The sequence below is a fragment of the Pagrus major genome, chromosome 10 (genome assembly GCF_040436345.1).
Source record: "Pagrus major chromosome 10, Pma_NU_1.0".
NCBI lineage: Eukaryota > Metazoa > Chordata > Actinopteri > Spariformes > Sparidae > Pagrus > Pagrus major.
In genome coordinates this window covers 2737142-2796478 of record NC_133224.1, presented here as the reverse complement: position 1 = coordinate 2796478, position 59337 = coordinate 2737142, and the positions used below count along the sequence as shown (strand labels likewise).

The 59337-nt window shown below is 41.8% G+C and overlaps 2 protein-coding genes across 6 annotated transcripts; both read left to right on the top strand.

Annotated features, from left to right (window-relative positions):
* The first annotated feature begins 3824 nt into the window (after positions 1 to 3824).
* LOC141003238 (uncharacterized) lies at positions 3825 to 17968 on the top strand. Of its 3 annotated transcripts, none has more exons than XM_073474531.1 (13): positions 3825 to 4348; positions 5601 to 5641; positions 5974 to 6318; positions 6419 to 6526; positions 6725 to 7042; positions 12368 to 12685; positions 13217 to 13552; positions 13656 to 15025; positions 15118 to 15165; positions 15509 to 15707; positions 17031 to 17175; positions 17298 to 17413; positions 17655 to 17968. In XM_073474531.1, exons 1-8 carry the CDS (start codon positions 4140 to 4142, stop codon positions 13745 to 13747), a joined length of 1767 nt encoding a protein of 588 aa, XP_073330632.1. In that variant the 5' UTR covers positions 3825 to 4139; the 3' UTR covers positions 13748 to 15025; positions 15118 to 15165; positions 15509 to 15707; positions 17031 to 17175; positions 17298 to 17413; positions 17655 to 17968. The 3 variants fall into 3 exon arrangements, with proteins under 3 accessions (XP_073330632.1, XP_073330630.1, XP_073330631.1); XM_073474529.1 differs by having other exon boundaries at positions 13653 to 15025; XM_073474530.1 differs by lacking the exon at positions 15509 to 15707 and having other exon boundaries at positions 13653 to 15025.
* Positions 17969 to 20888: 2920 nt separating this feature from the next.
* On the top strand, positions 20889 to 52388 carry LOC141003235 (uncharacterized). 3 transcript variants are annotated; one of them, XM_073474525.1, is made up of 15 exons: positions 20889 to 21396; positions 21729 to 22082; positions 39386 to 39487; positions 39686 to 40003; positions 45343 to 45660; positions 46192 to 46527; positions 47875 to 48027; positions 48118 to 48165; positions 48510 to 48706; positions 48957 to 49104; positions 49185 to 49308; positions 50205 to 50368; positions 51481 to 51625; positions 51752 to 51867; positions 52075 to 52388. In XM_073474525.1, the coding sequence occupies exons 1-15, from the start codon at positions 21360 to 21362 to the stop codon at positions 52119 to 52121; spliced, it is 2607 nt and encodes an 868-aa protein (XP_073330626.1). In that variant the 5' UTR covers positions 20889 to 21359; the 3' UTR covers positions 52122 to 52388. The 3 variants fall into 3 exon arrangements, with proteins under 3 accessions (XP_073330626.1, XP_073330624.1, XP_073330627.1); XM_073474523.1 differs by lacking the exons at positions 20889 to 21396; positions 21729 to 22082 and adding exons at positions 38569 to 38609; positions 38941 to 39285; XM_073474526.1 differs by lacking the exons at positions 20889 to 21396; positions 21729 to 22082; positions 45343 to 45660 and adding exons at positions 38569 to 38609; positions 38941 to 39285.
* The last annotated feature ends 6949 nt before the right edge of the window (positions 52389 to 59337 follow it).

Below are 59337 nucleotides of genomic sequence, written 5' to 3'. Positions count from 1 at the left end.
CTCTTTGAGACTTCTGTCCAGTGAAATCTCGTCCACAGATGGAGGAAGACGTCCTTTAAAATCAAGCCAACATCTGTTTGAACAAACGGTCTCAAACAGATGTTGGCAGGCTTATTTTATACCTGTGTGATGACTGAAGTAAGAGTTACGTTACATATCGCTCAGATTTATGATGTCATGGTAAATGTCAACAATAACTAATAAAACAGAATAACAACAGGAGTTTTGAGTTTTAGTTTGTTTTACCAACATAACATAACTGACATGGACAAAATGAGGTGAAAGAACACACTCAGAAATGCATGTTCTCTTGTTTATTTAAAAAAAGCTTCACCTTTGATCACCAGAACCAAAAATCAATTAACCACTACTTGTCAACCAATCACAGAGCTTGGTTCGAAGCCACATGATCCACTGAGAGCGTTTCAGGGCGATGACCAGAAAACAAACGTTAAAGTTCCAGCAGCGCTCAAATCTTTGATATTCATCAGTGTGACAGAAGAAAGACGAGACTTCAGCAGGACGAGACACGTTTCAGTCTGTAAGTGTGTGACTGCATCATTTATTACATTTTATACTAAAACTCTGTCAACAGCTGCAAACTCATTGTATTCTCTCTCTGTTGTCAGTGCTGTGTGTCTACTGCTACTTTGTGAGCGCAGGATCTTCATCTCATAGTGAGTATTGTTCAACAGTCTGACTGTACAAGTGATTTTCTCAACCGTTATCCAGAATAGTTCAAAATGAGCTCCACCTTCACCAACTGCAGCAGTAAAATCCAGCTTTGCACTTTGTGCCACAGAAAGTTAATAAGCCAAGTTTGGAACAGGTGAGCAGGTAGAAAGAGTGAGTGTTTTGGCAGGTGATGAGTGACTAGGAGTCGGCTGGAGTTGTGACTGTAAAACATAAAAAAATAATATATGAAACATTGAAAAAGGAGGTCATGATGCACAGGACTGATAAGCACAGATAATGTCATCACCTGGTAAAACAGAGGAACTTCTTCTCTTTCTAACATCAGATGTACAGCGACGGGAGACCAAGAAGAACACTGGAGTCCTGCCAACAAGGATGGTCATTTCTCTGATCTGGTACGTCAGTGTGGGCGACACTGTACAGCTCAACTGCACCACACACAATGACAAAGGGAACTACGGCGACACGATGGACATGCAACTGGTCTGGACAAAGATGGGACCTGGAGAGAAGACCAAAAAGGTTTGGGACATTTACATTAAGGCCTAGATTAGGTGTTTGGCTAATGTGACTGTGTGATCGATCTTTTACGCTACAGCAGTCAGTCAGTCAGTCAGTCAGGAGTTCTGAAGTTGAGATGTGAATCTCAGTTTGGTATATTTGTGTGGTGTCTTCTCACAGGTCCTGTTGAGCCAGGGATTAGTCAAAGAGATAAAAGAACGGAGGTGGTGCCCCATTTACGAGTGCTTTATCAATAATCTCAAGTGATTAATAAATTACATTTATTAGTAGTGTATATCCTATATATATATATGGTGCCCCGTGTGAGGCCACTTAAAACCACAGTTCTCTGCATTAAATTAATGTATACAGACAAATATTGGTTGTAATAATCAAAACTTAAGCTGTTTTAATGTTGTTTGGCTGTCCACTGAGTGATCAATGTGATACTTAACTTCATATTCTTGACGGCATATTCCTTGAATTGTGTGTGAGCATAAAACTTTTGCTGAGCCGTGATTGTGCTGCTTAATATGAAATTAATGTGCACAGATGCTGCGTTGTAACCAGATCTGTCAGTTAAAAAGAGCTTTCCAGCATTGCCGCATGTTGGAATTAATGTGTACAGATTCTGTGTTGTAACGCTGTGATTTATTTGCATGCATAAGTGTTGCTGTACACTTATAGCCATGAGACCAGAGGAGACAGTTGACTCACTTTTGTCCAACTACGTTACCTTAAAACAGAAAAATACAACTTCTGCCCTCAGACAAAATTGTGAGAAACAATGGTCTCTGCCCTGGGACCAGATGAGACCAAACAGCCATGAAGAAAAGCCAAATTAATAAATTAGACTACACTGCCCCAAATAGCCATTGTTTTTTGAATACGAGTACAGCAAAGCTTAATGCAATATACATTGACAAGCTTTCTAGCTCACCTGATTAGCTTGACTAGCTAGCTAAAAAAAAAAGTTAGGTGAAAAGGTGATGTTTTTCTGAATTATCTTGTTATTCTACCTTTCTGTGATAAGAACAGCCACTGCAACATTTTAATGCAAGCTACAACACTAGCGGCTAGCAGCTAGCTTGCTAGTAGGCTAGCCTAAGTGAGTCAAAATGTCTGAGTTTGCTGTGTTTTCTCTGAACTGTAGCATTTATTTCTCCGGATTGGGTCAAATGAAAGACTGTCTCTCTCTGTGCAGTTGTGAATAATGTCATGGAGAGTCTGCGGCTTCCTGTGTTGGAGGGGGAGGACATGATGCTGCGCTGTTTACACATCAACAAAACCACCAAGGAAATCACCTCCAACCTCAGAGCCACCTTCTACAAGAACGACCGTGTGCTCAAGTAAAACTTTCCTCAACCCGAGTTTATTATTCACATCAAACTTACCTTCATCAACATATTCCTTGAATCTTATATGAGCATGAAGTGTCAGTTTCTTTTCCTCTGTGTGTTTGTGTCTCAGGTGGGGAACTCAGGGCAACTGGACTCTAACAGCAGAAACCAAAGCTGACGAAGGACTCTACAAGTGTGTCATTCATGGTCACGGAGACACTCATGAGAACTGGATCACTGTTAGAGGTACGAACACGCTCATACTCTGTATACAAACCCTACAGGGCAACGTTTTATAATACGGTCCTTGTAATAAGTGTTAGTTTATAGGTAATGGGGCCCTTTTAACTTCTTACAGATAGAATCTAATAGATGCTTCTTGACATTAATTAGAAGTGTTAATAACAGCATAATTACGGAAGGGTAAAAACATTTTTTGAGTTCTACCTTTTTTGTCAGAATTCTCTCTTAATTATGTCCATGACAGCTCTGAATGAGGACGACCAGAAGAAGAGGGACCTGGAGACGACGTAGATGTTCCCCTGCAATGCTCCACCTCCAGGCTCCAGTCACCTGCTCTCTGATTGGTCAACTCAACCTAACCTGCTCTCACAACATTAGACATGAGAGGCAAACTTTATCAAGTCCTGCACATAATATTCAAGAGTCAAAATTACCAACATTTTAAATAATTTCAAGGGCTGTTCATTAACCAATATGAGCACCACAGTGGAATGTGTGTCTGTGTATCCTTCAGTGTATCTGAGCCTGAATAAAACGGCGGACACTCTGTTGTTAACATGAGCGTGACTTTAATGTTTCTGAATAATTTAGAGAAGCAACCCCCAGCTCCATCAACAACACGAGTTATGAAACAGGGTCGAGATGGAGGAACAGGAAGTGGCAGGAAAGTGAGATGAGGAAGGATGGAGGACGAAACAGATGGAGGGAAGTACTAAAAGTTTATACATTAAAATATGTGTGTAGCAGTAGTCTGCAGCGTGCGGGCCGGCGTGGCCGTTGAATAAGTAAAGCAGGTTGTCATGGATACGAGCGACATGGAGGCGGTCCTCGTTCTGCTTCCTGAGACCCAAAACGGACGCACAGCCGACCCGGGACAGACTGACCTGAGAGAGGGAGGAGGTCAATTCATTATTTCATCCATCCAGACATTTATAGGTCAATTCATCCATCCATCCATCCAGTTACCTGTGGGATGGGTTTCCCATATCTGATACTGGAGGGCAGCAGTATCGGTTCTTCTATCCTGTTGTCCCAGATACCAAATGAGTCCCAGGTGACCAGTACAAGTTCAAAAAATCCTTGATTTCTTTATATAGCTGGATTAGACCTTTCTGAAGACATTTTTATACATGTTTAATCATATTTATTGTAAAAAGTACCATTGAATGGCATTAAACCAAATCTATAAATAAATGTTATTCAGACCCAAAACATCCTGCAGAATATATATAAAGACAAAAGAAACACATGTCAGCTGTTGCTTCAGTGCAAACTAACCTCAACAGATTGACAGAATCTGAACCAGAATGGATTTAACTATGAATCACTGTCATGCTGAACACGGCCAAGAGGGTGTGAATGTTTTTGGCACCAAGCCAGAACCGGAAGAAGGAACTAGAGTCTCTCTCTCTCTCTCTCTCTCTCTCTCTCTCTCTCTCTCTCTCTCTATGCCTCTCTCTCCCTTCTTCTTCTTCTTCTTTCTACATTTGTTTGCGTCTTATTTTTTTAATTAAAACAAACTACAGTAACAGTGATGGCAGTAGCCTATTAGTAGTGACTCTAGTGAGGTAAGTCTCCTGTTTCTTACATTTAAATTGTCACTATAAGTAAGTGAAAGTGGTATGACGTAGCAAAAATGTCACTTATGCTAGCTAACGGGCTACATATTATTTCTATCTTGTGTTTATTCCAAAACATACGTAAGAGGTGTCTGTCATTAAAATGATGATTGAACAGCTATAACTAAATACATTATGTAGCTTACACCTATTCCTAATCCTTACTTCTGTGTCAACAAGAATTACTTAAGTTAAATATTATTTACGTTTCTATGGAAATATTTAAAATAAAAGTAAGCTTTATGATTTATTTGATTCTGAAACCATGGTGCCATTCCACTTGCTGAATGAAGTCATCTTGTAACGTACAAAGCTTATTCATGAGTTGATCCACATTAATGCTTTACTAAATTGGACTTTGCCCGAGGCTAAGAAAGATACGACACTACAACCACTAACAACGAATACAAAACAATCAGCCAGAAACCTGGGTGTTGTTTTCAGTCACCATCTGAACTTAAATCAACACATTAACAGTCCAGTTAGAACTTGTTATTTACAGATCAAAATAATTGCCAAGGTCAAACCAGTGCGACCCAGAAACATAGTTGAACAACTCGTCCACACCCTCATTTTCTCCTGTCTAGATTACCAGAACTCATTATCACCTGTCTGAACAACACAGCAGCTGCCCGACTACAGTTAGTATAAAGTACAGCAGCCAGACTCCTGGTTACCCATCCATTACAAAACTCAATTCAAAATGTTACTGATTACTTTTAAAGCCCTAAATAGTCTCCAATTGCTTAATTTGTCTTTTTTTGTCTCTTATTATTATTATTATTATTATTATTATAATTATTATTATTATTATTATTATCATTATTATAAAGTAATCAGAGTAGTAACACAACTTTCTAGAAAGTGCAGCTTAACCTCAAAGCACTTGTGTGTTCCAACAGTTCACAGTTAACCCAGGATTAGTAGAAATGCAGTGTGGATCATATAGACCTGGGCTGAGGTTAACCTGGGTTAACTATCTGTGTGTGAAAAGGAACTAAATTACAATAATGTGGAGTTTCAGCTGTGTTTGTACCGTCGAAACACTTTGAGTCATATCTAGACGTGCCGTTCATTTTAAACTAAAGTTGTGTTACAGTGGCGCTTGATGCTCAGGAGGAGGAACGTGACAACTGGCTGTAAACTGAGTGTTTGAAAAGAGAAGCAGATTAAATAATATTTTAAATTGTCATTTTTACAGGAAGATGAAGATGTTTGTGGTGTTTGTGGTCCTCGTGCACGGTAAGATAAACAGATGTGTTCTAGTTTGCAACTTGTATAAATGTATATATAATGTAATGTAATGTGTAATGTATAAAGGAATCTGACAAATGGTTATCAGTGAACATGCAGAGGGACATCAGGCCATATTTCAACATAAATGAACATAGTTGATGAGCCTTTAGTTCCCGTTAGACAACAGCTAGCGTTAGCATTCAACCTCTTCCTAGCTAACAAGACTGTTTGATAGTGTGACGTGATATGATAGTAAAAGTGTAAATAAGTTCTCAGATATCAACACACATCTTAGACTGCTGCTGTAATTTAAGCTCTCTACCTGTGTGACCTCACAGTTTCCCAGCATGCCTCAGCTGTGGAGCTGTATGAGGGGGAGGAGTTTGTCCTGCTGCCCTGTGAGTTTCCCACTTTTGACGTGGACGCCCCCTCAGTGGTGTGGAGTCGCTTGGATCTCCATCCTACAACCGTCCACAAGCGTCAGCAGGAAGGTGATGAGCTTGGAGAACAAAACCAGCTTTACAGCGGCCGAACATCCATGATGGCTGATGCTCTTGAGAGTGGAGACCTCAGCCTCAATCTGACAAAACTCCGCCTCTCTGACAGCGGGAACTACACCTGCACCGTCAGACGAGGGTCAGGAGGAGAACGGAGAGTGATGGACGTACAGCTGCAGGTCAAAGGTCAGCCACAATCCCTGAAACCAGCTGTAGATACAGGTCCGAGGTCAGTACTGTAGATAAAGGTCAGAGGTCATGTTCATTATGTTTCTGTTTCCCACAGAACGATTTGTATTTCCATCCTGGGCCACAGCTCTCCTGGTTCTCCTGGCTGTTGGTCTTATTGTTTTGGGGAGTCTTTTAGTGTATTTTCGGCAGTATTTCATGTCAGGTACGTCACTTCTACTACACTACCCAGAATGCCAATGGTTGTCATCTTTAGTCTTGTAAGTCGACCGTGATTGTTGAGGCAGAGTGTCGACAGTTAGTTCTGGGATTATAACAGAAGGATGGGATGGTGAGGTCCTGTTACCATCACAGTTCCTGCTCCTGTCTGTACAGCTGATGTTGTGGTTTGTTGTGCTCTCAGTCTACCAGGTGGAGGTGGATTCAGGGTCGGAGTCTATCCAGCTGCCCAGCAAAACCATAATTCACCTGCCTGATGATGCTAAAGTGGAGTGGACGAACGGTGTCAACATGAAGGTCCACGTGTATCAGAATGGCCTTCTGACTGACGAGCAGAATCAGTGTTACAGAGGCCGAACAGAGATGAAGAGAAAATCACTGAGAGACTTCAGTCTGACCCTGAAATACCCCACAGACTGGGACACAAACCTTTACACCTGCACCGTCTACAGCAGGAAGAGGACCATCCTGATGTGGAAACAAGTGGAGCTCCTGGTCAAAGGTGAGTACTGCAAAACTGTCATCCATAAAGGACTTTTATATTGAACCAAAGCCACCTTTCCTGATCCTGTAAGTGTTTTAGTATCTAAACAAAAAACATTGGGGACTCGACTGTCTTGTCTCTACTTTACTTCTGAATTAAGCAGAGGTTGCAGAATTCAATCTGAATAATATGGACCACACATAGACATGTCTGTCTCTTGCTGAGTGCAAATTTAATGTAAACCAAACTCCTCCACCCTACCCATAATACCTTTCCACATTCTTACAGGGCGTGTTACTCATGGACATGACATCCCCCCTTTTCTTAGAATTAAACTCTTCTTCTTAGTTACAGAAAATATAACTCAGGATAGAAAATATAACTCAGGATTATACTTCACATTATGCTTCACATTTCAGGAATTCTCATTTTAACCTCCTTCTGAGCGGCCAGATCTGTAACATAACTTCACCACACAGGAACATGTACCTCGCTTATCAAAATCACTTTAGTATTTAGTACTAGTCAGAACTCATTACTTAGTATCATAACATATTGCTTGCCTTTAAGCAACCATCAATCACAACAATTCTTCCAAATCATGAACTGTAATAATTTCTTCTATTGCTAGAAATCAAACACATTCTATATACCCACAGGTTTTAACTCATGAACAATATGACAACTCTCTTCTTTTTCTTTAAATCATTTGAGAACATAGTCAGACAGTCTATTGGGTGTTTGCTTGACCCTTTGTGGCCTGGATGGCAGGGTTGCTTCTGTCTGTGTGTCAATGTCATTTCTGGTTTGTGGACTCTGAGTGTCAGTGGTGTGTGTGTGTTCTTCTATCGCCTCGCCGATTCCTGTGTCGTCCTCAGCTTCCTGTGTTTCCCCCTTGTCTGGGAATGTCCCTTGTTTCAGTCTCTTCTCTTCGTATTTCTTGACAAAGGCGGTGTTTCTTGCATATCGAGCTCCTGTTGGCGATTCCACTACGACCTTGCTTCCTGTCCTGCTGATGATCTTGTGTGGTGTTGCATTGCATGGGGTGGAGAATTTGTCAGTTTTGTCTTGTCTCAAGAGCACAGTGTCACCAACACTGACCTCTGATAGCTGTGCTCCTCTGCGGGTGTCTGCATACAGCTTGCTCTTTGCCTTTTGCTCTGTATCACGATCACACACTTCTTGATCAGTGTGCACTTCAATCAGTTCAGGCAGCTTTCCTCTTACCTTCCGATTGAAAAGCAATTCAGCAGGGCTTTTACCTGTTGTTGGATGGATGATGCACCTGTAGACCGTCACATACTTTCTCAGTTCTTTTTTCCAATCAAGTCCATCTGATTGAGCAATTCTGATCCTTTTCATAAGTGATGCATTCTGACGCTCAACCTCTCCGTTGGCCTGAGCGTATTTTGGTGTGGTTTTGATGTGTGTGATGCCATTTTCCTCACAGAACAGTCTGAATTGTTCTGATCTGAACTGAGGACCATTGTCAGACTTGCACGTGACTGGCAATCCATGTCTGCTGAAGATTGACTCCAGACTGTCTCTGAGCTTCTCTGCTGTGGTGGTGGTCATGACATCATATTCATAATATCGGCTGAAATAATCTACTACCACTAGAATGGAGTGATTGGACGGGAGAGGTCCCAGTAGGTCAACTGCAACGTCCCGCCAGGGTCCATCAGGTAGCGGTGTGGGTCTCAGCGGTTCAGGTGGGTCAGGTCTAGCAACTATTTGGCATCCGTGACAGGCTTTGCAATGTCTCTCGGCTGCTCTATCCATTCCAGGCCACCACACTTTAGTCCTGAGATGTTGTTTTGTTCCCACTATACCCAAGTGTCCCTCATGGGCTAGTGCAAGTGCACTATATGTGTGCCTCTTAGAACAAGATATCCTATTGTGCATTGCTCATTTGCAATGACAGCATACTGTTTGCACTTCTCAAAATGTCCAGTTGCTATGGCTTTGCGTACCTCATGGAGCTCTTGGTCAGTGGCAGATGCTTCCTCCACTTCTGAAGTGGTGAGTGCCTTTGGAGTCGCGTTCACTGCCACAAATCTCACATACTCATCAGCTCCGTGCCCATGTTCTGCCTGTTTCACCGTGTATGGCAGGAGTCTTGCTAGTGAGTCAGCAATGTTGTTCTTCCCTGCTATGTGTACTACCTTGAACTGGTACGGTTGCAGGCGAAGAACCCATCGCTCTATCCGTGCACATGGTCTTGAGCGGGGGCCATATATTACTTCCAATGGCTTATGGTCTGTGACTAGGTCAAACTGTCGCCCATACAGGTATGGATGTAGTCTCTCGCAGGCCCACACCAGACCTAGTGCCTCTCTCTCTGTCTGAGAGTATCTCCGTTCACAATCAGTTAGGCTACGGCTCACATAGCACACAGGGACTTAAATTCCTTTCTGGTTTTGCACTAGGACAGTGCCTAACCCCACAGGACTCGCATCCGCTATTACCTGGGTTGGTGCCTCTTTGTCGAAGTAAGCAAGGGTGGTTGCTTTAGCAAGCGCTGTCTTAAGAGCACTGAATGCTTGCTTTTGCTCCGGCCCTAAGTTGAAAAGTGTGTCTTTCCTTGTCAGGCGCCTCAGTGGCTCTGATAGAGTTGCAAACTGCGGGATAAATCTGCTGCTGTATCCCACAAGCCCAAGGAAGCTACGCACCTCTGTGGCGGTCTCCGGCTCCCGTGCTTCTGTCACAGCTTGCACTCTCTCCTCTGTTGGGCCAATGCCCTTCTCCGATAGCAGAATGCCCATGAAAATCAATCTGTCCATGTTGAACTGGCATTTTTGTGGATTCAGTGTTAATCTAGTGTCTCTGAGTCTTTCCATGACTGCATGTAGTCGTCTGTCGTGCGTCTCTTGGTCAGATGCATGTATGATCACATCATCAGATATGTTCTCGACTCCTTCAATACCAGCTAATGCGTTGGCTATCTCATGCTGATATTGTTCACTGGCAGAGGACACACCAAACAAGTCTTTTGTACCTGTACACTCCGTTGTGCACAGCAAATGTGGTGATGTCACGTGATTCAGGAGTCAGTTCAAGTTGGTGGTAGCCCCATTTTAAATCTAACTTGCTGAATATGGTTGAGCCGTTCATGCCTTGGAGTAGCTCATCCACTGTGGGAATCGGAAAGCGTTCCCTCACTATGGCCTCATTGGCCCGTCTCATATCCAGGCAAAGTCGGACATCATTTCCAGGTTTTGGGACAATCACAACCGTCACCCACGGGGTGGGTCCGTTCACCGGCTCAATGATGTTCAAGTCCACCAATTCTTTAATTCTGGACTCTACTGCCCCCAGAAGGTTGAATGGAATGCGCCTGAGTGGCTGGGCTACAGGTTTAACCTCAGGGTTAATGTGTAGACTGACCTGTCTTGTTTCCAGTTTTCCAACTCCACTGAACACTTCAGGATACTGCTGCTTGAGCGTTTGCTTAATGTCTGTGATGACAGCAATGTTGGCACCTATTTTCAGGACCCCCAGTCGCATTGCTGTCTCTTTTCCAAGCAGCGGTTCACCACTTCCTCTGATTACGATGAACTCAGCACGTTCAGTCTTTTTTCCTATAGACACCTCACATGTGAATGCCCCCTTGACTGTTAATGGCTGACTAGAAGAATATGAGTAAAGTTTTCTCTCTGTCTTAGGGACATAGGAGTGGCACTTAATGCTTTCTGCTTTAAATTTTTCCCATGCATTTTCTCCCATTACATTGCTTGTCGCATCAGACTCAATCAGCATTTTTACATTTACTCCCCCAACACAGAAGTTAAGTCTCTCTGGCATGTGGTTATCATCAATAGCAAATGCAAAGTCCCCACTTTCATGTTTATCAACGTTATTTACGTTTTGTTTCGGTTTCCCACCTTTAGTGCGGCATACTTTTGCAAAGTGATCTTTTCCCTGGCACTTGTGGTACATTTATCCTCTTGCGGGGCATTTTGGATCACGTCCAATGTGATCAGTATTCCCACATCTGTAGCACTTTCCATCATTTTTATTGTCTCTGTTTGGTCTACCTTTTGTATTCCCGTTTCCATGGTCTCCCTTTTTTCCTTTCAGTGCAATCCAGTTAACAGTGTCTGTGGAGGGTTTAGCCGACGCGCATGACGTCATGCCCGCCAGTTGCTCATCGATGCTCTCACAACGGGCAGCTATTTCCAGTGTAGACGCTAGGGTCAATCCGTGACCCTCTTCTAACAGTTTTCTTCTGACATATTCCGACGTCCCTTTGCTTAATATTGCGTCCCTTATCTGATTGTCAGAATCTCCCCCGTAACCACAGTCTCTCACAGCTTGTCTCAGGCATGTAGCAAACTGCTGCACCGTCTCCCCCTGCTTCTGGTGCAATTTTTGAAATGCGTGCCTTGCCAGCGTTGTGTTGACCTGGGGTACGAAGTATGCATTCAAAGCCTCTACTGCCTTGTTGTAGTCCGTTGCCTCACCAGTGTCCGGAAGAGTTGAGAAAATGTCCTGTGCGTCTGGTCCAGCAAGATGAAGTAGCAGTGCACGTCTCCTTTGCTTCGTAGCAGCAGGTGAATCATCGGTTATGATGAGCCCTTTACCGTCAGCATACAGCTCGAACGACGTTAGCCATTGCCTCCATCGTGAGCCTAGCGTAGCTGGCTCGGTGTAGCATGCAAAGTTTTGAATTCCGGATTTCTCCATGCTAGCTAACTAAACTTGTTGTTTCTAACTAGCTAATGAGAATTAATCCTCGTCGCCAATGTCTTGTCTCTACGTTACTTCAGAATTAAGCAGAGGTTGCAGAATTCAATCTGAATAGTATGGACCACACGTAGACATGTATGTCTCTTGCTGAGTGCGAATTTAATGTAAACCAAACTCCTCCACCCTACCCATAATACCTTTCCACATTCTTACACTGCGTGTTACTCATGGACATGACATCGACCTCTGACCTACGACCTCTGAGTGAAACACTAGTTTAAAACTTCCTGTCTGATAAAAAATGCTGCCAACAAACAGAATCCAGGCAGTTTCCTTCTAAACATGTTTGTCAGAAACTTTTAATTGTTTATTAAAAACTAATTTGTATGCTACAGGTTTTATGTTAACAAATCAGCATCTGTAAAAAGCAGTCGATGGGGTTCTCTTCCCCCAAAGACAAAATAAAATAAGATTCAAAGTGACCCTGATAGACTTATTACTTAAAAACATCAATACATGTAAATGTCACCAGATGAATCATTACTGTGAAGCACAACATCAGGTTTCTGTACAATGTTGTAATAATTCAATAAAGTTATTAAAACCTGCTTCTGCTGTCTGTACAGCTGATGTTGTGACTTGTTGTCCTCTCAGTCTGTCAGGTGGAGGTGGATGAGGGGGCGGAGTCTGTCCAGCTGCCCTTCAAAACCACAGTTCACCTGCCTGATGATGCTAAAGTTGAGTGGACGAACAGTATCAACATGAAGGTCCACGTGTATCAGAATGGCCTTCTGACTGACGAGCAGCATCAGTGTTACAGAGGCCGAACTGAGATGAAGAGAAACTCGCTGAGTGACTTCAGTCTGACCCTGAAATACCTCACAGACATGGACAGAGGCTTTTACATCTGCACCTTCTACAGCAGGGAGAGGACCATCCTGATGAGGAAACAAGTGAAGCTCCTGGTCAAAGGTGAGTACTGCAAAACTGTCATCCATAAAGTACTTTTATATTGAACCAAGGCCACCTTTCCTGATCCTGTAAGTGTTTTAGTATCTAAACAAAAGACATGGAGGACTCGACCTCTGACCTACGACCTCTGAGTGAAACACCAGTTTAAAACTTCCTGGCTGATAAAAAATGCTGTCAACGAACAGAATCCAGGCAGTTTCCTTCTAAACATGTTTGTCAGAAACTTTTAATTGTTTATTAAAAACTAATTTGTATGCTACAGGTTTTATGTTAACAAATCAGCATCTGTACAAATCAGTCAGAGAACATTTGATGGGTTCTCTTCCCCCAAAGACAAAATAAAATAAGATTCAAAGTGACCCTGATAGACTTATTACTTAAAAATATCAATACATGTAAATGTCACCAGATGAAACATTACTGTGAAGCACAACATCAGGTTTCTGTACAATGTTGTAATAATTCAATAAAGTTGTTAAAACCTGCTTCTGCTGTCTGTACAGCTGATGTTGTGGTTGTTTGTCCTCTCAGTCTGTCAGGTGGAGGTGGATGAGGGGACGGAGTCTGTCCAGCTGCCCTGCAAAACCACAGCTAGTCTGCCACAGGATTTTACAGTGATGTGGAAATGTTATGAACCAAAACTGGTAATGACGGTCCACAATTATCATGAAGGCTCTGACCAGTCTGGAGAACAGGACCAGTTTTACAGAGACCGGACAGAGATGAACAAAGACCTGCTGGAAACTGGAGACTTAAGTCTGACCCTGAAAAACCCCAAACACACAGACACAGGGACATACAGGTGCATCGTCTACAACACAGACGGAGACATCGTGAGATGGAAAACAGTACTGCTTAAAGTCAAAGGTCAGTATGAAGATACAGGTCAGAGGTATTTGTGTTTGTCTCTGGTTGTTTGTCTCTGGATGGTTGTTTGTCTCTGTCCAACTGTCCTCTGTCTCCACTGCAGAGAGAAGTCAGATCAAAGATGAAACAATCAACATCAGGAACAGAAGCAGCTCAACTCAAACTGATCCTCTGATGGCAGATCAATCTGTTTGATTGGTCTGTTTGTCACTCTGAATATTGATCTGATGTGACTTTGGATCAGAGAGACAATGGAGGTGAAGGAGCTGATGGACGGTGGATGACAACATGAAGCTTTATCAGCTTCTTCTTCACTCTGACTCCTTCTATATAATCACTATTGGTCACTATTGATCATCTGTGTGTGATGTCACATGTTGATCAACTCTGTTATTTGGACTGAAACATGTTCTTGTTTCTTTTTAGACTTTCAGTGTCCCTGAAGGCCACTTGTTGTTTAGATCCTTTGAGCTCGGACAGAGGTCTCACTTTGTAGGAGACACCTGACGCTTTCAATCTGTTTGTGTTTTATTGTCACACTCACTATATTACAGTTTTTATCAGTTGCTTCAACATGTTTTCTAAAGCACTCACACAGTTTTCTACCTTAATCGACCCTGTTCAGAACAACAAACCAGAACAACATTGTCTTTATCACTGTCGATGTCTAGAAAATGAACTTGTGTGTTTAGTTTCTCTTTGAGTTTTCTGTCCAGTAAAATCTCGTCCACAGATGGAGGAAGACATCCTTTAAAATGATGCCAACATCTGTTTGAACAAACGGTCTCAAACAGATGTTGGCTTGAGGAACAACACCTGATGCTGTGAGACACGATGTCAGTCATTATCTGGTTATTGATTGGTCTGATGATCTGACAGTAAAAGTGAGAATTCAAATATTTAAAGTGGAAAACTGAGGAGCATCATCACAGAAAATGGATCTAAAGCTGTGAGAATAATAGATTCAAAAGACATAAAACCTTTGATTATCTCGCCCACATGTGGCAGACTGGTACCATATTTCTGAAAGAGGCTTATTTAAACCTGTGTGATGACTGAAGTAAGAGTTACGTTACATATCGCTCAGATTTATGATTTCATGGTAAATAAGAAAATGTCAACAATAACTAATAAAACAGAATAACAACAGGAGTTTTGAGTTTTAGTTTGTTTTACCAACATAACATAACTGACATGGACAAAATGAGGTGAAAGAAAACACACTCAGAAATGCATGTTCTCTTGTTTATTTAAAAAAAGCTTCACCTTTGATCACCAGAACCAAAAATCAATTAACCACTACTAGTCAACCAATCACAGAGCTTGGAGTGAAGCCACATGATCCACTGAGAGCGTTTCAGGGTGATGACCAGAAAACAAACATTAAAGTTCCAGCAGCGCTCAAATCTTTGATATTCATCAGTGTGACAGAAGAAAGACGAGACTTCAGCAGGATGAGACACGTTTCAGTCTGTAAGTGTGTGACTGCATCATTTATTACATTTTATACTAAAACACTGTCAACAGCTGCAAACTCATTGTATTCTCTCTCTCTCTGTTGTCAGTGCTGTGTGTCTACTGCTACTTTGTGAGCGCAGGATCTTCATCTCGTAGTGAGTATTGTTCAACAGTCTGACTGTACAAGGGATTTTCTCAACCGTTATGCAGAATATTTCAAAATGAGCTCCACCTTCACCAACTGCAGCAGTAAAATCCAGCTTTGCACTTTGTGCCACAGGAAGTTAATAAGCCAAGTTTGGAACAGGTGAGCAGGTAGAAAGAGTGAGTGTTTGGCAGGTGATGAGTGACTAGGAGTCGGCTGGAGTTGTGACTGTAAAACATAAAAAAATAATATATGAAACATTGAAAAAGGAGGTCATGATGCACAGGACTGATAAGCACCGATAATGTCATCACCTGGTAAAACAGAGGAACTTATTCTCTTTCTAACATCAGATGTACAGCGACGTGAGACCAAGAAGTACGCTGGAGTCCTGCCAACAAGGATGGTCATTTCTCTGACCTGGTACGTCAGTGTGTGGGCGACACTGTACAGCTCAACTGCACCACACACAATGACAAAGGGAACTACGGCGACACGATGGACATGCAACTGGTCTGGACAAAGATGGGACCTGGAGAGAAGACTAAAAAGGTTTGGGACATTGACATTAACGCCTAGATTAGGTGTTTGGCTAATGTGACTGTGTGATCGATCTTTTACGCTACAGTAAGCAGTCAGTCAGTCAGTCAGGAGTTCTGAAGTTGAGATGTGAATCTCAGTTTGGTATATTTGTGTGGTGTCTTCTCACAGGTCCTGTTGAGCCAGGGATTAGTCAAAGAGATAAAAGAACGGAGGTGGTGCCCCATTTACGAGTGCTTTATCAATAATTGCAAGTGATTAATAAATTACATTTATTAGTAGTGTATATCCTATATATACTATATATGGTGCCCCGTGTGAGGCCACTTAAAACCACAGTTCTCTGCATTAAATTAATGTGTACAGACAAACATCGGTTGTAATAATCAAAACTTAAGCTGTTTTAATGTTGTTTGGCTGTCCACTGAGTGACCAATGTGATGCTTAACTTCATATTCTTGACTGCATATTCCTTGAATTGTGTGTGAGCATAAAACTTTTGCTGAGCCGTGATTGTGCTGCTTAATATGAAATTAATGTGCACAGATGCTGCGTTGTAACCAGATCTGTCAGTTATAAAGAGCTTTCCAGCATTGCCGCATGTTGGAATTAATGTGTACAGATTCTGTGTTGTAACGCTGTGATTTATTTGCATGCATAAGTGTTGCTGTACACTTACAGCCCTGAGACCAGAGGAGACAGCTGACTCCCTTTTGTCCAACTACGTTGCCTTAAAACAGAAAAATACAACTTCTGCCCTGAGATCAGGAGGGATTCACCTGCCCTCAGACAACTTCTGCCCTGAGACCAGGAGGGATTTACCTGCCCTCAGACAAAATTGTGAGAAACAATGGTCTCTGCCCTGGACCAGATGAGACCAAACAGCCATGAAGAAAAGCCAAATTAATAAATTAGACTACACTGCCCCAAATAGCCATTGTTTTTTGAATACGAGTACAGTAAAGCTTAATACAATGTACATTGACAAGCTTTCTAGCTCACCTGATTAGCTTGACTAGCTAGCTAGCTTAGCTAGTGCTTATGGTTAACATGTATGGGCACATATAATGTCGATAGCACTAACTCATTAATACCGAAAATGTGATGTTTTTCTGAATTATCTTGTTAGGGTTAGGGTTACCTATTCTACCTTTCTGTGATAAGAACAGCCACTGCAACATTTTAATGCAAGCTACAACACTAGCTGCTAGCAGATAGCTTGCTAGTAGGCTAGCCTAAGTGAGTCAAAATGTCTGAATTTGCCGTGTTTTCTCTGGACTGTAGCATTTATTTCTCCGGATCAGGTCAAATGAAAGACTGTCTCTCTCTGTGCAGTTGTGAATAATGTCATGGAGAGTCCGCGGCTTCCTGTGTTGGAGGGGGAGGACGTGATGCTGCACTGTTTACACATCAACAAAACCACCAAGGAAATCGCCTCCAACCTCAGAGCCACCTTCTACAAGAACGACCGTGTGCTCAAGTAAAACTTTCCTCAACCCGAGTTTATTATTCACATCAAACTTACCTTCATCAACATATTCCTTGAATCTTAATATGAGCATGAAGTGTCAGTTTCTTTTCCTCTGTGTGTTTGTGTCTCAGGTGGGGAACTCAGGGCAACTGGACTCTAACAGCAGAAACCAAAGCTGACGAAGGACTCTACAAGTGTGTCATTCATGGTCACAGAGACACTCATGAGAGCTGGATCACTGTTAAAGGTACGAACACACTCATACTCTGTATACAAACCCTACAGGGCAACGTTTTATAATACGGTCCTCGTAATAAGTGTTAGTTTAAAGGTTATCGGGCCCTTTTAACTTCTTACAGATATAATCTAATAGATGCTTCTTGACATTAATTAGAAGTGTTAATAACAGCATAATTACGGAGGGGTAAAAACATTTTTTGAGTTCTACCTTTTTTGTCAGAATTCTCTCTTAATTATGTCCATGTCAGCTCTGAATGAGGACGACCAGAAGAAGAGGGACTTGGAGACGACGTAGATGTTCCCCTGCAATGCTCCACCTCCAGGCTCCAGTCACCTGCTCTCTGATTGGTCAACTCAACCTAACCTGCTCTCACAACATTAGACATGAGAGGCAAACTTTATCAAGTCCTGCACATAATATTCAAGAGTCAAAATTACCAACATTTTAAATAATTTCAAGGGCTGTTCATTAACCAATATGAGCACCACACTGGAATGTGTGTCTGTGTATCCTTCAGTGTATCTGAGCCTGAATAAAACATGATGGAGACTCTGTTGTTAACATGAGCGTGACTTTAATGTTTCTGAATAATTTAGAGAAGCAACCCCCAGCTCCATCAACAACACGAGTTATGAAACAGGGTCGAGATGGAGGAACAGGAAGTGGCAGGAAAGTGAGATGAGGAAGGATGGAGGACGAAACAGATGGAGGGAAGTACTAAAAGTTTATACATTAAAATATGTGTGTAGCAGTAGTCTGCAGCGTGCGGGCCGGCGTGGCCGTTGATTAAGTAAAGCAGGTTGTCATGGATACGAGCGACACGGAGGCGGTCCTCGTTCTGCTTCCTGAGACCCAAAACGGACGCACAGCCGACCCGGGACAGACTGACCTGAGAGAGGGAGGAGGTCAATTCATTATTTCATCCATCCAGACATTTATAGATCAGTTCATCCTTACTTCCATCCAGTTACCTGTGGGATGGGTTTCCCATATCTGATACTGGAGGGCAGCAGTGTCGGTTCTTCTATCCTGTTGTCCCAGATACCAAATGAGTCCCAGGTGACCAGTACAAGTTAAAAAAATCCTTGATTTCTTTATATAGCTGGATTAGACCTTTCTGAAGACATTTGTATACATGTTTAATCATATATATTGTAAAAAGTCCCATTGAATGGCATTAAAACAAATCTATAAATAAATGTTATTCAGACCCAAAACATCCTGCAGAATATACAGTATGATAGAGAAGCAGAAGCAGATAGTGGCAGTAAAGTACTACTCAGCTATTTTAATGAGTTGAAAAATGAAGAAACAATATATATATATATATATATATATATATATATATATATATATATATATATATATATATATATATAAATATATATATATATATATATATGAATTACATTGATACTCTATATATGATTTATATATATTAATTTTCTCTGATATATAACTTCTGTCTATTGTGTTATATGTTATATATATAGATATATAATGTATTCATATATTGTTTCTTCATTTTTCAACTTATTAAAATAGCTGAGCAGGACTTTACTTCCACTATCTGCTTCTGCTTCTCTACCATATATTAGTGTTGAACACGTGTAAAATCAGTTTAGTATTCAGTGAGTTATGATTGACACTTCATTGCGCCTGCCAAACAGATTACACTGAGTGGAGCGGGTGACCGGTCCAAGATGGCGGCTGCATTTCTTCCGCCCCAGCAGCCAATGCGGCGTCTAGGCTACTCTTTATTATGTCTATGGCCAAGAGGGTGTGTGTGTTTTTGGCACCAAGCCAGAACCGGAAGAAGGAACATAGAGTCTCTCTCTCTCCCTTTCTTCTTCTTCTTCTTCTACATTTGTTTGCGTCTTATTTTTTGAATTAAAGCAAACTACAGTAACAGTGACGGCAGTAACCTATTAGTAGTGACTCTAGTGAGGTAAGTCTCCTGTTTCTTACATTTAAATTGTCACTATAAGTAAGTGAAAGTGGTATGACGTAGCAAAAATGTCACTTATGCTAGCTAACGGGCTACATATTAATTCTATCTTGCATTTATTCCAAAACATAAGTAAGAAGTGTCTGTCATTAAAATGATGATTGAACAGCTATAACTAAATACATTATGTAGGTTACAGCTATTCCTAATCCTTACTTCTGTGTCAACAAAAATGAGTTTTTATGTAAATATTTAAAATAAAAGTAAGCTTTATGATTCATTTGATTCTGAAACCATGGTGCCGTTCCACTTGCTGAATGAAGTCATCCTATATTTTGATCCACGTACAAAGCTTATTCATGACTTGATCCACATTAATGCTTTACTAAATTGGACTTTGCCCGAGGCTAAGAAAGATACGACACTACAACCACTAACAACGAATACAAAACAATCAGCCAGAAACCTGGGTGTTGTTTTCAGTCACCACCTGAACTTAAATCAACACATTAACAGTCCAGTTAGAAGTTGTTATTTACAGATCAAAATAATTGCCAAGGTCAAACCAGTGCGACCCGGAAACATAGTTGAACAACTCCTCCACACCCTCATTTTCTCCTGTCTAGATTACCAGAACTCATTATCACCTGTCTAAACAACACAGCAGCTGCCCGACTACAGTTAGTATAAAGTACAGCAGCCAGACTCCTGGTTACCCATCCATTACAAAACTCAATTCAAAATGTTACTGATTACTGTTAAAGTCCTAAATAGTCTCCAATTGCTTAATTTGTCTTTCTTGTATTGTATGCTATTATATTCTGTGAAGCACCTTGTAACTTTGGTTTTGAAAGGTGCTATAGAAATAATATTATTATTATTATTATTATAAAGTAATCAGAGTAGTAACACAACTTTCTAGAAAGTGCAGCTTAACCTCAAAGCACTTGTGTGTTCCAACAGTTCACAGTTAACCCAGGATTAGTAGAAATGCAGTGTGGATCATATAGACCTGGGCTGAGGTTAACCTGTGTTAACTATCTGTGTGTGAAAAGGAGCTAAATTACAATAATGTGGAGTTTCAGCTGTGTTTGTACCGTCGAAACACTTTGAGTCATATCTAGATGTGCTGTTCATTTTAAGTTGTACTTGGTTAACATGTTTTAATTTACAGAACCATTATCGCCCTTACCAAACCTGTGACTGCATTTTAAATCATCATTATTTTTGAGAAAATTAAATTCCAGAGTTGTATTAGTGCGAATATTATTTAAGCGTTTTGTTTTTTGTAGCAACATCACATATTTATTTTTTTCGTACATCTTTTCTTTCACAGAGACAAAAGTAAACTTTTGATTAAATTTAATTTTGCATTAAAAAACTGATTATTAGGTGGTGATTTTGACTTAAAGTGGGCATATATTTATCCTATATTTTGACTAAATTAATTAGCTAAAACTAAAAAAACCTTTGCCAGCGACAGTCTTTGTAAATTTGTAACATTTTAACATAAAGTATGTCTCCATCGGCACAAAAACTATGAAAATATGGTTTATTTTTTAACTGTTATTGCTTCATATTATTATTTGTCTGTTGAGGCACCAGTCTGAGCTCCCAGTTAGCAATTTCTTCATTATTCAGATACATTTCTATAACTTCCAGTTGAATGCAGGTGGAATCACTGTACTGTTTAGTGTGACTCTGGAGCTCCCTCTACAGACCATCTGACAACACTGCACCTTGAAAAATAGTAGCCCTTAATACAGCAGATATGTTTTAGTACTAACCATGTGAGCAGTGATTAGCAGCCTTATCTATCTATTGTGTGCTCAGCCTGTTTCTTTACACTCCACAAGCTGCTGTAGTGGAAACATTAAAGTGAAACTAAAGTTGTGTTACAGTGGCACTTGATGCTCAGGAGGAACGTGACAACTGGCTGTAAACTGAGTGTTTGAAAAGAGAAGCAGATTAAATAATATTTTAAATTGTCATTTTTACAGGAAGATGAAGATGTTTGTGGTGTTTGTGATCCTCGTGCACGGTAAGATAAACAGATGTGTTCTAGTTTGCAACTTGTATAAATGTATATATAATGTAATATAATGTGTAATGTATAAAGGAATCTGACAAATGGTTATCAGTGAACATGCAGAGGGACATCAGGCCATATTTCAACATAAATGAACATAGTTGATGAGCCTTTAGTTCCCGTTAGACAACAGCTAGCGTTAGCATTCAGCCTCTTCCTAGCTAACAAGACTGTTTGATAGTGTGATGTGATATGATAGTAAAAGTGTTAATAAGTTGTCAGATATCAACACACATCTTAGACTGCTGCTGTAATTTAACCTCTCTACCTGTGTGACCTCACAGTTTCCCAGCATGCCTCAGCTGTGGAGCTGTATGAGGGGGAGGATTTTTTCCTGCTGCCCTGTGAGTTTCCCACTTTTGACGTGGACGCCCCCTCAGTGGTGTGGAGTCGCTTGGATCTCCATCCTACAACCGTCCACAAGCGTCAGCAGGAAGGTGATGAGCTTGGAGACCAAAACCAGCTTTACAGCGGCCGAACATCCATGATGGCTGATGCTCTGGAAAGTGGAGACCTCAGCCTCAATCTGACAAAACTCCGCCTCTCTGACAGCGGCTCCTACACCTGCACCGTCAGATGGTTCAGACGGGGGATGAAGAGAGAACGGAGAGTGACGGACGTACAGCTGCAGGTCAAAGGTCAGCCACAATCCCTGAAACCAGCTGTAGATACAGGTCCGAGGTCAGTACTGTAGATAAAGGTCAAAGGTCATGTTCATTATGTTTCTGTTTCCCACAGAACGATTTGTATTTCCATCCTGGGCCACAGCTCTCCTGGTTCTCCTGGCTGTTGGTCTTATTGTTTTGGGGAGTCTTTTAGTGCATTTTCGGCAGTATTTCATGTCAGGTATGTCACTTCTACTACACTACCCAGAATGCCAATGGTTGTCATCTTTAGTCTTGTAAGTCGACCGTGATTGTTGAGGCAGAGTGTCGACAGTTAGTTCTGGGATTATAACAGAAGGATGGGACGGTGAGGTCCTGTTACCATGACAGTTCCTGCTCCTGTCTGTACAGCTGATGTTGTAAATGTGGTTTGTTGTCCTCTCAGTCTACCAGGTGGAGGTGGATTCAGGGGCAGAGTCTGTCCAGCTGCCCTGCAAAACCATAATTCACCTGCCTGAGAACGTCACAGCCGAGTGGACGAACAGTTACAACATGAAGGTCCACGTGTATCAGAATGGCCTTCTGACTGACGAGCAGCATCATCGTTACAGAGGCCGAACAGAGATGAAGAGAAACTCGCTGAGAGACTTCAGTCTGACCCTGAAATACCTCACAGACTGGGACAGATGCTTTTACACCTGCACCGTCTACAGCAGGACGAGGACCATCCTGATGAGGAAACAAGTGAAGTTACAGGTCAAAGGTGAGTACTGCAAAACTGTCATCCATAAAGGACTTTTATATTGAACCAAAGCCACCTTTCCTGATCCTGCAAGTGTTTTAGTATCTAAACCAAACACGGAGGACTCGACCTCTGACCTACGACCTCTGAGTGAAACAGCAGTTTAAAACTTCCTGGCTGATTAAAAAATGCTGTCAACGAACAGAATCCAGGCAGTTTCCTTCTAAACATGTTTGTCAGAAACTTTTAATTGTTTATTAAAAACTAATTTGTATGCTACAGGTTTTATGTTAACAAATCAGCATCTGTAAAAATCAGTCAGAGAACATTTGATGGGGTTCTCTTCCCCCAAAGACAAAATAAAATAAGATTCAAAGTGACCCTGATAGACTTATTACTTAAAAACATCAATACATGTAAATGTCACCAGATGAAACATTACTGTGACGCACAACATCAGGTTTCTGTACAATGTTGTAATAATTCAATAAAGTTATTAAAACCTGCTTCTGCTGTCTGTACAGCTGATGTTGTGACTTGTTGTCCTCTCAGTCTGTCAGGTGGAGGTGGATGAGGGGGCGGAGTCTGTCCAGCTGCCCTGCAAAACCACAGTTCACCTGCCTGATGATGCTAAAGTGGAGTGGACGAACAGTAACAACATGAAGGTCCACGTGTATCAGAATGGACGTCTGACTGACGAGCAGCATCAGTGTTACAGAGGCCGAACAGAGATGAAGAGAAACTCGCTGAGTGACTTCAGTCTGACCCTGAAATACCCCACAGACTGGGACAGAGACACCTTCACCTGCACCATCTACAGCAGGGAGAGGACCATCCTGATGAGGAAACGAGTGAAGCTCCTGGTCAGAGGTGAGTACTGCAAAACTGTCATCCATAAAGGACTTTTATATTGAACCAAAGCCACCTTTCCTGATCCTGTAAGTGTTTTAGTATCTAAACAAAAACATGGAGGACTCGACCTCTGACCTACGACTTCTGAGTGAAACACCAGTTTAAAACTTCCTGGCTGATAAAAAAATGCTGTCAACAAACAGAATCCAGGCAGTTTCCTTCTAAACATGTTTGTCAGAAACTTTTAATTGTTTATTAAAAACTAATTTGTGGGACTTCCGGTGGGACTCAGCCCAAGATGGCAGCATAGGTAACTAGCTCCTGATCAGTACTCGATAAAAAAACCCCGAATTCGATTATCTTGATAGAAATAGATGGAAAGGAGAGGAAAACCAAGAAGACAGACAAACCAAAAGAACCCGAAAAAACAACCCAAATTGACCAACGAAGACGGAGGCGATGTAGCAGACAACATCGAGGGTGAGGAAGAACACATGGAGACCGATGCGGCTGCGGTGATTCGTGCGGGACTGAAAGATATCGTTAAAGAAATCACATCACCACATTCAAAGAAGAAATCAAAAAGGAAATGAAAGAAGAACTTGAGGATTATATGAAGGACATTAACCAGCGGCTCACAGAAACAACAACAGAGCTAGCCACACAAACTACGAGAATCACGGAGACCGAACAGAGAATTGAAGAGCTAGAAAACTGGAACATAGAGGCAAAAGAAGCTCTGCTTCAATCTATAAAACAGAGACCACTACGAGATATGCTGACAGACCAAGAGGGAAGAAATCGACAGAATAACATCCACATCTTTGGTCTAAAAGAGGGAGCAGAGGGCAGCTCTGTAACACAATTCATTGAACAACTTCTGAAAAATGAGCTGCCTCTGCCAACAAACATGGATCTACAAATACAGCGGGCACACCGAGCTCTACTGCCGAAACCAGACGCTGATAAACCCCCGAGATCTATCGTGGTGAACTTCCTTCAATACACGGTCAAAGAGACGGTGATGAGGGAAGCCTGGAAGAAAAAAAATCCACTACCAAGTCAGAGCACTCTTTTTTGATCATGACTACGCCACCGAGGTTATCCGGAAAAGAAAAGAATTAAAAAGGTAAACGGTGTTAAAAAAGCCCTGAAGGAGAAAGGAATACACTTCCAGACGCCCCTGACGAAAATCAGGATCCACTGGGAAGCTGGCCCGCGGACATATGAGAGCGCACAGGAGGCTGCCAAAGAGCTGAGCTGGAGGGGAATCCCGGCAGAGGTACCGGGGAGAGGTGCAGCCAGGACCGGGATGGAAGAGCGACTCCAGCGGTCATTACTGTGGCAACGAGTCGGTAACTCAGAAGATACTGCTGAGCGAGGCAAGCAGAGACTTCAGGAATTTCAAAGGAAATAATGGGCAAAGAGGTATGTGAGTGCATTTAAAAGACTAAAGAAGGACACGGACGAACAGATTAATATTGATTGCACTCCTTTAATTGGTCATAATATTGATCGATTGTCTCCCCTTGTTATATCTTATCGGTAGCTAAGAGCATAATTTTTGCTAGGAGGTTAATGCAGAGACATTATTGGACAATCAGACCAAACCTACCTAGAGAGGTGGCCCCATATGCTGCAGGATATTCCCTCACCCCACGAAGGTAACTTGGGAGGCACGCACATGGACACGTGCCTACTTTTGGAAGTTAAATTGTTCCCTGTTCTACATCAAACTGTTCTATGTTCGTACGAAGTTGTTGTTGGCTGTCATGGTTACGATACGAATCCAAGGAAAGTACAAGATTTTACAAAAACAATATGAGTAGTATCTCACTAGTGTCATTAAATGTAAATGGGCTGAACAACCCAATTAAGAGAAGTAAGGTCATTTTGAAAATGAGGAAACTTAAAGCACAAGTCATCTTCATCCAGGAAACACATTTATCTCAGGAAGAGCATGAAAAGCTTAAAAGAAATTAATGATGAAGAGGCACGAATTATTCTTTTTGAAGGAAAATTAGAGAACAAGATAGTCAAATTAATCAATGTGTATGCCCCGCCAGAAAGTGCTAAACATTTTTTCAAAACTATTTAAAATTATAGCATCAGAATCAGAAGGTATTATGATGTGTGCTGGGGATTTTAATGTAGTTCTGGATCATAGGATAGACACAACAAGCACAAAGAAGTAATACTCACCTATCTAAATTCATGAATATGTCATTGAAGGAACAGGGTATGGCAGATGTATGGAGAGAACTCCACCCAACAGAGAAAGACTATACACACTATTCCAACACTCACAACACTCAATCTAGAATAGACTGTGTATTTATGAATAACTGGGACATGCACAAGGTGAAAGAATGTAAAATTGGAGTGGCTGATATTTCGGACAACAACACGGTACATTTAACTGTACATATTAATAATAGACAAAAACACAACTTGGGAGACTGAACAGTGGCATAATGAACAATAAAGTAATAATTGAGCAAATTTGAAAGGAAATAAAAAGATGCATCGAAGAAAATGCTACAGATGAAATAAACCCGACAATCCTATGGGACACTTTAAAGGCCGTAATTAGAGGAAAATGAATAGCTATAACATCAAATCAAAAGAAACTAAAACAAGCGGCTTATCTTGATCTGATAGGAAAATTAAAAAACCTGGAAATAAAATCTCAAAACACCCAAAATATTCAATTCCTACAGGAAATGAAGACCATAAAAGGGGAAATAGACAAAATACTGAGAGGAGAGATGGAGAAAAAACTTAGATTTGTGAAACTGGCCCCAAAGCCACTAGACTACTGGCAATGCGTATTAGAAAACAACAGGCGCTAAATACAATACACAAAATCAGAGATCCTCAATCAGACCAATTAAAATACAATGTTGCAGAAATAGAAAAAATATTTAAAGATTACTACAAAAACCTATATACACAACCACCCTCATCCAGTGAGGAGGAAAAAAGACAGTTTCTCAACTCACTCGATTTGCCAGCTATTGGAGAATTACAAAAGATAGGACCCATAGGTGAGGCAGGAGTCCAAGTTCAGAAAGCAGAGCAGTTTTATTTTATTTTCATTTCTTTGCAGATTTCTTTATAAGGTTTCTTATGTGTGGTTTAAGCTCTGCAAATAGAGAACAAAATGATTAACATAGGTTCAAAAATGTCAACAAAAATTGTGTGCAATAATAAAGTAAATCAAATATTAAGCAAGGAATTCAACTTACAGGACGCACACATGGCTGGGGTCAAAAAAAAGAACAAAGGGAGGCAGGCAGTATATATAAGCTCTCATCAGGTGAAATGATTGCACCTGAGGTGGGCGTGTCCTTCTCCGGTAGGAGCGCTTGTATTTTCCTCCCTGTCTTCAGTGAGGTCAGGTGACCTCTAGATGGGGACTTTTGACGTACATCTATTATAGCACAAAGATATGGGAAATTTATAAATGACCCAATTGACGAAGACCAAACTGGTTTTATTGCAGGGCGCCAAACACGAGATAGCATGAGGAGGACCATCCAGATAAATAACACAATACAAACTAATAAAAACAGTGCTGTTTTGCTAAGTCTCGATTCTGAAAAAGCCTTTGATAGTGTAAACTGGGACTTCATATATTTAGTACTAGAACGGATTTAATAAAGACTCAATTAATTGTATTAAAACTATCTATCAAAATCCTACAGCCAGAATAAAAGTTAATGGGAGCCTAACGGAAAGAATAATGTTAGGAAGAGGTACGCGACAGGGATGCTGCTTATCCCCGCTCCTCTTTGCTATATATATTGAGCCATTAGCGCAGGCGATCAGACAGAGTGAGGAAACAAAAGGGATTAATATTAATGGACAGGAACACATAATAAGTCTATTTGCGGATGACATTATGATATACCTGGACAGCCCCAATGCGACTTTTACTCAGCTGATGCATCTTATGAATAGATTCGGCGAACACTCAGGATACAAAATAAATGTAGATAAAAAACAGATCTTGACCTTTAATTATACCCCATCTCCACAAATCAAGAGAACTTACCAATTAAAATGGCAATCAAAAACTATTAAATATCTCGGTGTGACTCTAACAAAACAGCTCGCTCACCTTTATAAAGCAATAATGACCAGATCCATCTTCAAATAAGTAGAGACATAGAAAGATGGTCGACCCTGCCATTAGATTTCAACTCAAGAATTGAAGTAATTAAAATGAACATTTTGCCTAGACTACTATATTTTTTTCAGTGTCTGCCTATTAGGATTCCACAAGAAAAGTTCAAAATCTGGGATAAAATGATCTCCAGATTTGTTGGAACGGCAAAACACCACGGATAAAATATTGTACACTACAATTGGAAAAAGATAAAGGAGGTATGGCTCTCCCCATTTGAAGGACTATTACCGTGCAGCACAACTCAGACCAGTGGTCAAGTGGTGTGACAAAGGTTATACTGCATAGTGGAAAGACATTGAGAGGGTGGTGGCAGGTATTCAAACCCAGTCCTTGATTGGTGATGCAAAATTAATGAAGTCACTACAAGACACGATCGATCCAGTAAGTTTGCACACATTGAGTATCTGGTTTGATTTAGTCAAACAACACAAATTAGAGAAAGATGTAAAATTGCTAAGTTGGTTTGCATATGATGACAGATTTAAACCAGGCTTAAGTGACCACAGCTTCAGGGACTGGGGTAGGAAAGGGCTCACAGCCATGTGTACATTAACAAAGGATGGGAATCTAATGCACTTCCAGGAGTTAAAAACGAGTTATGGATTAGAAAACAAGGACCATTTTAGATACTTACAGTTAAGGGACTTTTTTACAAAGGAAATACAAACTGTGAAAACTTTAAATGGTGTACTTGATGTAATGACCAGGACATACAGTGGAACTAAACTCAAGGCAGTCTCAGTACTGTACCAAAGTCTGAAAGACTCAGAAGTTGCTTCTACTCTATACATTAAAGAGAAGTGGGAGAGGGAGCTGAACGTAAACATTACTCTGGAAGAATGGCATGATATGTGTGAAACACAACTCACAACTACAAATTCAAGAACATGGAGGGAATTTGGATGGAAAAACCTGACCCGTTACTTCATTACACCTAAACTGAAGAGTAAACAAATTGGTTCCCAACATACATGTTGGCGGTTCTGTGGAGAGAGAGAAGCAAACCACACACACATCTTCTGGGAGTGTCATAAACTTAACCCTTTCTGGGAAAATGTGCATAATGTGATGAAAGACATGTTGGGATATGTAATACCCAGGGAATGTAAAGTTATGTATCTTGGTAGTTTGAATAATTATGTTCCAGAAAAAGATAAATATTTAACCAAGATGTTATTGGTCACATGTAAAAAAGCAATGACAAGGAACTGGTGCAGGGCTAGCCACTACAACGCAGTGGCTAGAGATCATAAGAGAGGTTTGCATTATGGAGAGAATGACCCATCGGCTCAGAATGAGAGAAAATGTCTTCACGACTAAGTGGGAGAAATGGATGCAGTACGACACAGTGAGCAATGCTTAAGGATTGACTGATTCAAATGTATGTACTTTATTTTGGATAATAGATACAAGTAACCATGACTGTTATTCTTCTGTTTTTTGTTTTTTTCTTACCACATCTATCCTAATTTTCTATCTAATTATGCAATGGAATTCATAATGAAAATCTGTATCTCTTTGTTTAAATGTAAAAAACTTTAATAAAAATGTGAGAATGTGAAAAAAACAAAAAACTTATTTGTATGCTACAGGTTTTATGTTAACAAATCAGCATCTGTAAAAATCAGTCAGAGAACATTTGATGGGTTCTCTTCCCCCAAAGACAAAATAAAATAAGATTCAAAGTGACCCTGATAGACTTATTACTTAAACACATCAATACATGTAAATGTCACCAGATGAAACATTACTGTGAAGCACAACATCAGGTTTCTGTACAATGTTGTAATAATTCAATAAAGTTATTAAAACCTGCTTCTGCTGTCTGTACAGCTGATGTTGTGACTTGTTGTTCTCTCAGACTGTCAGGTGGAGGTGGATTCAGGGGCGGAGTCTGTCCAGCTGCCCTGCAAAACCACAGTTCACCTGCCTGATGATGCTAAAGTTGAGTGGACGAACAGTATCAACATGAAGGTCCACGTGTATCAGAATGGCCTTCTGACTGACGAGCAGCATCATCGTTACAGAGGCCGAACAGAGATGAAGAGAAACTCGCTGAGAGACTTCAGTCTGACTCTGAAATACCCCACAGACATGGACAGAGGCTTTTACATCTGCAGCTTCTACGACAGGGACGGGACCATCCTGATGTGGAAACAAGTGGAGCTCCTGGTCAGAGGTGAGTACTGCAAAACTGTCATCCATAAAGGACTTTTATATTGAACCAAAGCCACCTTTCCTGATCCTGTAAGTGTTTTAGTATCTAAACAAAAAACATGGAGGACTCGACCTCTGACCTACGACCTCTGAGTGAAACACCAGTTTAAAACTTCCTGGCTGATAAAAAATGCTGTCAACGAACAGAATCCAGGCAGTTTCCTTCTAAACATGTTTGTCAGAAACTTTTAATTGTTTATTAAAAACTTATTTGTATGCTACAGGTTTTATGTTAACAAATCAGCATCTGTAAAAATCAGTCTGAGAACATTTGATGGGGTTCTCTTCCCCCAAAGACAAAATAAAATAAGATTCAAAGTGACCCTGATAGACTCATTACTTAAAAACATCAATACATGTAAATGTCAACAGATGAAACAATACTGTGAAGCACAACATCAGGTTTCTGTACAATGTTGTAATAATTCAATAAAGTCATGAAAACCTGCTGCTGCTGTCTGTACAGCTGATGTTGTGACTTGTTGTCCTCTCAGTCTGTCAGGTGGAGGTGGATGAGGGGGCGGAGTCTGTCCAGCTGCCCTGCAAAACCACAGTTCCCCTGCCTGATGATGTTAAAGTGAAGTGGATACGTAATAATCCCGAACCCACAATGACGGTCCAGGTGTATCAGAACGGCTCTGACCAGCCTGGAGAACAGAACCAGTTTTACAGAGACCGGACAGAGATGAACAAAGACCTGCTGGAAACTGGAGACTTCAGTCTGACCCTGAAAAACCCCAAACACACAGACACAGGGACATACAGGTGCGATGTCTACAACACAGACGGAGACATCGTGAGAGGGAAAACAGTGCTGTTTAAAGTCAAAGGTCAGTATGAAGATACAGGTCAGAGGTATTTGTGTTTGTCTCTGGTTGTTTGTCTCTGGTTGGTTGTTTGTCTCTGGTTGTTTGTTTCTCTGTCCAACTGTCCTCTGTCTCCTCTGCAGGGAGAATTCAGATCACAGATGAAACAATCAAAATCAGGAACAGAAGCAGCTCAACTGATCCAACTCCAACTGATCATCTGATGGCAGATCAATCTGCTTGATTGGTCTGTTTGTCACTCTGACTATTGATCTGATCATCAGATCAGATTCCGATGTGACTTTGGATCAGAGAGACAATGGAGGTGAAGGAGCTGATGGACGGTGGATGACAACATGAAGCTTTATCAGCTTCTTCTTCACTCTGACTCCTTCTATATAATCACTATTGGTCACTATTAGGGATGTAACGGTTACCGGTGTCACAGTAAACCACGGTAAAATTCCCGATGGTGAAGGTTACCGTTTAAGTTTTAATTACCATGGTAACCGACGCGGTCGATAACCATGGTGTGGAAAACTCGCGAGATACTTTATCCAAGTCTCCCTACGTAGGCGCAGCGTGCACCGTGCGCTTTTTATGTAGTGAAGAAGACATGGCGGAGGGAGGACGTGATAGTAGCGGCCCTCAAGGCATTTTTCCGCCTTCAAAGAGAACCAAATCTGAAGTCTGGGCGTATTTTGGTTATTATAAGAATGCTCAGGGACAGCTGGTCGAGGATGGCAGCCCTATCTGCAGGAGCTGCAAGAAGAAAGTTGTTGCGAGGGGCAGCAACACATCCAATTTACTTACTTATTTGCACGACCATCACCCTCAACTGTTAGCTCTCTTAGCGAATGCAAGGTAAATTAACCTTAAGCTCAGGTGCATGATGTGTGTATGTCGAGTTTTCTCTGTCTAATTTGCTGTCACTAATGCAAACTGACCAGATAGTGGTATAACTGAACGAAGTTGATCCGTGATTTGGCACGTTATCTGAACCACTTATTAATTGTAGATTTTACTTTTTAAAGTCGACCTAATAATTCCCCAGATATTGATGCAGAGCTGCAGTGAGGAGGATTTGAGACAAACACGTACTGGGTGGACTGAGTTAGTGAATGCAAACTGACTGAGATGACTGACTTTCATCTCAGCTCCGTTCACCGGAGCAGCGTCTACCTGTGGCTCAGCAGCCATTAGACCAATCAGATTGACAACAGACGAGCAAGCAGACAGAGACAGACAGCCAATATACTGTATATATAAGTAATATCAGAAATATATAATACTTGTGGATTATTTGTAGAATAGACTATATATAAAGAATAATCTAAAATGGTGAATATAAGAAGTGTCTAGATAGAGATAAGAGCCAAAATAGAGTATTCACAATTAATTTAACAATAATCCTTTTTGTTTTGATCTAAAAAATTATCCAACCTGTTTCTCACAAAAGTGATATGATCTAGATTGTGAGTTTTGTGATCTGTTGGTTGCACCCTTAGTATTAAGTAACAATGACAGTAATAATTAATAATGACATTTTCTATTCATTTTTTTCACAGAGTGGTTTGCTTCTGGCCAATCGAGTGCTACTGCCAGTACATCTCATTCTACCTTTGTAACGCAGACATTACAGGACGCGTTTCAAAAACAGGCTGCTTATACCCTAACCCTTTTAATATATAATAAATCTATTTAAATATAAATCTTGGTGAAATTATTTCAATTTATCAGTGTATCAGTGTTTTTTCAACATTTTGAAGACATTTTAAAAATACCGCGGTATACCGATAACCAGATTTGGACTGAAACATGTTCTTGTTTCTTTTTAGACTTTCAGTGTCCCTGAAGGCCACTTGTCGTTTAGATCCTGTGAGCTCGGACAGAGGTCTCACTTTGAAGGAGACACCTGACACTTTCAATCTGTTTGTGTTTTATTGTCACACTCACTATATTCCAGTTTTTATCAGTTGCTTCAACATGTTTTCTAAAGCACTCACACAGTTTTCTACCTTAATCGACCCTGTTCAGAACAACAAACCAGAATAACATTGTCTTTATCAACGTTGATGTCCAGAAAATGAACTTGTGTGTTTAGTTTCTCTTTGAGACTTCTGTCCAGTGAAATCTCGTCCACAGATGGAGGAAGACGTCCTTTAAAATCAAGCCAACATCTGTTTGAACAAACGGTCTCAAACAGATGTTGGCAGGCTTATTTTATACCTGTGTGATGACTGAAGTAAGAGTTACGTTACATATCGCTCAGATTTATGATGTCATGGTAAATGTCAACAATAACTAATAAAACAGAATAACAACAGGAGTTTTGAGTTTTAGTTTGTTTTACCAACATAACATAACTGACATGGACAAAATGAGGTGAAAGAACACACTCAGAAATGCATGTTCTCTTGTTTATTTAAAAAAAGCTTCACCTTTGATCACCAGAACCAAAAATCAATTAACCACTACTTGTCAACCAATCACAGAGCTTGGTTCGAAGCCACATGATCCACTGAGAGCGTTTCAGGGCGATGACCAGAAAACAAACGTTAAAGTTCCAGCAGCGCTCAAATCTTTGATATTCATCAGTGTGACAGAAGAAAGACGAGACTTCAGCAGGACGAGACACGTTTCAGTCTGTAAGTGTGTGACTGCATCATTTATTACATTTTATACTAAAACTCTGTCAACAGCTGCAAACTCATTGTATTCTCTCTCTGTTGTCAGTGCTGTGTGTCTACTGCTACTTTGTGAGCGCAGGATCTTCATCTCATAGTGAGTATTGTTCAACAGTCTGACTGTACAAGTGATTTTCTCAACCGTTATCCAGAATAGTTCAAAATGAGCTCCACCTTCACCAACTGCAGCAGTAAAATCCAGCTTTGCACTTTGTGCCACAGAAAGTTAATAAGCCAAGTTTGGAACAGGTGAGCAGGTAGAAAGAGTGAGTGTTTTGGCAGGTGATGAGTGACTAGGAGTCGGCTGGAGTTGTGACTGTAAAACATAAAAAAATAATATATGAAACATTGAAAAAGGAGGTCATGATGCACAGGACTGATAAGCACAGATAATGTCATCACCTGGTAAAACAGAGGAACTTCTTCTCTTTCTAACATCAGATGTACAGCGACGGGAGACCAAGAAGAACACTGGAGTCCTGCCAACAAGGATGGTCATTTCTCTGATCTGGTACGTCAGTGTGGGCGACACTGTACAGCTCAACTGCACCACACACAATGACAAAGGGAACTACGGCGACACGATGGACATGCAACTGGTCTGGACAAAGATGGGACCTGGAGAGAAGACCAAAAAGGTTTGGGACATTTACATTAAGGCCTAGATTAGGTGTTTGGCTAATGTGACTGTGTGATCGATCTTTTACGCTACAGCAGTCAGTCAGTCAGTCAGTCAGGAGTTCTGAAGTTGAGATGTGAATCTCAGTTTGGTATATTTGTGTGGTGTCTTCTCACAGGTCCTGTTGAGCCAGGGATTAGTCAAAGAGATAAAAGAACGGAGGTGGTGCCCCATTTACGAGTGCTTTATCAATAATCTCAAGTGATTAATAAATTACATTTATTAGTAGTGTATATCCTATATATATATATGGTGCCCCGTGTGAGGCCACTTAAAACCACAGTTCTCTGCATTAAATTAATGTATACAGACAAATATTGGTTGTAATAATCAAAACTTAAGCTGTTTTAATGTTGTTTGGCTGTCCACTGAGTGATCAATGTGATACTTAACTTCATATTCTTGACGGCATATTCCTTGAATTGTGTGTGAGCATAAAACTTTTGCTGAGCCGTGATTGTGCTGCTTAATATGAAATTAATGTGCACAGATGCTGCGTTGTAACCAGATCTGTCAGTTAAAAAGAGCTTTCCAGCATTGCCGCATGTTGGAATTAATGTGTACAGATTCTGTGTTGTAACGCTGTGATTTATTTGCATGCATAAGTGTTGCTGTACACTTATAGCCATGAGACCAGAGGAGACAGTTGACTCACTTTTGTCCAACTACGTTACCTTAAAACAGAAAAATACAACTTCTGCCCTCAGACAAAATTGTGAGAAACAATGGTCTCTGCCCTGGGACCAGATGAGACCAAACAGCCATGAAGAAAAGCCAAATTAATAAATTAGACTACACTGCCCCAAATAGCCATTGTTTTTTGAATACGAGTACAGCAAAGCTTAATGCAATATACATTGACAAGCTTTCTAGCTCACCTGATTAGCTTGACTAGCTAGCTAAAAAAAAAAGTTAGGTGAAAAGGTGATGTTTTTCTGAATTATCTTGTTATTCTACCTTTCTGTGATAAGAACAGCCACTGCAACATTTTAATGCAAGCTACAACACTAGCGGCTAGCAGCTAGCTTGCTAGTAGGCTAGCCTAAGTGAGTCAAAATGTCTGAGTTTGCTGTGTTTTCTCTGAACTGTAGCATTTATTTCTCCGGATTGGGTCAAATGAAAGACTGTCTCTCTCTGTGCAGTTGTGAATAATGTCATGGAGAGTCTGCGGCTTCCTGTGTTGGAGGGGGAGGACATGATGCTGCGCTGTTTACACATCAACAAAACCACCAAGGAAATCACCTCCAACCTCAGAGCCACCTTCTACAAGAACGACCGTGTGCTCAAGTAAAACTTTCCTCAACCCGAGTTTATTATTCACATCAAACTTACCTTCATCAACATATTCCTTGAATCTTATATGAGCATGAAGTGTCAGTTTCTTTTCCTCTGTGTGTTTGTGTCTCAGGTGGGGAACTCAGGGCAACTGGACTCTAACAGCAGAAACCAAAGCTGACGAAGGACTCTACAAGTGTGTCATTCATGGTCACGGAGACACTCATGAGAACTGGATCACTGTTAGAGGTACGAACACGCTCATACTCTGTATACAAACCCTACAGGGCAACGTTTTATAATACGGTCCTTGTAATAAGTGTTAGTTTATAGGTAATGGGGCCCTTTTAACTTCTTACAGATAGAATCTAATAGATGCTTCTTGACATTAATTAGAAGTGTTAATAACAGCATAATTACGGAAGGGTAAAAACATTTTTTGAGTTCTACCTTTTTTGTCAGAATTCTCTCTTAATTATGTCCATGACAGCTCTGAATGAGGACGACCAGAAGAAGAGGGACCTGGAGACGACGTAGATGTTCCCCTGCAATGCTCCACCTCCAGGCTCCAGTCACCTGCTCTCTGATTGGTCAACTCAACCTAACCTGCTCTCACAACATTAGACATGAGAGGCAAACTTTATCAAGTCCTGCACATAATATTCAAGAGTCAAAATTACCAACATTTTAAATAATTTCAAGGGCTGTTCATTAACCAATATGAGCACCACAGTGGAATGTGTGTCTGTGTATCCTTCAGTGTATCTGAGCCTGAATAAAACGGCGGACACTCTGTTGTTAACATGAGCGTGACTTTAATGTTTCTGAATAATTTAGAGAAGCAACCCCCAGCTCCATCAACAACACGAGTTATGAAACAGGGTCGAGATGGAGGAACAGGAAGTGGCAGGAAAGTGAGATGAGGAAGGATGGAGGACGAAACAGATGGAGGGAAGTACTAAAAGTTTATACATTAAAATATGTGTGTAGCAGTAGTCTGCAGCGTGCGGGCCGGCGTGGCCGTTGAATAAGTAAAGCAGGTTGTCATGGATACGAGCGACATGGAGGCGGTCCTCGTTCTGCTTCCTGAGACCCAAAACGGACGCACAGCCGACCCGGGACAGACTGACCTGAGAGAGGGAGGAGGTCAATTCATTATTTCATCCATCCAGACATTTATAGGTCAATTCATCCATCCATCCATCCAGTTACCTGTGGGATGGGTTTCCCATATCTGATACTGGAGGGCAGCAGTATCGGTTCTTCTATCCTGTTGTCCCAGATACCAAATGAGTCCCAGGTGACCAGTACAAGTTCAAAAAATCCTTGATTTCTTTATATAGCTGGATTAGACCTTTCTGAAGACATTTTTATACATGTTTAATCATATTTATTGTAAAAAGTACCATTGAATGGCATTAAACCAAATCTATAAATAAATGTTATTCAGACCCAAAACATCCTGCAGAATATATATAAAGACAAAAGAAACACATGTCAGCTGTTGCTTCAGTGCAAACTAACCTCAACAGATTGACAGAATCTGAACCAGAATGGATTTAACTATGAATCACTGTCATGCTGAACACGGCCAAGAGGGTGTGAATGTTTTTGGCACCAAGCCAGAACCGGAAGAAGGAACTAGAGTCTCTCTCTCTCTCTCTCTCTCTCTCTCTCTCTCTCTCTCTCTCTCTATGCCTCTCTCTCCCTTCTTCTTCTTCTTCTTTCTACATTTGTTTGCGTCTTATTTTTTTAATTAAAACAAACTACAGTAACAGTGATGGCAGTAGCCTATTAGTAGTGACTCTAGTGAGGTAAGTCTCCTGTTTCTTACATTTAAATTGTCACTATAAGTAAGTGAAAGTGGTATGACGTAGCAAAAATGTCACTTATGCTAGCTAACGGGCTACATATTATTTCTATCTTGTGTTTATTCCAAAACATACGTAAGAGGTGTCTGTCATTAAAATGATGATTGAACAGCTATAACTAAATACATTATGTAGCTTACACCTATTCCTAATCCTTACTTCTGTGTCAACAAGAATTACTTAAGTTAAATATTATTTACGTTTCTATGGAAATATTTAAAATAAAAGTAAGCTTTATGATTTATTTGATTCTGAAACCATGGTGCCATTCCACTTGCTGAATGAAGTCATCTTGTAACGTACAAAGCTTATTCATGAGTTGATCCACATTAATGCTTTACTAAATTGGACTTTGCCCGAGGCTAAGAAAGATACAACACTACAACCACTAACAACGAATACAAAACAATCAGCCAGAAACCTGGGTGTTGTTTTCAGTCACCATCTGAACTTAAATCAACACATTAACAGTCCAGTTAGAACTTGTTATTTACAGATCAAAATAATTGCCAAGGTCAAACCAGTGCGACCCAGAAACATAGTTGAACAACTCGTCCACACCCTCATTTTCTCCTGTCTAGATTACCAGAACTCATTATCACCTGTCTGAACAACACAGCAGCTGCCCGACTACAGTTAGTATAAAGTACAGCAGCCAGACTCCTGGTTACCCATCCATTACAAAATTCAATTCAAAATGTTACTGATTACTTTTAAAGCCCTAAATAGTCTCCAATTGCTTAATTTGTCTTTTTTTGTCTCTTATTATTATTATTATTATTATTATTATTATAATTATTATTATTATTATTATTATCATTATTATAAAGTAATCAGAGTAGTAACACAACTTTCTAGAAAGTGCAGCTTAACCTCAAAGCACTTGTGTGTTCCAACAGTTCACAGTTAACCCAGGATTAGTAGAAATGCAGTGTGGATCATATAGACCTGGGCTGAGGTTAACCTGGGTTAACTATCTGTGTGTGAAAAGGAACTAAATTACAATAATGTGGAGTTTCAGCTGTGTTTGTACCGTCGAAACACTTTGAGTCATATCTAGACGTGCCGTTCATTTTAAACTAAAGTTGTGTTACAGTGGCACTTGATGCTCAGGAGGAGGAACGTGACGACTGGCTGTAAACTGAGTGTTTGAAAAGAGAAGCAGATTAAATAATATTTTAAATTGTCATTTTTACAGGAAGATGAAGATGTTTGTCGTGTTTGTGGTCCTCGTGCACAGTAAGATAAACACATGTGTTCTAGTTTGCAACTTGTATAAATGTATATATAATGTAATATAATGTATAATGTATAAAGGAATCTGACAAATGGTTATCAGTGAACATGCAGAGGGACATCAGGCCATATTTCAACATAAATGAACATAGTTGATGAGCCTTTAGTTCCCGTTAGACAACAGCTACCGTTAGCATTCAAACTCTTCCTAGCTAACAAGACTGTTTGATAGTATGACATGATATGATAGTAAAAGTGTAAATAAGTTCTCAGATATCAACACACATCTTAGACTGCTGCTGTCATTTACCCCCCTACCTGTGTGACCTCACAGTTTCCCAGCATGCCTCAGCTGTGGAGCTGTATGAGGGGGAGGAGTTTGTCCTGCTGCCCTGTGAGTTTCCCACTTTTGACGTGGACGCCCCCTCAGTGGTGTGGCGTCGCTTGGATCTCCATCCTACAACCGTCCACAAGCGTCAGCAGGAAGGTGATGAGCTTGGAGAACAAAACCAGCTTTACAGCGGCCGAACATCCATGATGGCTGATGCTCTTGAGAGTGGAGACCTCAGCCTCAATCTGACAAAACTCCGCCTCTCTGACAGCGGGAACTACACCTGCACCGTCAGACGAGGGTCAGGAGGAGAACGGAGAGTGATGGACGTACAGCTGCAGGTCAAAGGTCAGCCACAATCCCTGAAACCAGCTGTAGATACAGGTCCGAGGTCAGTACTGTAGATAAAGGTCAAAGGTCATGTTCATTATGTTTCTGTTTCCCACAGAACGATTTCCATCCTGGGCCACAGCTCTCCTGGTTCTCCTGGCTGTTGGTCTTATTGTTTTGGGGGGTCTTTTAGTGTATTTTCGGCAGTATTTCATGTCAGGTACGTCACTTCTACTACACTACCCAGAATGCCAATGGTTGTCATCTTTAGTCTTGTAAGTCGACCGTGATTGTTGAGGCAGAGTGTCGACAGTTAGTTCTGGGATTATAACAGAAGGATGAGACGGTGAGGTCCTGTTACCATCACAGTTCCTGCTCCTGTCTGTACAGCTGATGTTGTGGTTTGTTGTCCTCTCAGTCTACCAGGTGGAGGTGGATTCAGGGTCGGAGTCTATCCAGCTGCCCTGCAAAACCATAATTCACCTGCCTGATGATGCTAAAGTGGAGTGGACGAACGGTGTCAACATGAAGGTCCACGTGTATCAGAATTGCCTTCGGACTGACGAGCAGAATCAGTGTTACAGAGGCCGAACAGAGATGAAGAGAAAATCACTGAGAGACTTCAGTCTGACCCTGAAATACCCCACAGACTGGGACACAAACCTTTACACCTGCACCGTCTACAGCAGGAAGAGGACCATCCTGATGTGGAAACAAGTGGAGCTCCTGGTCAAAGGTGAGTACTGCAAAACTGTCATCCATAAAGGACTTTTATATTGAACCAAAGCCACCTTTCCTGATCCTGTAAGTGTTTTAGTATCTAAACAAAAAACATGGGGGACTCGACTGTCTTGTCTCTACTTTACTTCTGAATTAAGCAGAGGTTGCAGAATTCAATCCGAATAATATGGACCACACATAGACATGTCTGTCTCTTGCTGAGTGCGAATTTAATGTAAACCAAACTCCTCCACCCTACCCATACTACCTTTCCACATTCTTACAGGGCGTGTTACTCATGGACATGACATCCCCCCTTTTCTTAGAATTAAACTCTTCTTAGTTACAGAAAATATACCTCAGGATAGAAAATATAACTCAGGATTATACTTCACATTATGCTTCACATTTCAGGAATTCTCATTTTAACCTCCTTCTGAGCGGCCAGATCTGTAACATAACTTCACCACACAGGAACATGTACCTCGCTTATCAAAATCACTTTAGTATTTAGTACTAGTCAGAACTCATTACTTAGTATCATAACATATTGCTTGCCTTTAAGCAACCATCAATCACAACAATTCTTCCAAATCATGAACTGTAATAATTTCTTCTATTGCTAGAAATCAAACACATTCTATATACCCACAGGTTTTAACTCATGAACAATATGACAACTCTCTTCTTTTTCTTTAAATCATTTGAGAACATAGTCAGACAGTCTATTGGGTGTTTGCTTGACCCTTTGTGGCCTGGATGGCAGGTTTGCTTCTGTCTGTGTGTCAATGTCATTTCTGGTTTGTGGACTCTGAGTGTCAGTGGTGTGTGTGTGTTCTTCTATCGCCTCGCCGATTCCTGTGTCGTCCTCAGCTTCCTGTGTTTCCCCCTTGTCTGGGAATGTCCCTTGTTTCAGTCTCTTCTCTTCGTATTTCTTGACAAAGGTGGTGTTTCTTGCATATCGTGCTCCTGTTGGCAAATCCACTACGACCTTGCTTCCTGTCCTGTGTGTGGTGTTGCATTGAATGGGGTGGAGAATTTGTCAGTTTTGTCTTGTCTCAAGAGCACAGTGTCACCAACACTGACCTCTGATAGCTGTGCTCCTCTGCGGGTGTCTGCATACAGCTTGCTCTTTGTCTTTTGCTCTGTATCACGATCACACACTTCTTGATCAGTGTGCACTTCAATCAGTTCAGGCAGCTTTCCTCTTACCTTCCGATTGAAAAGCAATTCAGCAGGGCTTTTACCTGTTGTTGGATGGATGATGCACCTGTAGACCGTCACATACTTTCTCAGTTCTTTTTTCCAATCAAGTCCATCTGATTGAGCAATTCTGATCCTTTTCATAAGTGATGCATTCTGATGCTCAACCTCTCCGTTGGCCTGAGCGTATTTTGGTGTGGTTTTGATGTGTGTGATGCCATTTTCCTCACAGAACAGTCTGAATTGTTCTGATCTGAACTGAGGACCATTGTCAGACTTGCACGTGACTGGCAATCCATGTCTGCTGAAGATTGGCTCCAGACTGTCTATGAGCTTCTCTGCTGTGGTGGTGGTCATGACATCATATTCATAATATCGGCTGAAATAATCTACTACCACTAGAATGGAGTGATTGGACGGGAGAGGTCCCATTGGGGTAACTGCAACGTCCCCCCAGGGTCCATCAGGTAGCGGTGTGGGTCTCAGCGGTTCAGGTGGGTCAGGTCTAGCAACTATTTGGCATCCGTGACAGGCTTTGCAATGTCTCTCGGCTGCTCTATCCATGCCACGCCACCACACTTTAGTCCTGAGATGTTGTTTTGTTCCCACTATACCCAAGTGTCCCTCATGGGCTAGTGCAAGTGCTCGTGTTCGCAGGGCCTGGGGCAGCACTATACGTGTGCCTCTTAGAACAAGATATCCTATTGTGCATTGCTCATTTGCAATGACAGCATACTGTTTGCACTTCTCAAAATGTCCAGTTGCTATGGCTTTGCGTACCTCATGGAGCTCTTGGTCAGTGGCAGATGCTTCCTCCACTTCTGAAGTGGTGAGTGCCTTTGGAGTCGCGTTCACTGCCACAAATCTCACATACTCATCAGCTCCGTCTCCATGTTCTGCCTGTTTCACCGTGTTTGGCAGTCTTGATAGTGAGTCAGCAATGTTGTTCTTCCCTGTTATGTGTACTACCTTGAACTGGTACGGTTGCAGGCGTAGAACCCATTGCTCTATCCGTGCACATGGTCTTGAGCGGGGGCCATATATTACTTCCAATGGCTTATGGTTTGTGACTAGGTCAAACTGTCGCCCATACAGGTATGGATGTAGTCTCTCGCAGGCCCACACCAGACCTAGTGCCTCTCTCTCTGTCTGAGAGTATCTCCGTTCACAATCAGTTAGGCTACGGCTCACATAGCACACAGGGACTTAAATTCCTTTCTGGTTTTGCACTAGGACAGCGCCTAACCCCACAGGACTCGCATCCGCTATTACCTGGGTTGGTGCCTCTTTGTCGAAGTAAGCAAGGGTGGTTGCTTTAGCGAGCGCTGTCTTAAGAGCACTGAATGCTTGCTTTTGCTCCGGCCCTAAGTTGAAAAGCGTGTCTTTCCTTGTCAGGCGCCTCAGTGGCTCTGATAGAGTTGCAAACTGCGGGATAAATCTGCTGCTGTATCCCACAAGCCCAAGGAAGCTACGCACCTCTGTGGTGGTCTCCGGCTCCCGTGCTTCTGTCACAGCTCGCACTCTCTCCTCTGTTGGGCCAATGCCCTTCTCTGATAGCAGAATGCCCATGAAAATCAATCTGTCCATGTTGAACTGGCATTTTTGTGGATTCAGTGTTAATCCAGTGTCTCTGAGTCTTTCCATGACTGCATGTAGTCGTCTGTCGTGCGTCTCTTGGTCAGATGCATGTATGATCACATCATCAGATATGTTCTCGACTCCTTCAATACCAGCTAATGCGTTGGCTATCTCATGCTGATATTGTTCGCTGGCAGAGGACACACCAAACAACAGTCTTTTGTACCTGTACACTCCGTTGTGCACAGCAAATGTGGTGATGTCACGTGATTCAGGAGTCAGTTCAAGTTGGTGGTAGCCCCATTTTAAATCTAACTTGCTGAATATGGTTGAGCCGTTCATGCCTTGGAGTAGCTCATCCACTGTGGGAATCGGAAAGCGTTCCCTCACTATGGCCTCATTGGCCCGTCTCATATCCAGGCAAAGTCGGACATCATTTCCAGGTTTTGGGACAATCACAACCGTCACCCACGGGGTGGGTCCGTTCACCGGCTCAATGATGTTCAAGTCCACCAATTCTTTAATTCTGGACTCTACTGCCCCCTGAAGTTTGAATGGAATGCGCCTGAGTGGCTGGGCTACAGGTTTCACCTCAGGGTTAATGTGTAGACTGACCTGTCTTGTTTCCAGTTTTCCAACTCCACTGAACACTTCAGGATACTGCTGTTTGAGCGTTTGCTTAATGTCTGTGATGGCAGCAATGTTGGCACCTATTTTCAGGACCCCCAGTCGCATTGCTGTCTCTTTTCCAAGCAGCGGTTCACCACTTCCTCTGATTACGATGAACTCAGCACGTTCAGTCTTTTTTCCTATAGACACCTCACATGTGAATGCCCCCTTGACTGTTAATGGCTGACTAGAAGAATATGAGTAACATTTTCTCTCTGTCTTAGGGACATAGGAGTGGCACTTAATGCTTTCTGCTTTCAATTTTTCCCATGCATTTTCTCCCATTACATTGCTTGTCGCACCAGAGTCAATCAGCATTTTTACATTTACTCCCCCAACACAGAAGTTAAGTCTCTCTGGCATGTGGTTATCATCAATAGCAAATGCAAAGTCCCCACTTTCATGTTTATCAACGTTATTTACGTTTTGTTTCGGTTTCCCACCTTTAGTGCGGCATACTTTTGCAAAGTGATCTTTTCCCTGGCACTTGTGGTACATTTATCCTCTTGCGGGGCATTTTGGATCACGTCCAATGTGATCAGTATTCCCACATCTGTAGCACTTTCCATCATTTTTATTGTCTCTGTTTGGTCTACCTTTTGTATTCCCGTTTCCATGGTCTCCCTTTTTTCCTTTCAGTGCAATCCAGTTAACAGTGTCTGTGGAGGGTTTAGCCGACGCGCATGACGTCATGCCCGCCAGTTGCTCATCGATGCTCTCACAACGGGCAGCTATTTCCAGTGTAGACGCTAGGGTCAATCCGCGACCCTCTTCTAACAGTTTTCTTCTGACATATTCCGACGTCCCTTTGCTTAATATTGCGTCCCTTATCTGATTGTCAGAATCTCCCCCGTAACCACAGTCTCTCACAGCTTGTCTCAGGCATGTAGCAAACTGCTGCACCGTCTCCCCCGGCTTCTGGTGCAATTTTTGAAATGCGTGCCTTGCCAGCGTTGTGTTGACCTGGGGTACGAAGTATGCATTCAAAGCCTCTACTGCCTTGTCGTAGTCCGTTGCCTCACCAGTGTCCGGAAGAGTTGAGAAAATGTCCTGTGCGTCTGGTCCAGCAAGATGAAGTAGCAGTGCACGTCTCCTTTGCTTCGTAGCAGCAGGTGAATCATCGGTTATGATGAGCCCTTTACCGTCAGCATACAGCTCGAACGACGTTAGCCATTGCCTCCATCGTGAGCCTAGCGTAGCTGGCTCGGTGTAGCATGCAAAGTTTTGAATTCCGGATTTCTCCATGCTAGCTAACTAAACTTGTTGTTTCTCACTAGCTAATGAGAATTAATCCTCGTCGCCAATGTCTTGTCTCTACGTTACTTCAGAATTAAGCAGAGGTTGCAGAATTCAATCTGAATAGTATGGACCACACGTAGACATGTATGTCTCTTGCTGAGTGCGAATTTAATGTAAACCAAACTCCTCCACCCTACCCATAATACCTTTCCACATTCTTACACTGCGTGTTACTCATGGACATGACATCGACCTCTGACCTACGACCTCTGAGTGAAACACCAGTTTAAAACTTCCCAGCTGATAAAAAATGCTGCCAACAAACAGAATCCAGGCAGTTTCCTTCTAAACATATTTGTCAGAAACTTTTAATTGTTTATTAAAAACTAATTTGTATGCTACAGGTTTTATGTTAACAAATCAGCATCTGTAAAAATCAGTCGATGGGGTTCTCTTCCCCCAAAGACAAAATAAAATAAGATTCAAAGTGACCCTGATTACTTACTTATTACTTAAAAACATCAATACATGTAAATGTCACCAGATGAAACATTACTGTGAAGCACAACATCAGGTTTCTGTAAAATGTTGTAATAATTCAATAAAGTTATTAAAACCTGCTTCTGCTGTCTGTACAGCTGATGTTGTGACTTGTTGTCCTCTCAGTCTGTCAGGTGGAGGTGGATGAGGGGGCGGAGTCTGTCCAGCTGCCCTTCAAAACCACAGTTCACCTGCCTGATGATGCTAAAGTTGAGTGGACGAACAGTATCAACATGAAGGTCCACGTGTATCAGAATGGCCTTCTGACTGACGAGCAGCATCAGTGTTACAGAGGCCGAACTGAGATGAAGAGAAACTCGCTGAGTGACTTCAGTCTGACCCTGAAATACCTCACAGACATGGACAGAGGCTTTTACATCTGCACCTTCTACAGCAGGGAGAGGACCGTCCTGATGAGGAAACAAGTGAAGCTCCTGGTCAAAGGTGAGTACTGCAAAACTGTCATCCATAAAGGACTTTTATATTGAACCAAGGCCACCTTTCCTGATCCTGTAAGTGTTTTAGTATCTAAACAAAAGACATGGAGGACTCGACCTCTGACCTACGACCTCTGAGTGAAACACCAGTTTAAAACTTCCTGGCTGATAAAAAATGCTGTCAACGAACAGAATCCAGGCAGTTTCCTTCTAAACATGTTTGTCAGAAACTTTTAATTGTTTATTAAAAACTAATTTGTATGCTACAGGTTTTATGTTAACAAATCAGCATCTGTAAAAATCAATCAGAGAACATTTGATGGGTTCTCTTCCCCCAAAGACAAAATAAAATAAGATTCAAAGTGACCCTGATAGACTTATTACTTAAAAATATCAATACATGTAAATGTCACCAGATGAAACATTACTGTGAAGCACAACATCAGGTTTCTGTACAATGTTGTAATAATTCAATAAAGTTGTTAAAACCTGCTTCTGCTGTCTGTACAGCTGATGTTGTGGTTGTTTGTCCTCTCAGTCTGTCAGGTGGAGGTGGATGAGGGGACGGAGTCTGTCCAGCTGCCCTGCAAAACCACAGCTAGTCTGCCACAGGATTTTACAGTGATGTGGAAATGTTATGAACCAAAACTGGTAATGACGGTCCACAATTATCATGAAGGCTCTGACCAGTCTGGAGAACAGGACCAGTTTTACAGAGACCGGACAGAGATGAACAAAGACCTGCTGGAAACTGGAGACTTAAGTCTGACCCTGAAAAACCCCAAACACACAGACACAGGGACATACAGGTGCATCGTCTACAACACAGACGGAGACATCGTGAGATGGAAAACAGTACTGCTTAAAGTCAAAGGTCAGTATGAAGATACAGGTCAGAGGTATTTGTGTTTGTCTCTGGTTGTTTGTCTCTGGTTGGTTGTTTGTCTCTGGTTGTTTGTCTCTGGTTGTTGTTTGTCTCTGTCCAACTGTCCTCTGTCTGCACTGCAGAGAGAAGTCAGATCAAAGATGAAACAATCAACATCAGGAACAGAAGCAGCTCAACTCAAACTGATCCTCTGATGGCGGATCAATCTGTTTGATTGGTCTGTTTGTCACTCTGAATATTGATCTGATGTGACTTTGGATCAGAGAGACAATGGAGGTGAAGGAGCTGATGGACGGTGGATGACAACATGAAGCTTTATCAGCTTCTTCTTCACTCTGACTCCTTCTATATAATCACTATTGGTCACTATTGATCATCTGTGTGTGATGTCACATGTTGATCAACTCTGTTATTTGGACTGAAACATGTTCTTGTTTCTTTTTAGACTTTCAGTGTCCCTGAAGGCCACTTGTTGTTTAGATCCTTTGAGCTCGGACAGAGGTCTCACTTTGAAGGAGACACCTGACGCTTTCAATCTGTTTGTGTTTTATTGTCACACTCACTATATTACAGTTTTTATCAGTTGCTTCAACATGTTTTCTAAAGCACTCACACAGTTTTCTACCTTAATCGACCCTGTTCAGAACAACAAACCAGAATAACATTGTCTTTATCACTGTCGATGTCTAGAAAATGAACTTGTGTGTTTAGTTTCTCTTTGAGTTTTCTGTCCAGTAAAATCTCGTCCACAGATGGAGGAAGACATCATTTAAAATGAAGCCAACATCTGTTTGAACAAACGGTCTCAAACAGATGTTGGCTTGAGGAACAACACCTGATGCTGTGAGACACGATGTCAGTCATTATCTGGTTATTGATTGGTCTGATGATCTGACAGTAAAAGTGAGAATTCAAATATTTAAAGTGGAAAACTGAGGAGCATCATCACAGAAAATGGATCTAAAGCTGTGAGAATAATAGATTCAAAAGACATAAAACTTTTGATTATCTCGCCCACATGTGGCAGACTGGTACCATATTTCTGAAAGAGGCTCATTTTATACCTGTGTGATGACTGAAGTAAGAGTTACGTTACATATCGCTCAGATTTATGATTTCATGGTAAATGAGAAAATGTCAACAATAACTAATAAAACAGAATAACAACAGGAGTTTTGAGCTTTAGTTTGTTTTACCAACATAACTGACATGGACAAAATGAGGTGAAAGAAAACACACTCAGAAATGCATGTTCTCTTGTTTATTTAAAAAAAGCTTCACCTTTGATCACCAGAACCAAAAATCAATTAACCACTACTAGTCAACCAATCACAGAGCTTGGAGTGAAGCCACATGATCCACTGAGAGCGTTTCAGGGCGATGACCAGAAAACAAACATTAAAGTTCCAGCAGCGCTCAATTCTTTGATATTCATCAGTGTGACAGAAGAAAGACGAGACTTCAGCAGGATGAGACACGTTTCAGTCTGTAAGTGTGTGACTGCATCATTTATTACATTTTATACTAAAACACTGCCAACAGCTGCAAACTCATTGTATTCTCTCTCTCTGTTGTCAGTGCTGTGTGTCTACTGCTACTTTGTGAGCGCAGGATCTTCATCTCGTAGTGAGTATTGTTCAACAGTCTGACTGTACAAGTGATTTTCTCAACCGTTATCCAGAATAGTTCAAAATGAGCTCCACCTTCACCAACTGCAGCAGTAAAATCCAGCTTTGCACTTTGTGCCACAGGAAGTTAATAAGCCAAGTTTGGATCAGGTGAGCAGGTAGAAAGAGTGAGTGTTTTGGCAGGTGATGAGTGACTAGGAGTCGGCTGGAGTTGTGACTGTAAAACATAAAATAATAATATATGAAACATTGAAAAAGGAGGTCATGATGCACAGGACTGATAAGCACAGATAATGTCATCACCTGGTACAACAGAGGAACTTCTTCTCTTTCTAACATCAGATGTACAGCGACGGGAGACCAAGAAGTACGCTGGAGTCCTGCCAACAAGGATGGTCATTTCTCCGACCTGGTACGTCAGTGTGGGCGACACCATACAGCTCAACTGCACCACACACAATGACAAAGGGAACTACGGCGACACGATGGACATGCAACTGGTCTGGACCAAGATGGGACCTGGAGAGAAGACTAAAAAGGTTTGGGACATTTACATTAAGGCCAAGATTAGGTGTTTGGCTGATGTGACGCTATCTTAAATAGCACTGGCTGGAGGGTAAATTCTCTCTAATCTGATACAGATGACGACCTAAACTTTGACTCAATTTGTGAAGAAGTTATCTGGACATGCTAACAGAGAAGATCTTATCTTAGATATGGTTAAAATTGGAGTTCTGAAGTTGAGATGTGAATCTCAGTTTGGTATATTTGTGTGGTGTCTTCTCACAGGTCCTGTTGAGCCAGCGAGCGTCTTTAGGCTTCTCCTATGTGCTGGGCCCTGTTACCCATGAGCATCAGGGTGTTTACTCCTGTCATGTCCAGAACAGCAGGCCTGATATTTATGTTCATGAGTGGCACTACATAATCTGGGTGGCTGGTAAATGCTTTATATAATAAATGATTATGTTTTATTTCATGTGATATTATCATTCATCATCTTCATCACATCCAATGCAGATGTTTCTCCTCCGGAAGCCTCGATAGACGTGATCAGCCACAACAGGAGCCAGTTTGTTCACTCTGAGATGTTCACCGTGAGCTGCCAGCTGCCCGACAACAATACCCAGTGGAAGATGATGAGGTTGGCCTTTACCTTGTATCAGTGTAGGCCTTGGCAAAAACGAGCCACAATTTCTGTAGCAGCAAGGCTACATTCATCTAAAAGTTCAAAACAAGATGTATTTTTATTTCCAGTATCCCACCAACAACGAGTTAGAATACAAGTTCCCCACTTACTGCGGCGAGGACACAGTCTGTGTAGGTTGGGTGCAGCAAGGACACATCTTGTGTAGGTTGGGTGCAGCAAGGACACATCTTGTGTAGGTTGGGTGCTGCAAGGACACATATTGTGTACGTGGGGTGCAGCAAGGCCACTGCCTGTGTACGTTGGGTGCAGCAAGGACACATCTTGTGTACGTTGGGTGCAGCAAGGACACATCTTGTGTACGTTGGGTGCAGCAAGGACACATCTTGTGTAGGTTGGGTGCAGCAAGGACACATCTTGTGTAGGTTGGGTGCTGCAAGGACACATATTGTGTACGTGGGGTGCAGCAAGGACACTGCTTGTGTATGTTGGGTGCAGCAAGGACACATATTGTGTACGTTGGGTGCAGCAAGGACACATATTGTGTACGTGGGGTGCAGCAAGGACACATCTTGTGCAGGTTGGGTGCAGCAAGGACACATCTTGTGTAGGTTGGTTGCAGCAAGGACACATCTTGTGTACGTTGGGTGCAGCAAGGACACATATTGTGTACGTGGGGTGCAGCAAGGACACATCTTGTGTAGGTTGGGTGCAGCAAGGACACATCTTGTGTACATGGGGTGCAGCAAGGACCCTGCCTGTGTACGTGGGGTGCACACTTGAGGCCAAGTGTTTGGCCTGTCAGACAGATGTCATTCTGCTAGCGTGACTAAAAACATCAGTCTCATCTTCACAGCTACGAGTTACAAAACACTCTTCTTCTGTTTTCCAAGCTTTAATAAGTGGGAAGGAAATATGATCGAGTGTCCCAATCAAGTGTCTTCAGACCGCCGCCTGTCCTGCACCAGCCGTTCTGAAAGTCCCTGGTCAGACATCCTGTACTGGTGCGAGAGTTCAACAGGGGAGAGGAGCAACGCCCTCAACATTACCACCACTGGTACACACCTTTAATCACATTTATTTAGATTTCAGATGTCTGTTAGTCGTTAGCAGTTTCATTTAAAGAGAGATGTCCTCATAACTTCTCACATGGTTTGATTAAAATAAATGTTTGAGGCCCAAAGAGGCCAATTATCCAACATCTCACAAAACCAACAGATCTGTGATCAGTGATCACCTGACGACGGATCAGATTTATCTGGTGAACGTTTGGAAGGGCTCAACTCCAAGTTTGGGAACCACTGGGCTAAACCAGCTAGTAAGCTATTAGATAGCAAGATATCACCTCCAGTAGTGTTGATAAGTCAAAATGTCTGAATTTGCTGTGTTTTCTCTGTACTGTAGCATAGAGCTGTGCGATATTACGATATATCGTAGTGCGATATAAAAATGTCTACCGTAGGATATAACCCTCTGTTGTTTATATCGTAATTTTAACGTGTAGGCTACTTGTTTAGCACTGTTGCTACACTAACGTTAACGTACACTATGGTTGTGTAAAGCACAACTCAATGTCGGAATGACCATTGGATATCCAAATTTTGAGTTCAAAACAAGTTCATTGTATGAAGGCGATGTAACTGCAGCAACGCTACTGCTTTGTGGTAGCATTTTTACGTCACCCGCAAGGACTCGTTTATGGCACCGGACGCCCGGGAGTAAACAGAGGCAAAACAGCATGGTGGAGACGGAGGAGAGCGCAATGGAAGACGAAAATAACGTTACTAGTTACGTTACATCAGACACGGATACAGAAGCAGAACCCAGCCGCGAGGCCTACTGGCTGTCCTACCCGGAAAAAGATTTTTTTATATTTACATAAAAGCTTGGAATAGTTTTTGTTTACAAATTCTTATTTGTTGTGACAGTCCTGCAAAAAGTCACGAATATGGTTATCAAAAATAGTGCTGGGATGTGATTGATTTGAAGATATATATATATATATATATATATAATTCTAAGAAATAATACTATATCGGGATATATATCGTTATTGGGATATAAAATTAGCTATATCAAGATATAAAATTTTGTCCATATCGCACAGCACTACTGTAGCATTTATTTCTCAGGATTAGGTCAAATGAAAGACTGTCTCTCTCTGTGCAGTTGTGAATAATGTCATGGAGAGTCCGCGACTTCCTGTGTTGGAGGGGGAGGACGTGATGCTGCGCTGTTTACACATCAACAAAACTACCAAGGAAATCACCTCCAACCTCAGAGCCACCTTCTACAAGAACGACCGTGTGCTCAAGTAAAACTTTCCTCAACCCGAGTTTATTATTCACATCAAACTTACCTTCATCAACATATTCCTTGAATCTTAATATGAGCATGAAGTGTCACTCAGTTTCTTTTCCTCTGTGTGTTTGTGTCTCAGGTGGGGAACTCAGGGCAACTGGACTCTAACAGCAGTGACCAAAGCTGACGAAGGACTCTACAAGTGTGTCATTCATGGTCACGGAGACACTCATGAGAGCTGGATCAGTGTTAAAGGTACAAACACGCTCATACTCTGTATACAAAGCCTACAGGGCAACGTTTTATAATACAGTCCTCGTAATAAGTGTTAGTTTATAGGTAACGGGGCCCTTTTAACTTCTTACAGATAGAATCTAATAGATGCTTCTTGACATTAATTAGAAGTGTTAATAACAGCATAATTACAGAAGGGTAAAAGCATTTTTTGTTTTGACATGTCAGCTCTGAATGAGGACGACCAGAAGAAGAGGGACTTGGAGACGACGTAGATGTTCCCCTGCAATGCTCCACCTCCAGGCTCCAGTCACCTGCTCTCTGATTGGTCAACTCAACCTAACCTGCTCTCACAACATTAGACATGAGAGGCAAACTTTATCAAGTCCTACACATAATATTCAAGAGTCAAAATGACCAACATTTTAAATAATTTCAAGGACTGTTCATTAACCAATATGAGCACCACACTGGAATATGTGTCTGTGTATCCTTCAGTGTATCTGAGCCTGAATAAAACATGGCGGAGACTCTGTTGTTAACATGAGCGTGACGTTAATGTTTCTGAATAATTTAGAGAAGCAACCCCCAGCTCCATCAACAACACGAGTTATGAAACAGGGTCGAGATGGAGGAACAGGAAGCGGCAGGAAAGTGAGATGAGGAAGGATGGAGGACGAAACAGATGGAGGGAAGTACTAAAAGTTTATACGCTGGACTGGTTTTATAAGAAGGACATGAACTCCCAGTGTGGACGAAAATATGACGACATGAGAGAGATGACGACAGAGCAGACAAAGAAAAACAGAAGAAGAAGAACATTAAAATATGATGTGTAGTTTAAGTTGTTGTTTACAGTTTTTTCAACCAACATGTGCTGTTACAACATGGGAACACAGAAATACAAAGTAGTGAATCAAGATAGACTTGATCAAACCTGTCTGTGTATCTCCTCGTCAGTATAATCTTACTACTGCATTAATTCATGTGACAAAAGGGAAGTGATGGAGAGGAAGGAGTGAAAGACTGGAAACAACAGGAAAGCAAAAGTCAAAGAAAGGAAAAGGAAGGAAAGAAAAAACGTCTTTTCTCTTCCTTCCCTCTCCTCGGGACAAGACAGGAAAGGAAAATAAAAGAAAGGAAAGGACAGGAAAGGAAAGGAAAAGACAGGCAGGGAAACAGGCCAGGCCAGGACAGGACAGGAAAGGAAGAAAAAACAGGACAGGAAAGAAAAGGACAGGAAAGGAAAGGATGAGAGGAAGAGGAAGTAAAGTGACTTTCCACCTGATTAATTTGCAAAGAACAATCAAACACACACACTCTGTCTTGGCCTCCCGAGTGCTTGAGTGGTTGCGACATTTCTTTTTCATGAAAAAGGAAGTAGATGAAATATTAACCACCAGTGAGGAGCAGGGAGCTGCTGTCCTCTCCACTACGCTTCAAAAAGTGGAAGTACACAGAAACCAAACTATTACTGACTCTCAGTCTTCTTGTCTAACTCTCCAAAAGAAAGCAAAAAAAGCATCATTCATAAAATGTTGACATTTATGTCGTCCTGTAATCTCAATAAGTCTTTGTATTAAAAACCCTTTCCCTCTTAAAAAATAGCCCCACTTATCTAACAGAATGGATCCTAAAGCTGTCGTCACATGAACACCCTGTAATTTAAATGTTTTACTTCTAAAGAATAAAGACATTTTATTGCTATTCTGTTTGAGGAAGTATTAAAAGATACAATATCTAACATTTTCACATTAAAATGTTTGAAAAACAACTAGAGCTTTGTTAGATGTTCTGTTTAGTTAGTATCTACATTATCGCAAATGTTTCCGACAGTGTTCCCACAGAAATCTTACTCGGTTAAGTGATGCGTTTCATTTGATCACCTCCAGAGGTAATGTCAGAGACTGAGGAAAGACGTCGGTGAACGTGACTAAAGGTAAAGTGAATAAAACTTTAAAATATTATCTCATCTGTGCACATTTGTGTCTGATTCAACGGTGGGAGTGGAACCACGATCTTGATGATCCCAAGCTACTTCACAACATCATCAAACTACATCTTTCCTTATTGTTTTCATTGAGAGACCCCTAGTGGCAGAAATCAATCATATTAATCAGAGTGGGCATTTATGGTGCAACACATGCAGTCCTGTCAGACCAAAGGTGTGACGCTACACAGTATAGGTGTATTTACAGTTGTGTGTTAAAGATTTTAACTCTCTGGACTAGTCTGCCACAGCCGGCGCCTTCCTGCAGCATCCCAGAATCCCTCCTCGCCTCTTCTTCCTCTTCTTCATCTTACAAACTCCAGGGCTGCTGTTGGAGCAGATGGACTTCCTCAGAGTGGTGATGTGTTTCTGCTGCTCCCGAATCTTTGTCTCCAGGTGGGACTGGATCGCCGAGCCGAGGCACTCCAGGTCAACCGAGGCGCCGTACACCTCCCACGTCATCCCTTGTTTGTCCCACGCCACCTCCTGTGGCCTCACTGCTTCTTCCTTTTCCTCTTCCTCCTTGTTTTGCTCCCTTGGTACTCTGTCCTCATCCTCCTCCCAGATGCTGTCTGCACTCATGTCTCTGTCTTGGTTTTGTCTGTGTTGAAGCTCTGATGTGAGGGCGGGGCTCTGCTGGAAGCTGTATGTACGCAGACAGGCGGGCAGGGAACTCGCCTTGTCAGACACAGCAGAGGGAAGCACCGACTGGCTGCGCAGCTCGATGTCAATCTTGCAGATGTGCTTGAGAGACTGCTCACCGTCAGGGACGCAGCACAGTGACGGGACCGTCGGGGAGGTGGAACTACCTGACTGACAGCTGGAAGAGCCAATCAGAGAGGAGGTGGGAGTTCCCCTGTGCAGGCTGGAGCTGGTGGACGCTGAGCGTTCGACCACCTCCACCTCCACTTGGACACCCACCTCTCTCCGCTCTCCTCCCTGCAGATGGAGCCCCTCATTGGGGTTGGTCATGGTGGCAGTCTCCTTTAGGGCCTTGGAGCTCGGTTGATGAGTGGGCGGCTGAGGAAGAGAAGAAGAACTCCCCGGACCATCTTTCTGTTTAAGCATCTCCTGCTTCTTCTCTTCCTTCTTACTCTCTACACCTGTTGCCCTTGACGACGTGATGGTGCTACCAGCGGTGATGGCATTTGTGTCTCCCAGGTGACTTGGTTTGCCCGATGGGCTGCACGGTGCCAACCCTGCATTATCAGTCACATTTCCCCCTCGCACAGCCCCCTGAGATACCCCCAGTCCTCCTGCAGCTGTCACTTTGGTCTCTGGCAGTTTCACGTGCTCCTCCTCGTCGGCAGCGCCTGCTTTCACCGATGTCTTAGTGATCGAATCAAAGGTGAGGCCCCGAGTAAGACTGGTATTATGGGGTGTCTCTCTGGGGTTAGTTTCCACAGCAACAGATCCAACAGCCACAGGCTCTGGTGTGGATCCTCCCTTCATTGTGATGGCAACAGTGGTTCTGGTTTTGGGGCTGGAGGTGGACAGAGGAGCCAGCAGGCCAGAACCTGCAAACAGAAAACAAATGTTAGCACAACAGACTGAATTATTGCTGTTTTTAAAAATTACCATAATTTTTAATCAATGATTTACACAGCTACAATGGATGCAACTTAATTCAAACTCTGACTGTCAAAGTTACGTCCATTCAAACTAATTTTGCGTCTGATGGCCTGAGGTGTCTGATAACATTACGGAAACCTCCTACAGAGAGAGACCTTAAATAATAAGATTGTTTTTGTAACCAGGAACACAAGTTTGGAGCTTTTGTTCTTTTTCCTCTTAAACACCGCTCTTATCCCAAGTTCGGGTCTGTCACATGATCGGCAATTTTAATTTCAAGTCTTGCATTGATGATTGATTCAACTGGTGAACAAATAAATGTTTTTGTTGCCAACATAAAGATTTACCAAGTTCCACAGTCTTTTATTAAATTGTATTCTCCAGCAATTCATCACTTTCGTAGACAAAACTAGCTGAGATATCGTGACACCAGACACAGTATCTTAAATCTTTTTAAAGTTTTTCATGGGGTTGAACTTTTCTACACAACATCGAATTCAGTTATTGTTCATTTGTTCAACACAGATCACTTCAAAATTCATTCTTGACTTTAAAATAGTAGCGAGATGAAATATTCTTAAATAAAAGTCCACTTACAAGACTTTTCTTGAGCTTTAACAGCATATGACTTTCACACTTAGGTGGGGTTATGCTAACCAAGTAAACTCCATACACTGATGAAGACCATGAGATGCAGTTGAAAGTGGACCATGAGTTGAGATTATGTTGCCATATTTATATATTGTTATGTGAATAGTGTCATTACTTGGAGAACTGAGAATCAGCTGATCTCAGTTTTGGATCATTGATTGATTAGACTCTGTGAATGTAATTACCTGGAGCAGAACCAGGACTCCTCAGGACCTCCCTGTTTGGTCCAACTCGAGCAGAACCAAGGGTTTTACCAGGACAAGACCCAGGACTCCTACTTGCTGAATTTGGTCTAGGAGAGAGCAACAAATCTGCCAGAGCTGACTTTGAACTAGATCGAACTGGTCCAGGTTTGGAAGAATCCGAACCAGCTTTAGGATCAGTCTTTGGATCTGGACTGGTTTTGCTTGCCTTGATTTCCGTTGTAGTTTTAGAATCAAGGCTATCTCTGGAACCCATCCCAGACTTAGAATTGGGACTGGCTTTGGAATTGGATCCAGTTTTGGAGTCTAAGCTGTCCTTTGATCCCCAACTGGTTTTGGAAGCAGAGCCACTTTTAGAATCCAGACTGTCTTTGGAGCCCATTGTGGTTTTCGTGATGGGACTGGGTTTGAAATCAGAGCCAGTTTTTGAATCCAGACTGTCCTTGGTTGTTGTAGCTTTAGAATTTGAACTGGTTTTGGATCCAGAACCAACACTTGAATCTTGGCTATCAAGATTCTCCTTGGACCCTGATGCATTATTGTTTCTGGTCCCAGGTGCTTTCCTCTGAGTGGACGGTTTAGGACTCAGAGAGCTGGGTTGAGGGGTCTTGTTGCTGAGCAGAGCCACTTCAGCCCTCTGATTTTGAGTTCTTGAGTCATGTCTGGTCTGCTCATTCGACTTTGTGCTTGCTGGGTCTGGTTTTGGGGTTTTGGCCATCATTGTTAGGGTTCGATTGGCCGATTTTGGGCTGATAACTTTTGAATCTCCTTTCTGATGCTGGACTCGTGGGCTAACAGGAAGATGAAGTGTTTTGGGTGACTGTGTCGCGAGACCAATTTCTTTTCCGCCCTCTTCTTTCCTTTTTGTTAGCATTTTTGGGCTAACTGTTATTTTACTTGTAGTCTTTGTTGTCAGTTGAGTTGTCACTGTATGTGGTTTGGGGTTAGAGGTGCTGGTAGATTCCGCTCTTGATATTTGTATTTTGACTCTTTCGGTCGTTCTGGGGCTGTTGGCGACCGTCGTTTGTTCCACCCGGTGAGGTTTTGGACTTACAGCCGTGTTGCTGTGTGTGTGCGTCTTGGGACTGAGTGTCGGAGTGTGTTTGGCGTTGGGGGATTTCAGCCGTTGCTCGCCTCTGCTGTTCAGCAAAGCCTCGGCTGTTGGTGAGCGAGACAACGCTGGAATTTTGCTTTTTTGCCGTGATGGATCGTCTCTCTCCCCTGGTGACATCAGAGGGGTTCCCAGGCTGCTTGCTGACTTGCCAGTTTCCATAGTAACTGCCCCTTTTGCCCCAGGTTTCCCGCCTCCTTTATTCCCATCGTCCTTTTTGTTCCCTCCATGCAGCTTCGAGGTCTCCGTGGAAGGGCGGGGGTTTCTTGGCGAAGCCAGATTGAGGTTGATGTTAAAATTAGGCTCCGCCCCCCAGTTGGCATTGGGATCTGCGTCGCCAAGGGCATCTGCAGGCCCCTCCTCCCCTGGAATTGGGCATTCTGATTGGACGACGCCCTTCTTGCGCTTGGCAACATTTGGGGATACTTCCATGGTGTCAGAACTTTGTTGAATTGTAGAATTTGGCACTCAAAGGTCAACACCTGATGGACAGATGAAACAAATAATCAACACAAGTCATGAATAATTCCCTGAATGTACCACTCATCAATCCAGAAGAAAATGATCACTTGATTTTATTCCCACCAGTGTTGGGTAGCTTTATATTACAAGATTACTGCCATTAACAAGTCGTTATGTTGCAGCGTTACCGACTGAAAAAGGCAACTCATTATCCATGTTTATGGATAATGACAGAGGAAACAGGGCTCGTCTAGCTTTGTGTTTCAACATGCGACTAATGAACCAGTTAATGCTTAGTCAAAACTAAGTTGTTGCATTTCTCGTGACTTGAAAGTAATCTGCGTACTCTGTCCAACACTGATTCAGGTATTTTTTATGCTCACACCAGAATACATTTTCCTGCCTGCTAAATATCATCTCAGTTATTGGTGATTCTGTTCTTTCCGGCAGCTATTTTCTGCAAAACAGATGAATCCTCTCGAGATCAGATTTGCTTTTTGTCCTGCTGTGCCAGACACATCTTACATTCATGGCAAGATATGTAAAATGTCAGTGATGTAATGAAGCAAGGGTCAAAGAATAACAGATCAACTATACTTCAAACATTGTAAAGCCCTTCAATACAATCACTTTATTACAATCTATAAAATGTTATTAGTTATAGCATCAAATTATAACGTTATAATGTTTTCCTTTAGGATTATTGAAGTACATCTATCTATCTATCTATCTATCTATCTATCTATAGCAGTATCATATAATCATATAATAAGATAAAATATCATTAAGCATAACACAATATAAATCTCAGGAGGGTACAGTAACTTCTTTACAGTAAAAAACACAAATCAGCATCAAGTCAACTCACTACAGTTATATCACAGTTATCTTAAACTCATTTAATTGATTGTCCTCCTCTCTGGCTCTACATACCTGATCAGGGTCAACGGACAACAGCGTCGGTCGACAGCGGCGTGTTCAACGCTGGAAATCCCATCATGGTGTCTGACGACTGCCTGCCAGGTCAGAGAGGAACGCTTCAGCTGCTCCCTCTCTTGTAGCTCCTCGCTGCTCTACCACATGACGTATCTATGAATAAATTAAAGAAGGAGGGAGAGAGGGAGGAGATTTCAATGCTCTTCTTCTTCCTCTTTATACCTTCATCTTTGGTTGTTCCCAATTTTCTTCTTCTTCTCCCTTCTTCCTCAGACCAACTCCTCCATCGTCCTCTTCGTCATCCTACTACCTCCTTCTGAAACCTCCTTCTGTCAGCCCTCTTCTTGTTTTCTATCCTCTTCAGTCATTCACCTCCTTGTTTCATACACAGAATGAATGGGATATTTAAAAAAAATTATTGTCACCTCGACAACCTTAAACAGTTAAAGGAGGCATCAAATTGAGGAGTGTATATTGTAACTTTTTTTTAAGTTTATCAGTTTGAACATTACTTTTTTTTGTGTTATGTACGTTATACACAGCGTCTCAACTTTTATGGACTCAAA

Bases quoted from the DNA above. Each gene is read 5' to 3' on its own strand.
- LOC141003238 (XM_073474530.1), top strand. From the start codon at position 4,140: ATGTTTTTGGCACCAAGCCAGAACCGGAAGAAGGAACTAGAGTCTCTC. The intron at 4,349-5,600 runs GTAAGTCTCCTG...TCATTTTTACAG, and splicing joins TTAGTAGTGACTCTAGTGAG to GAAGATGAAGATGTTTGTGG. The intron at 6,319-6,418 runs GTCAGCCACAAT...TGTTTCCCACAG, and splicing joins CGTACAGCTGCAGGTCAAAG to AACGATTTGTATTTCCATCC.
- LOC141003235 (XM_073474525.1), top strand. From the start codon at position 21,360: ATGAAGATGTTTGTGGTGTTTGTGATCCTCGTGCACG. The intron at 21,397-21,728 runs GTAAGATAAACA...GTGACCTCACAG, and splicing joins GTTTGTGATCCTCGTGCACG to TTTCCCAGCATGCCTCAGCT. The intron at 40,004-45,342 runs GTGAGTACTGCA...TTGTCCTCTCAG, and splicing joins AGTGGAGCTCCTGGTCAAAG to TCTGTCAGGTGGAGGTGGAT.